General features: G+C 41.9%; 4 non-coding genes across 4 annotated transcripts; 3 read left to right on the top strand and 1 right to left on the bottom strand.

Moving 5' to 3' along the window:
- Positions 1-5,939: 5,939 nt before the first annotated feature.
- Positions 5,940-6,013, top strand: TRNAT-AGU. Its single transcript has one exon. It is a non-coding gene; the product is annotated as a tRNA-Thr (tRNA).
- Positions 6,014-8,704: 2,691 nt separating this feature from the next.
- On the top strand, positions 8,705-8,778 carry TRNAT-AGU. The gene has a single exon. It is a non-coding gene; the product is annotated as a tRNA-Thr (tRNA).
- Positions 8,779-53,731: 44,953 nt separating this feature from the next.
- On the bottom strand, positions 53,732-53,813 carry TRNAL-UAG. The gene has a single exon. It is a non-coding gene; the product is annotated as a tRNA-Leu (tRNA).
- Positions 53,814-54,051: 238 nt separating this feature from the next.
- Positions 54,052-54,125, top strand: TRNAT-AGU. The gene has a single exon. It is a non-coding gene; the product is annotated as a tRNA-Thr (tRNA).
- The last annotated feature ends 17,964 nt before the right edge of the window (positions 54,126-72,089 follow it).

The following is a 72,089-nucleotide window of genomic DNA, read 5'->3' as shown; positions in this document are numbered from 1 at the left end:
TTTGCCTAGGCTTATATAGATGGAGTCTTTGTCAGCACATAAACAATATCAATGGGCTGCCCATTTAGGTTTCAATACTAAAATGTACAGACTTCAGTGTGTCTGCTGTCAGTGTAATATACTATGTCCTTCACAAAAGCAATGATTTTGCCCCAGTAGTCTTTCAGAAATGAAAACAATCAAGACAAAAAAGCACTCCATGATACCTTGAACCGACAAATGTCCCTTTTCAATCAATAATCAAGAAAACAAAAGATATTGGAATACCTTGAACAGGCAAATGTTCCGTTTCAATCCACAATTCTTCTTGCCTCACTCTGTGTGCTCCTTTAAAAGGCCAGACAGGATCCCGAGTATTGTGTTGCTGTCTATAGCATTCATGAAGTGGAATAATTAACTGTTAAGGGTTAAGTGCAAAGATACTGGTCTAAAGGCCTGGAAACAAGTTTTAATATTATCAGATGTATTTGGTTAGAGATTTGAAATGATCTTGCAGTTGCAGTCAGAAAATGCTGACACCTATCAGAGTCTTCACCTTGTGGTGCGATTTTTTAAAAAGTAGCTCGACTCTATCTTCAGTGGGGCATTAAAGTGGTTTCACTATTATACCTTGAACTGCTGAAACCTGAGAAACTATAACATCAAAAACAAATGCCTAAAACAAAAAAAGGACAAAAACTGAAAGTGTAAGTAAGTGTCTGATATCCCCAAACTTGTATATACCCACTCCATGGTCGCAGAAATAAGAAAGAGGGAGAAAGTTCCCAAAATAAATGAATAATTGTTGAACAACATTAAACATGTAAATTTATAGACATACTCTTCAGACTTATCCTTTATAAACACCCGTTGTGGAATACAATGCATGTGGGCTGTCTGCTGAATGCCAATCATACCAAAACAGAATAAGGGATGAGAAAGGCATGCTGAGAATTATTAACAAACAAATGACACCTGTCCAGAGACTGAAGTACTTTTGGTGTGCTTATCTACATGTGAGTAGGTTTACCTCATAATACAAGTATAGTAAAGGACTTGATAGTCATTATGTTGGGGTGAAGAGAAGAAACAGAGACACTACTGTAACCCATTCATCAGACTGAAAGTCATACCCTTACCCTTAAACAAGTTCATTTGGGGTTCTGCTGGTGAAATGACAACAGTAAGATTGATCTGAAAGGTTTAAGAGCTGCAGAACTGGGGCTGTAAAACAGCAGGAGACAGGTTAGAAATGTGCAGCTCTGTAAGTAATGCAGGCACTGTCTACAGGATGCTCTCCTATCTCTAAGGCCTAGTCAGGTGGTGTCAGAGGGCCGGAGACAATATGTCACAAAGTATACTGACAGCTAAATCAATGGGGTCCTTCTATCTTTACTGGCGTAATAAATCAGGAGAAAATACAAATAATTATTAAATCAATCAATCAGCCTTGTAACCTAAGCACTAGAAGGGGCTTCAGCCAGCAAACTTTGGTTGCTCAAATTATTCAGTTAAACTAAGATTAAATGGTGGAAGTTCAAGGGGTGGGTGAATAGGACAGAAAGAACCAAAGCTCTGTTCAACCTGGATTCTAGTACTACATTGGTTATTGTGCTGTGGGAAGCTGCAGAAATGTAGACAGACTTAAACATATTTATTTAGTTATTTCTGTTTAACACGTAAGAGCACATGGATGTGGGTCATTTAATAAAGAACTAGTTCATCAAGGTCCATGGGCTTCTAGCAAAAATGTTTAAATGGAAGACAAAGCCCCATCTCCTACTCCACAACTAACTACATCAGATGTTGCCAAACCTGGGGTGTACGTTATAAACTGAAGCCCATTTGGTGTAGCTTTGATAGAATGGTCCAAGACTGACTGAATTAATATCAAAGTACTGTGAAATACATTGACCATCTGCTCACATGATCTAATAAGTGGAGAAATACGCTTTGACAAAAGCAATAGAATTTACATGCTCAGCAGGTGGCAATTGACAGCAATATACACTACAGACATTAAACAATGAAATACTGAATAACAAAGGTAGGCAAAGGGGGAGGTGAAAAAGAAGAAGCAGCAGCAAAGAGAGAGGGAAGAGTAAGCAAGAGGAGGAAAAAAACTCAAGCAGGAAGCCAAAAGAGTGGAAGGTAAAGGTTAACAACTGCAGATGCCTTGGGAATAAAATGAGAATCCTGCAGACACTGGCAGATTAAGAGCGAGAGGGCAGCAGCTGCTAAGACTAACCAGATGCTGGGCTGAATCTAGAAGTGCACAGGCCTCGGGCACAGCACACATTTACATTTGTATTATGCAGGTACCTAGGTCATTAATAGAATACTCCTCTCAGTTTTAGAGACCATGGAGTGAGAAAGAAATAAGCTATATTTAACACAGGAGCCCAGGACAAAAACAGAAAGAACAAAACACACTTGTCCTGCTTTTATTGAAGACAACACTTTTTTTGTTCCCTGGTGCCTTGGTTCACTAGCCTTCTTGGGAATAAAGCTCACAATCACTACAACCCATATAAATAGTTAACATAATTAATTAAATCAATTGTTTTCATACTCTTAAAGTAATAGTCCTCAAATTATACAAAACAACTCCAATTTACTTTTACATTTAAACCATAAGGTTTATAAGTCCTATATTTTAAAATAAAATAACTTTCTTACGTCAATACCCAAGTTTTAATGTTACATCCATTATTCTGGATGTTGTAAAAGTACAAAGAACTTTAAATTATTCACATTATGTTTACAGTCGTATATCTGTTTTACCACCAAGTTATTCATGCAACCTCAATGGGTAGCATCGAATCTTAAAATGGTTCCATTATTCTTTTTATACGTTTCTTTTTGTTTTCCCACTATATACTTGATTTCACTCATAAATCATATACGACATCTTCAGATGCATAATCAAAATTCTGTTCAACTTTTGTATAGCATTCTATTAATTTCTAATGCTTCTGTCTGTAATATCATGTGGCATGAGTAACACACTTACCTTTCACTTCTACATTCATCTGCGCAGTCTGAACGTTCTCTTGAATTCCAATCTCCAGTAGGCGCGAAAGAAAAGGATGTAAACCATCATTCGCGAACAGACACAGAAGACGAAAACAGGTCGCAAACACCTGTTGCATCTGTGCGACTGGACGGGATGCAAAGGGCGTTCTTAAAGAGGAACGCCCTTTAAAAAAAAAAAACTTTTTTTATTTAAATTAATTTCTCGGCCAGCCGGTTCCAGGGGGGTGCAAGTGCACCCCCTTGTACCTGCCTGCGGGCGCCCTTGGACATCAGTGTGCCTCACTATCGAGTCATCTATGATTAGTGTATTGGGCAAGCTGTTTTTCCTTAGGGGCTTAGGTTGAGGGGCACACTGAATAGGTGAGCTATGTGTCTTGTCGTTTGTGCTGTGTTGTGGTGGTCTTGTGCGTTTCTGCCTTGGAGGTCTCTGCTGTTTGGATAGATTTCTATTGAGATCCTCCGCTCAGGTGGATGTGTGATTTGTGTTTTTATGTGAGAGCTGTGATGGTGGGTGTTCTGGAGGGCTATATGTTGCATATGGTGTGGTGCAGGTGTTAACCTTCTCCTCTTGACCATCTATTCTGGTCTTGGCTTGAGTGTGCATGGCTTCCAATTTGGATATATAAGTGCATCTGTCACAAGTCTGAGTGCTGGGAGGTAAGAGGATAGGATTGTCTGTGTACATGAGGCAGTTGCTACACTGTCTCAGAATGCCCAAGTTCACCAGGTTATTAGGAGAAGGCATAGGGAACTGACCTTTAGACATGCCAGGAGGGATGGTCATTATTACTAAGTACTGGAGCTGTTTCCTTATATATTCCTTTTACAGGAAAAATGTCACTCAAGGTGTCTGAGTCTGTACAGAGCACTGCCAAACACTTGAAGGGAAACTAATATGTAGACCCTGAAAATTTATGGATGAAGTATTTAGGCAGATATTCTGAAGTTAGAAAGAAATCAAGCAGTACTTACTGAAAAATAAAGAATTAGCTTGTCATGAATGATGAAAAGAGGGGAGCTGCATGAATGGCTACTGCCTGGCTACTACTAATGCTGGTCTCAGCACAGCTTCACTCTGTTGGGATACAATCGTCCTTTGCTTCTTCTCTCACCAGAAGCAAAATGTTATCACCAACCCCAAGAAGAGAAGCAGGCTACGGCCTATATGGTGATCCACAGTCATGTCCCAGATGATGCAAGGGTCTGCAAGCTTATAGCCTTTTTCTGGCAGATGCTTCAAATAGCAACCAGACCAATCAGGTATGTTAAGCACAGACACTCACTCTTCAACCAGAAAGAGTCAGGAATCAATGCACTCTGCTCCTACTCTCACTAGGATCAGAATATAAGCACAGATTCCAAGCTGTCACCTATAAAGCAGTTATTAAGCTCTCTGGTGATCAGCAGTCTCCAGCAGGCTCCCTATTAAAAAGCCAATGTCAGTGAATGCTTAAAAGTATATGTGACACCAACTAATAAAAATAAGTAAAGAAATACATATCAGATCTATATTATTATAAGTCTGCAAAATTTAAAATAAAAATAATTTTGTACACTCATTCTAGAATGCAGTCAGAATTGTCTAAATTACAGCTTCATGAATTGGTGACCAGATTTTCGATAGTCTACAGAACCTGTCAAGTTTTATCAGTTTGCTAGCATTATAAAAAAAAAAGAATCTTTAGCTTTCAAGCTGATGACACTCATGTAATGTTTTTAGTTTTAACCACAAGTGGCAGTATTCAGAAGTACTGATTATTTCCACATGCAAGTCTCAATATTGTCAGTACAAACGTGCAGTGTAGGGAAAACATGCCACGCTCCAGGCGTCAAAAATGGTATACAACATGGGTATTCATTCTAATTCTTTATCAGAGCCATAATGTAGTAATTCCAATAAGCAAGCAGACAGTGGAGACTGTTGGTTCAGTACCGAGAGAGAATATGTTGTCATTCTGTATGTAGGAGAACAACATATGGAGAAATGAATGAATATTGCATGTTTGGCTACAAAAAACTGAACCACTAAAGTTCTAGTGCTTTTCATTCATGTTTGGATTAGTCATGTATATGGACAGAGCAGCACTTATTTTATTTGACATTTGTTGACCAGTAAAGTCCGACTGAGGTAGAGCTCTTTTTCAGCTGAGGCCCAGGGAGAAAAGCTCCACAGAAGAACAAAGTTACATACAAATGAGAACAATACAGAGTGAGTAGAGTTTGATAATCAAAAAGGTTACACAAGAGAATCATCAGTAACAAATGCAATGAAAAAAATTACAAACATTTGAGTTCAAATGCAAAATAAAGTAACCTGTTTGTAAGATGACGTTTCTTAGTTTCTCAGCGTTATATGTCTGGCAGGTATGAGCTCGTTGACCTGCAGTAATTCAGTCAGCAGCTGCAAGCATCCCTAGTAATTATTTCATACTGTGGGTGTGCTTAGCTTTATCTTTACCAGTCAGCTGAAATCAAGTGACCTCCACATCTACTGCACCATAAGATTTAAAAACAAAAAAACATTTAAGTAAAGATGCAGCACTGATCTAAATGAGCTCATTTCAGGTACTGCTGAAGATTACTCAGGAAGCAAATAGGGACAGTGGGAATCAAACCAAGGAATTCTGCATTGTGTAGGTGCATATGCTGTTGTAAATCTCTGTGCTGAACTGCCACAGCATTTGTATTGTCCGGGCCCTACAACATCCAGTGTCTAAAACATTCCCAAAGTCTGAGTACATTTCAAATTGCAGATCAACACTCAGCAGTTTGTGAACTACCAAAAGACAGGGATAAATCCCATTTTAGAAAGGTGAAAATTAGCATTTTTATTTTTAAAAAAGTCACACACACTATCATGCAATGAAGAAACTTCCATGAGCTTGAGTGTGTCTTAGAAATAATCCTAGGTGCCCATTTTTGTTGGTGCTGTGGCTTAGCTGGTTAAAGCGCCTGTCTAGTAAACAGGAGATCCTGGGTTCAAATCCCAGCAGTGCCTTTTTTTATCTGTACATTTTCTGTTTTGTATACAATTGGATGATGTTGGTCATTGATATGCAGATAAAGCCACCAGAACAGAATAATGTATCCTTATTTTCTTCTAATATTGTGTAATTAGATGCTAGTTTAATCCTTAAAGCTGTATTTAAAACTTTTTGCTGTTGTTAGTGTCACCCTTGCCAGCCTGATCTGTGAGGAAAAGCCAGAGAGATATAGATCCAGAATTACCCACTCATGATTGATTCATTTCAGGATCTTGATAATCTTGCCCAAGACTGGACCAAGCCTCGTCACTGGGTTTTTGTTTAGGCAACTGGTTAGTTATATTACCCTCATACCCCCGAATAATGCTAAGTGAAGCTGCCATGTAGACCTGCCACCTGCAGGGTGAAAGGTTGGGGGCATGGTGCAGTGCCAGTATGACAGACAGGAGTGTGGTTGTGGAAACTGGGACTTTGGTATGGAGAATGTCATCCTTAGTGCTGTGGAAGTAGATGCAGTTTGTGTAGCAGTTTGAAGAGCAGCACCTTGAGTTGTTAGTCATATCTCTACAGACGTCAGTGCATGATTTACCTTTTGTTGTATTTTGTGATTTAGGTGTAAGGTCTAAAGCACAAGACACTTAATCCTGAAAAAACGTGAAGGTGTGTAAATATTGAAGGGTAGCATCTTTGTTCGAAATTCAATAAATAAGGGTATCATTAGAGTGATACTCATACATCCGTGGTGGTGCAGCGGTAGCGTTGTTGCCTCACAGCAAGAGGTTCTCCCATTCATTTCTCGACTGGAGTGCGGGAAGTGCCTTCTGTGTGGAGTCTGCATGTCCTCCCCGTGGGTGGGTGGGTGTTTGAAAGACATGCGTAAATGGCGTGCCTTCGTTGAAGGTTGAACATCGAGCTGGCACCTCGGCGTTCGTGAAAAATCTACTGCCAATCATTAGCGTACCGGAGTTCTGCTGTGGCGACCCCTAACAGGGAAAAGCCGAAAGACAAACAACAACAACAACATTAGAGTGATACTCTTTCAAGTATTTGGGAATTTGATGCAATATTTGTGTATCTGGATTTTCTTGCTTTTTTTATCCTTTAAATATCGTGTAAGGCTCAAAGTGCTATGTGGTATTTGTAAGTTCTTTAAAGTTGATTTTTTATCAAAATTTCTGCCTAACTACATTTTTTTCTGTTCCCTATTAAAAAGAATACAGTAATATACACAAGCCAGTGTCAGTAAGCAAATGCTTAAAAGTATATGTGACACAGACTAATAAAAATAACTAAACAAATACATATTAGATCTATATTATTGCAAGTTTGCAAAATTGAAAATAAAAATAGCAATTTTGTACACTCATTCTAGAATGCTGCCAGAATTGTCTAAATTACAGCTGCATGAATTGGTGCCCACATTTTCAATAGTCTGGAGAGCCTGCCAAGTTTTATCAGTTTGCTAGCATTATCAAAAAAAATATTTACCTTATAAGCAGATGACACTCATGTAATGTTTTTAGTCTTAACCACAAGTCGCAGTATTCAGAAGCACTGATAGAATATCTTTCAGATTATTTCCACATGCAAGTCTCAATATTACCAACACAAACATGCTCAGTGCAGGGAAAACATGCCAAGCTCCGGGCGTCAGAAATGGTATGCAATGTGTGTATTCATTCTAATTCTTTATCAGAGCCATAATGTAGTAATTCCAGTAAGCAAGCAGACAATGGAGACTGTTGGTTCAGTACAGAGAGAGAATATGTTGTCATTCTGTATGTAGGAGAATAACATATGGAGAAATGAATGAATATTGCATGTTTGGCTACAAAAAAACTGAGTTCTAGTGCTTATCATTCATGTTTGGATTAGTCATATATATGTTCAGAGCAGCACTTATTTTATTTGACATTTGTTGACCAGTAAAGTCCGACTGAGGTAGAACAAAGTTACATGCATAGCATTAATGAGAGCAATACAGAGTGAGTAGAGTTTGATATTCAAAAAGGTTACACAAGAGAATCATCTGTAATAAATGCAATCAAAAAACCTAAAAACATTTCAGTTCAAATGTAGAATAAAGTAACCTGTTGGTAAGATATCTTTTCAGTGTTTATATGTCTGGCAGGTATGAGCTCGTTGACGTGCAGTAATTCAGTCAGCAGCTGCAGGCATCCCTAGTAATTATTTCATACTGTGGGTGTCCTTAGCTTTATCTTTACCAGTCAGCTGAAATCAAGTGACCTCCACATCTACTGCACCACGCAGTGCAGCATAAGATTTAAAAACAAAAAACACTTAAGTAAAGATGCAGCATTGATCTAAATGAGCTCATTTCAGGTACTGCTGAAGATTACGCAGGAAGCAAATAGGGACAGTGGGAATCAAACCAAGGAATTCTGCATTGTGTAGGTGCATATGCTGTTGTAAATCTCTGTGCTGAACTGCCACAGCATTTGTATTAAGTCTGGGCCCTACAACATCCAGTGTCCAAAACATTCCCAAAGTCTGAGTACATTTCAGATTGCAGATCAACACTCAGCAGTTCATGAACTACCAAAAGACAGGGATAAATCCCATTTCAGAAAGGTGAAATTAGCATTTTTATTTAAAAAAAAAAATCATAGGCACTACCATGAAATGAAGAAAGTTCCACGTGCTTGGGAGTGTCTTAGAAATAATCTTAGGTACTCATTTTTGTTGGCGCTGTGGCTTAGCTGGTTAAAGCGCCTGTCTAGTAAACAGGAGATCCTGGGTTCAAATCCCAGCAGTGCCTTTTTTTTTTTATCTGTACATTTTCTGTTTTGTATGCATTAGGATGATGTTAGTCATTTATATTCAGACAAAACCAGTGAATAAAGCCACCAGAACAGAATAATGTATCTTTATTTTCTTTTAATATTGTTTAATTAGTCCCACCTGGCTTCATGATCTTTTTTTTTTTGTTTGTTTGTTTTCTTTTTTTGTTTTGTTTTATGCTAGTTTAATCCTTAAAGCTGTAGTTGAAACTTTTTGCTGTTGGTAGTGTCACCCTTACCAGCCTGATCTGTGAGGAAAAGCCAGAGAGATGTAGATCCAGAATGATCCTCTCATGACTGATTCATTTCAGGATCTTGATAATCCTGCCCAAGACTGGACCAAGCCTTGTCACTGGGTTTGTGTTTAGGCAACTGGTTAGTTATATTATACTCATATCCCCGAATAAAACGAAGTGAAGCTGCCATGTAGACCTGCCACCTGCAGCATGAAAGGTTGGGGACCTGGTGCAGTGCCAGTCATGTGAAGGACTGGAGTGGGGTGAACTATGACAGACAGGAGTGTGGTTGTGGAAACTGGGACTTTGGTACGGAAAATGTCATCCTTAGTGCTGTGGAAGTAGATGTAGTTTGTGTAGCAGTTTGAAGAGCAGCACCTTGAGTTGTTAGTCATATCTCTACAGACGTCAGTGCATGATTTACCTTTTGTTGTATTTTGTGATTTAGGTGTAAGGTCTAAAGCACAAGACAGTTAATCCTGAAAAAACGTGAAGGTGTGTAACTATTGAAGGGTAGCATCTTTGTTCTAAATTCAGTAAATAAGGATATCATTAGACTGATACTCTATCGAGTGTTTGGGAATGTGATACAATATTTGTGTATCTGGATTTTCTTGTTTTTTGTATCCTTTATTTAAATAGCATGTAAGGCTCAAAGTGCTAAGTGGTATTTGTAAGTTCTTTAAAGTTGCTTTTTTATCAAAATTTCTGCCTAACTACATTTTTTCTGTTCCCTATTAAAAAGAATACAGTAATATGTACAAGCCAGTGTCAGTAAGCAAATGCTTAAAAGTATATGAGACACAGACTAATAAAAATAACTAAACAAATACATATCAGATCTATATTATTGCAAGTCTGCAAATTTTAAAATAAAAATAGCAATTTTGTACACTCATTCTAGAATGCTGCCAGAATTGTCTACATTACAGCTCCATGAATTTGTGACCAAATTTTCAATAGTCTGGAGAGCCTGTCAGGTTTTATCAGTTTGCTAGGATTATCAAAAAAAACTTTACCTTATAAACAGATAACACTCATGTAATGTTTTTAGTCTTAACCACAAGTGACAGTATTCAGAAGCACTGATAGAATATCCTTCAGATTATTTCAACATGCAAGTCTCAATATTACCAACACAAACATGCTCAGTGCAGGGAAAACATGCCAAGCTCCGGGTGTGAGAAATGGTATGCAATGTGTGTATTCATTCTAATTCTTCATCAGAGCCATAATGTAGTAATTCCAGTAAGCAAGCAGACAATGGTGACTGTTGGTTCAGTACAGACAGAGAATATGTTGCCATTCTATATGTAGGAGAACAACAAATGGAGACATGAATGAAGATTGCATGTTTGGCTACAAAAAAACTGAGTTCTAGTGCTTATCATTCATGTTTGGATTAGTCATATATATGTTCAGAGCAGCACTTATTTTATTTGACATTTGTTGACCAGTAAAGTCCGACTGAGGTAGAACAAAGTTACATACATAGCATTAATGAGAACAATACAGAGTGAGTAGAGTTTGATATTCAAAAAGGTTACACAAGAGAATCATCTGTAATAAATGCAATCAAAAAACCTAAAAACATTTCAGTTCAAATGTAGAATAAAGTAACCTGTTGGTAAGATAACTTTTCAGTGTTTATATGTCTGGCAGGTATGAGCTCGTTGACTTGCAGTAATTCAGTCAGCAGCTGCAGGCATCCCTAGTAATTATTTCATACTGTGGGTGTGCTTAGCTTTATCTTTACCAGTCAGCTGAAATCAAGTGACCTCTACATCTACTGCACCATGCAGTGCAGCATAAGATTTAAAAACAAAAAAACACTTAAGTAAAGATGCAGCATTGATCTAAATGAGCTCATTTCAGGTACTGCTGAAGATTACGCAGGAAGCAAATAGGGACAGTGGGAATCAAACCAAGGAATTCTGCATTGTGTAGGTGCATATGCTGTTGTAAATCTCTGTGCTGAACTGCCACAGCATTTGTATTAAGTCTGGGCCCTACAACATCCAGTGTCCAAAACATTCCCAAAGTCTGAGTACATTTCAGATTGCAGATCAACACTCAGCAGTTCATGAACTACCAAAAGACAGGGATAAATCCCATTTCAGAAAGGTGAAATTAGCATTTTTATTTAAAAAAAAAATCATAGGCACTACCATGAAATGAAGAAAGTTCCATGTGCTTGGGAGTGTCTTAGAAATAATCTTAGGTGCTCATTTTTGTTGGCGCTGTGGCTTAGCTGGTTAAAGCGCCTGTCTAGTAAGCAGAAAATCCTATGTTAAAATCCCAGCAATGCCTTTTTTTTATCTGTACATTCTTTTTTCTCTGTATTAACAAATTTGCTGCCAGATGACATACATGTTAAAACAGTAGATAAAACCTCTAAAACAGAATAACTGCCGTTATTTTCCTTTAGTGCTTTGTATTTGGCCCCTCCTGGGATCATGACCCTATTGAGGTGGCTAGATTTCTGTGCTGTTCATAGGTAGGTACTAGGCTATCAGCCCAAGGGCCTAAGTCAGCCTAGCCAACAAGGTTCCCTGGCTTACGCCACCCAGGAAAGTTATTTTACTGTGCCCCTGTCGACCAGAGCCACAGAAGTGATCCCCGGGGTGTATATCCTATTTCCCATCCACTCATCAAGATTTTTTTTGAAGAGTGCTAATGAGGAACTTTGCTTGACATAGATGGGTAGCTGGTTCCAGAGTATGGGAAGTCTCTGGGACAGGAATCTATCCCTCCCAACATGTCCTGTTTATTGTGGTGACAAGGTTTAGGTCCCTAGAGCGTGTAGCTCGGAGGGATTGGGATTTCTTTAGGTGTAGCATGTCCAACAGCTGTGGGTTTGACATAGCTTTATATGTTAAGCAGAGATCACCTCTATGTAGGCGATATCCTACAGAGTAAAGCTGGAGTTTTTTGAAACGGTCACTGTAGGGCATCTGTTTGAGGCCAATTAATCCTCTTTGTGAGGTACGTCTGTGACCTTTCCAGCTGCTGCAGATGTCTTGTGAGGTACATTCCAAAAGGGGGCATTGTACTCTATAATGGGTCTAATGAGTGTCAAGTAGAGGGGAACAATGACCTCTTTTTTCCTGGATGAGAACCCTTTTGTGATAAGGTGTGCCATGTAGAAGGATTTCCTGACTACTGTTGAGGTACTGTTGAACTATATTTTCTGGAACTTCAAGTTGTTGATAAAGTTAGTCTTGGCAACTTGATCTGAGAAGAAAGCCAGACAGATGATAAGTTGTTGGGTGACGGGCTTCAGATTTGATTGTCAGATATCAACAAATCAGGAAGGGGACAGCTATAGCAGTCATGAACTGAAGCTGTTGAGATAGTAGTGGCTGGTTGAGACCATGGAGAGTAACACTTGGACAGCTTCAGAGTAGTTCCCCTAAATGATCTATTAATTCTGAAGGGAGAGGATTGATACTGCTCAGGATGTTCTCTCACTGAGGGTGGACAAATTATGACTTTGACTGGGGACATTGCTGAGTGTTGTGAGATGGAAGGAGCTCTCTTTTGAGCAACTCCTGAATCTGGAGGGCATTCCCTTCTCTGAGGAGACAAATGCCAGAATAATATGGGGGACTTGGATGCATTTCAGATTAGTACACTGTATCAATTAAACTGTTTGATGTAGCTAAGCTGGTAGTGCATAAGTTCAGTCAGGGGAATGCTGAAGGCACTGGACATTGATAGAATGTCATGGTAATAAAACCCCCTTTTCAGTGTTGTGTGACAGCCTAGGAGAGTACCTCTGGACTGAGATACTTGGGGTAGTGGTTCTCATTTTCATATGGGAGGGGGTGGCAGGAGGGTGTGTTTTGTAGAGGGACTGCAATCTTTAGCTTGCCTGGAAAAGTGTATAACTGGTTGCTGCCTTGGACATGGAATGGAGGATCAAATTTCCTCTGTCACAAGTATTAGAAGGGTGGGTCATCCGAGCTCGTTACTATATGCTTATGTGTTTTTACGGACTTGAAGAAGAGATATAGGCATGTACTGCAATATGTCTTGTGAGAAGTGCTATTGCATTACTTGGTGCCAGAGCTGCTGGGGCTTTTGTTATCCAGTCTCTGTATGCGAGTTCTGTTTGCATTCTGTACATTCAGCACAGTGTAATAATGGTACCTCAGGACTTGACCAGGGGCATGTCTGGTCCTCCTCCTTCTTGTACATGCCAAGACCTGGACAGTGTCCATTTTTGGGATATGAGAGTGGCATATTTGCAGTTTTCAGATAATGCTCTGTTATCTGAAGTGGCTTTTATGACCAGTGTGTGTTGAAGTGATTCACTGCAGAGTCTTTAAGTGGCTGGGATAAAAATCAAGTTAAAGCTCATGATTCCTAAAAATAGTGTGGATTGTCCTCTACAGGTTGGAGGGGAGCAGCTACCCCAGGTGGAAGAGTTTGAGTCTTGGAGTAAAGGTGAAGAGAATCTGTAGACGAAACAGTGGGTGGTTGTACCAGCGTTAGCAGTGGCTGTACTACAGGTGTTGTGCTAGAGAGTAGTGATGAAACACAAGATAAAACTCCTTAGTTACCAATCAGTCCATATCTTAATTTTCACCTGTGCTCAAAAGGTAAAGGAAATTTGTAGAGGAACTAGTGCGTGGTTGAAGTATTGTTTGTACTACAAGTGTTGTACCAGAGTATAGTGAAGAAACATGACATCTGATGTGGTCTTTTTCACCTATTCCTCAACCATTGGGTTTCAGATCTGATCTCAGATTGACTTTGCCCGCTTCTCAGACTTTAGATCTGTAGCTCAAGCTCCTTCCCTTACCCATAATCCCTTCCAAACCCCACATTACTTCAGATCTCTCTTGCCACTTCCAGCGATCAGAAGTGATTGATGTAGCTCAGTCTATTTTTATTTCAGATAAGTGATATATTTTGTCTTGATAGTCCGTATTCCTTTCACTCTTCGTCTTTTTACTTCGGCCACCCTGTTTAAAAAAAAAAATTGTAATTTGAAGTTTGGTCTACTTATAGTTGTTGGGTGCATTACACCTTGTAGGCCTTGTGCCAGTCCTGCTGTCTTTTTTCACTCTACCTTTCGACTAAACTACTGGTAATGTGATTACCATCATGGGTATTTCTTCTCCTCCTCCAGCTTAGAGAGTTAATTTTTACCATTGTTGGTAAATTGTCTTTGCTTTACCCTTTTTCATCTGTGTTTTTTGTTGCTGGTATTTTATGGTATTCATGTCCAACAAACCCACTGGTTTTAAGAAATGTTCCTTTTGTGGGCATAGGATTCCCAACTCAGATGCCCATTTGGAATGCATATACTGTCTTGGAGCCACGCATCTGGATGTTGAATGCAAGATGTGTGCAGGATTCAGTCGTAGGGCATTAGTCAAATATAGGAATAAGTTGGTGCATAAAGGGTTACTACCTTTATCTGCCTCTTCAATATCTGTATCTCTTCCTTCACTAGGAAGCTGGTGGAGAAATCTGAAGGAAAAACAGCAGAAAAAGTGAAAAAAAATAAAACTAAACAGTTGAGGAAGCTCTCACCTGATCGCTGTCCTCATCTGGCTCCAGGGTTGGCATGTCCTACAAAAGTTGCCAAACCATCTAATCCATCCACCTCCTCATATCTGACATTCTCTTCTTCAGAGTCTTCTATCTGTAGAAGTTTTACACCGAAGTTTGCATTTTCCCTTTTTGCAGGACACACCACAGACAGCTTCTAGACCTCCATCTACCCCGTCATCTTTTAGGTCTACCAGAAGCCTTTCCGAAGCTGATGTGGAGAGAACCATGAGAAAAATTTATCAGGACTCAAATTCACTTGGGAGTTATCCTGGCTCTGTCTTCCATTGGACCTGTGAGCTTTGTTCCATCCTTGGATCTGAAGTTCACAATTCTGTGTCAGATCAGATTCCAACAGTTTTAGTGTAAAATAGCACAAAATTGTGTTCCCATTAAGTGCTAAAAGAATGGTTAAAGTTCAAATATTGGAACATCTGGGGGGTAATCAGAAACAAACGTTTGGAGAGTCTGATTGCTGATCATTTCCATAGGCACACAGGAGACTTAATAGTTTGTTTTTTTGTGTGTTGGCTAAGCCGCAATTGATGGGTGGAGGTAATTTTCCACCTAAACTGTTAGAATTGAAAAGTAGATTTATTTTGAATTATAGGACAGTAACACCCAGAGGGTTGAATTTAGACAGTTTGTATATTTGAATTTTATTCATATATTTATTTGTATTTGTGATGTTGTTGCCATTGGTATTGTAATTTATAATACAAGTCTTTTGCATCTCTGCAAACGTGATGGCACTTTAAGGATGTTTTATGATGTAATTATTTAATTGTTCATATTAATTAATTGTTTGTTTAAAAATGGCTGCATGGTGTGTTGTAAATCATTCCTTTGAAGGCACTGAGCTGAGATAGCAGAACATCAGTAAAGCTCTTTGTAGCTTTTCAGTGGCTCCAGGTTTGTGTTGTTTGGTTTATAGGTGGATATGGATTCTCAGATTTCAAGACTGTCTTAATCCAAACTATCTATGTTACAACATCAGGCAGTGCATCTATCATCTCTTCAGTCACCATTGGCCAAGCTGGTTCTGTTTGATGGTGGCCTCCATAAGCCTTGTGCTTCTAGTAAGATTTTATATTAGGGTTCTCCAGTGGACACTGGCAGTCCAGTGGTCTACGAATTGACATCCCATGACTTTTCCCATTCGAATCGCAAAGATGTGCAAGGAACATGTCTCCTGGTGGATTCATGCACCAGATGTCTCTCAGGGCTGTCCCTTTTTTTTTTCCTTGCAAAGGCCACGGTGACCATGGATGCTTCCTAGCTGGGGGTGGAGGCACTATTTGGGATAGAAAGTTCAAGACATGTGCCTCCCTTTAGAGGCCAATCTCATCAGTATTATATAGAGGAAGGCAGTCCTGCTAATGTTGCAGGCCTTTCAGGACTTTTTCCCTCTGAGGATAATTGATAAACAGACAGATAACATGTCCGTCGTCTGGTACATCAACAAGCAGGGGAAACCCAATCTTACCTCTTGTGTCGAGAAGCTATGAGAGTGTGGCAGTGGACAGTCTCCTCCGGCCACTTTGTTTTGGCAGTACACATTCTTGGGAAGTTCAGAGTTTTACTGGACAGACTGAGCAGATCTATTCTGCTGCTTCACAAGTGGTCTCTGTCCTTCAGTGGTGGAACAGATTTTTTGCCAGTGGGTCCAGCCAGAACCACTACTAAATACCGAACACTCACTCTATTGATGCCTAACATCCTGAGTCCAAACACCCAAAACACTACAATACTGAAAAAACAAAACCACAAAATTCTAACTACCGTAAACTACACACAACATACACCACACACAGACACATACACACACCTTCCCCCAAAACACAAAAACACAAACCTAACCTACAGACAAGCCCCCCTGCACCCCCTACTTAAATATTCTAACTCTAAGGTCACACTACTCAGACAGACACATGAATACACCATCACACGCCTACATCCCCTTCGCACACACACATCACACTCACAACACACACTTACACACTAAACTTCTAACCAACACAGTTAAACAGAAATACTTACCTACCCTTCCACCATACTGCAACACCAGAAGCGCGAATTTCAAACTCCCGATAGTCGAGAATTTGAAACTCACACTTCTGGTCTTTCGGTAGTTTGGGGTTTCGGCTATATGGCCTCGAAAGTTTAAAATTCAGTACTTTCAAGATCATGTAGTGTTCCTGTCCAGCCATGCTGTGATCTCTTTGCTTCTGCCCAAAATTTGAAGATACAGCAGGTATTTGCCCTAATCCCCTCAGAGGTCAAGTCACAGAGAGATACACTGATTCCAGATTGACCCCATCTGCCTCCTTTATTCTTATCCTCCTCATACTCAAGTTTCTACAGAAAGCATCTCAACAGAAGAGGAAGGTGATCTTCATTGCCCCATTCTGGCCCTGGCAAGTGTGATTTCCATTTCTTTGGCCTCACCTAATATGCTCACCTTAGGTTCTGGATCCCTCTCCAGATCTTCTGTCTCACCCATCCAGATAACCTCATCCAGACATACAAGCCCTTAAGTTAACTAAATGTTTTTTCCACTTCCTGTGATGGCTGGGCATTCCAGGCTTTCTTCCCAAGTTTTGCATATTTTACACCTTCCCAAAAATATTCTACTAGAAAGATATATAAGAGCAAATGGAGAAGATTTTCTATTTGGGTCAGTCAGAGAAACCCGGATCCCTTTTCAGCACCTTTACAGGCTGTCCTAGATTTTCTGGCTGCAATTTTCATAGTGGAGCAAGATACTCCATAATCAAGACACAATGGCTGTGATTTCATGTGGTTAAAGTTTATTCGACTTTAACTTACCTCAGACTATACAAAGCTTTCCACTGTGAAAATAGATAAAGGCTGCCAGCCTAGCCAGATAGAATTTTGTAGATAATTCTATCATTTGTAAATATTAATGTAAGCCACAGGCCTGTTCTCTTAAATGTGAAAAGACTGCATTGGATATTAAACTGCAAAAATGTAACAACAGTGCACTCTGATGTAAGAAAGCTAAGTCAAGCATTTTGTGACTGTCTTTGATGTCAAAATTTGGAGCCGATATGTCGAGAGGGAAGCATCCTGCCTATTGTTTTAAGACCAGAGTTAATGGCTAGAATTTGCATGTATAAATGTCCTTTATTGCTCTGGTTTCTGACCAGGTGTAAAGAATATAAATCTAGTTTCTGTTAGCCTGGGAACACCAGAGAAGTGTGAAGAATTATGTCATATGAAGCAGCTCTGTGTTATCAATTTAACGAGAGAATCAAAGAGCTCTGAGCATTTTGTCTTGAGAACATCCAGCATCACCAGCACTGCCTGTTTCTAGATGTAAGTTTATTTTAGAACTGTGTTTTCTCAAAGATATAGATGGAAATAGGAAGATTAGACTAGTTTGTTTTTCTGCGGTATTACTTTAAGTATTTCTCTGTGATCTCTGAACTCTTGACTAGCTGATTAACACTGTGTAGTAAGAAGTATTGTCTTGTGTTTTTATTATTTATTATTAAATATTTTTAAACCTTTCAACTGTGGGTGTTTTGTGTAGAGATAATTTAAGCTCTAACAGTACATTGCATGTGTATAATGATACTGTACCAAGTCACTCCAAATAAGTCGACTGTTAGGTTGCACTTACCATTTGGATAATAATATTGCACAGTAATAATTGGACACCCTTTCAGAAGGGCTTTGAGTAGCTGATATTAATGGGTGGTGGCAGCTGGTACCACCTTTTAGACTGGACAGAAAAGGGGCACAGCTGGAGAACCTGCGCCAGGCTTCCCCAGGAGTGTATGTGTGGTTGTATAAACTCTTATCTCAAAGTGTGTGTGTGTGTGTCAGCTACTTGGGCTAGGACACAAAGCACTGGTTGGACAGAGAGGGTGCTGGACATTTTAGCTTGCTCACTAGGCTGAGATCAGGACCCTATAGCTGTGCCAGTGGGGAGTCTTATTGGGAACCTGGAGAGAAAGGGAGAAACCAGCCCCAGACTGACTGACTGTGATCTCTGTGTGCTCTTAAGGGAAATTATACTTTAGTGTGTGTGTATTTATTATCCTTTCCCTATATGGATGTCCCTCACTGGTGTTAGTGGTGAGGGCTGAGGCTCACTGATTGCTGGGCCAGGCCACGGGCATTACATCTTCCAAGGTACATTCTTATTTAGATCATCTATCAGTGATCCTGCACCTCCTTGGGATTCGACAGTTCTCCTCCAGACATTGGCTCAGAAGCTCTTTGACACTGCAGCAAAAGCTGAATTGAAATTTTTGTCTTGGAAGATCATTTTTCTAGTCGCCATTACATCTGACAGGTGAGTTTCCGAACTCCAGGAATTGTCTTGCAAATCACCTTATCTTACTTTTCATAAAGGCAGAGTTTCTCTTCGGACTAAGCCTTCCTTTCTTCCAAAGGTAGCATCAGAATCAGAATTTGCCCTTAACCAATCCATTAATCTACCCGTTTTCTTTCCAGATTTTAAAATAAAGGGGAATATATGCTTCATTTATTGGATGTCCGAGACAACTGAGATTCTGTCTCCATAGAATAAAGAATTTCAGGAAATCTGATCAGTTGTTTATGTCCCTTTCAAATGCTAAATTGGGGTACTCTGTGTCTAAAGTAACTTTAGCTAGGTGGCTCACTGATTTTATTGCATTTATAGGCAAAATGGTTTGACTTTACCAGGAACACCACAGGCTCATTCCACAAGGTCAGCTTCCACCTTCGCCACTTTCTTATCAGGAAGTTCTATAGGTGACATTTGAGCTGCTGGTATTTGGTCTAGTTCTCATACTTTCATAGCTCATTACAAGTTGAATATCTTTTTTTAGGGATGGGCAGCATTCGGTTATGCTATTCTCCAGAATATTCTTCCAAGAGACCACCCAGGGTTTTTACTAGCTGGGGGTTCTGTCCCAGTGGTTTAGGAACAGACAAAAAATATGACATCAGATTAAAAAATTACGTACTCACCATAATGATGCATCTGTGTTGTCTGTTTTCATCCTTCCTCCAACCCCTCTACATTTGGTGGAAGATTTAGTCTGGTATGAGTTGGAGGAATGTCTTCTTAGGCTTTTTCCCTAACTTGGATCCAGATACCTTTGTTTTCATATTCCTAGACTTCAATTCTAGATACCCAAGGATCTGTTTCTACAATTTATTATTAAGGGGAAAACTCGATCTGAGGTAATGAGGGGTTTGGAGGGGATTATGTGTAAGGGGAGGAGCTCATGCTATGGATCCAAAGTCTAAGATGTGGCCGAAGTAAGATCCAAAGTCAGATCTGAAACCCAGTGTTTGAGGAAGAAAGAAAACCGACAACACAGATGCATGGTTATGGTGAGCACATAACATTTGTGTTAAACTCCTTATTTACCAGTCAGTCCATGTCCTCATTGTCACCTATGGTCATAAGCTGTGGGAAGTGACTCACAAGATGAGACTGGCTGGAAGAGCAGATGTGAGGCTGTTTTGCATAATAGCTGGACATGATAGGTTAAGGAGCTTAGTATTCAAGGAAGCTCTCAAGAGTACATCCACTGCAGCACTGTGTTGAGAAGTGCCATTTGACGTAGGGTGGATGCTTAGTGAGTATGCCCTCTGCGTGGCTACCATGTTGGCACCATATTCTGTGTACTGTACTGCATTATTCATTGTCTGCATATGGATTTTGTTTGAATTGCATTTGTACTGTGCTGTTGTATTTGTTTAAATGCACATGGGTTGTGGTTGAAAAAAGTCCCTAGACCAGACCAGCTAACTGTTCAACAAAAGTATAAATAAATAAAGGTGTGGCTGGCAGAGCCCTCAAGGGGAGGCTGTGGGGCAGACATAGGTTGTAGGGATTGTATTTGTTTGCCCTCCTGAGCTTGCTCCTTTGTGATGCTTATTAGAGCAAGCAGTTTAGAAAATGGAAGGATGGGTGGGCTTATATTTGTCATTAAAAGTGACTTCACTAAAACAGAAATTAATTTTTATTCTCCTTTTGATTCCGGATAGAAACTATGAAATATAACATGACATACTTAATTACAAATGAGATTAGTAATATTGCATGCCGGCCTTTTTCTGCTGGTCTTTCTCTCAAATTTCCCATTAGAGTGGTAGCTTGCTTATGCATAAATAAAGGTTTTGGAGTTATGCTTGTTGATGACACCACACCATATCCTATCTCATGGTTATGTTTTTAACTATTTCTTTGTCCCATGCTGCATGAAATTTGAATACATCTAGAGGGTGATTGTATGCTGTGAATTCTGCGTGGCGTGGTAGGAGTGGTTTCTTGTGATGATCCAAGTATTATACTGCTGATTGAGTGTGTGGCTAGCCCTCTGTCTTTAGTTACCATCTTCTTTCAGCAAAAATGATGTGATCTAAAAATTCATAATCCCATCAACACATATAATTTGTATTGCTTATACTATCTTCTGTCTGAGCAGTTGAAACTAAGTCCCTTTCACAACCTCATCATAAATCCTTTGTTAGATATGAGAGGCGTAAATATTTCCACATGGACTGTTGTTTTGCTTTGGTGTGTCTCAGCACTTGGATGACACCTAATTGGTGGAATGTTGTGTTGCACCTGTGGAGTGCACGTCTTTGAGCATATGCTTACCTTATGCATACTGCTGAGCATGTGTGTGTGTGTGTGTGTGTGTGTGTGTGTGTGTGTGTGTGTGTGTGTGTGTGTGTGTGTGTGTGCGCATGCGCAGAGGTATGCATGCAGGCAACATGAAGTGGATCTTAAAGAGCTGTACGGGGGGGGGTACTTCACTAGGGGAAGGGCTAGGCTGTCATGCTTCCCTATCACCTGACTGTTGGTTTTGGGAAATGAAAGGAGTGATTAGGCAACCCTGAGCAGGAACAGATAAACTGAAGGGCTTTTGCCTAGAGTGTGGATTCCAAACTCTCTCTCCTCCATGGAACAAATGGGCTGATTTGGTGTAGGTAACAAAGCCACTGGGCCAGTGCTGTAGAGGAGGGGAAAAAAACAAAAATGCCATTTTCAGAGTTAGTGTAATGTCCATCTTAGGGTCAAATTTGCAGGGTATGGGATTCCTAGGCTTTTCTTGCCTAACCATTTTCTTAAAGGTTTGTAGGTTTTTACAAGGTTTACTAGCAGTTATGTATTCATTTGTAGATGACTTCCTTTGTTTCTATGGATTTTTTTAGATTTTTTTCTTTTGTTTGTATGCATTTGTACTTGATTTCATGATAAAAGCTTTTAAACTTTAATGCAGGTAGGCTGCTGACATCCTGCTAAGCAGTATGTTTGTCATTGACAGTGAATGTTGTATTCATATATTGCATTGTCGTGGCTTGCCTACATTTTGTGCTAACAGTGAGTATCTGAGACAGGCTTTGCGACCATATATTTCATTGCACTATTGTCTTAACCCCACTTGGGCATCAGCATTATAGAGTAGGTTTTGGGCAGACATGGCAGCCATAACTCCCATATAGGATCATTGCTTTTCTTCTCTTACGAAGGTACCTTAATACAGTTTGCACTGGCTTCACTTCGCAGTCTGCGAAGTGCCACTCTGCCACATAATGTGTGCATGGCACTGAGACGTGGTATGCACTAGGTCTTATCGCTTTGTACTAAGTTGTGCTGTACCCTGGAAACCACAACTGTGGCTTTGTTGCTTTGCTTTTCTGGAGTAGTTGCAATGTTGTAGGACCACATGCACACCATCTGTTGCTGTATCTGTTGGGTATACATCAGTCTGCTGCACAGTACTGACAAATATGGACCGATGTTGACTTACGTTATTTGCAATGCAGATTACAGTACATATGTAGCATGTCATTTGAGATGCCACTATGGCATTGTACTGCAAGTGTGAACAGTATGGTGTCATGCTGCTGGCAAGCTTGTATCACTTTGCACCTTGTATTCCTTTGGGTCTTTATTGTATAATATTGTCAGTTTGGGATGCATCTCTGGACAGGTTAAGAGCCTTGTATTTAGTGTTCATATATTTTTGCACTATAGTATCTCTACATGTAATAGGGTAGACTGCCATCTAATGATGTCAGTTAGCATGCCTTCTACAGCATATGTAGTAGCATGGAAAAGTTAATAAAGCTCTAGTGGTGCAATTGGTTAGCATGTGGTACTTATGCAACAATACATAGAAAAGCAATGCCGAGGTTGTAAGTTTGAGCCTCACCTGCAGCAATCATTTTTGAGATTACTTAGTCCATGGGCTTTACATCCCTTCCAAGGGAGTACAACAAGTAAGTAACCTTTCTGTTGAAATAACATCAGATGTGTTGTTGTCAATCTCACCTTTATTCTCACCGATGGGCCGAATCTGTCTTGGCTTCTTAGAAAGCTTGAGGTCTTCAGCAAAGCTAGTGGACATCCTTTCTTACCCATAATGCAGTTCCCCAACTTCCTCAGATCTTGTTTGCCACCCTGCGAGAAGGATCTTTGTAGCAAGCTCTGGGCTAAGTTTTTTTTCTATTGTTACTTTTGATAGTCTTTACGCATCCTTTATTCTTATTATCTTTGTAGTTACTTTATACCTTAATTTGTTTCACTAGTTTAGTGCCTTCCCTTTTGAGAAGTTTTTCCCCTTTCTGTTAGTGTCCGATTAAGTTAGAGGATGTCTTACTTAAGCACCCATTTCAGTTAGGGGCTGCTCCTTCCTCTTCTAGCATAAGTTTCCTCTTTCTGTTAGCATCCGTTTAAATTAGAGAACTTCTGACTTGTGCCATTTTAGTTAGAGGGTGTTCCCTTTCCTTTCCCCTTATTTCTAGGTAGTGTTTGTTAGTTAATTCTTTCTCTCCTTTTCCAGTTACCGGCCATTTTAGTTAGAGGGCGGCTAACCTAAGTCCATTTAAGTTAGAGGACTTATCCTCCCCAACCCCGGCTGTTGTTGTACAAAAAAAAAGAGAGAGAACGTGAGAGGTCCTTTCCGTTTTCCTTCTTTATGTAGAATTAGCTTAGCATGTTTTTCAGTTTTGGCTAACTACTCTTTTGTCACTGCGTCTCAAAAAGATGGAAATCCCCTAGGGTTTAAAAAATGTGAGAAGTGCAGTAAAAATATGACCTTCAGTGACTCACACATGTTATGTGTCTACTACTTGGGGCCAATTCACCTGCAGGAGTCCTGTTCCATATGCCATGTGTTCAACCAGTGTGCAGTTATGGGACATAAGAATAAGTTGATCTTGAAGAGGTTATTAAAAACCCTGTTTTCAGAGGCTATATCTGTTGATCCCTCCACTCCAAAACTGGATATGTCCAAGAGCACAGGAAAACGGCTTCTGGCTCCAAAATCCTCATCAGAGCCCAAAGCTAAACAACCTAAAGTGTCCACTTTCATAGTAACTACAGAGCAGACTGGAACATCCGGAGCAGGGACTTCTTTGGAGCAGACAGAATCCTTGGCTCCGAGATCCCCTATTGACTCCTTGGCTTCAAAAGACCCATTACCTGCTGAATACTGTTATTGGAGCCGATCTCCATCCCTGGAGACTGTTACTTCTCGGCTCCCTTCTCCATTCTAGACCAGATCTAGATCCCTAATGCTGTCGACCAGGTCAACTGGGAGTCTCTCTGACAAAGATGTCAATAGGGTGGTGTAGAAACTTCTCAAGACACCTGCCTTGTTCAAGCTTCTTTTGGATCCGAACCCAAAGGAGTCAGATCAGGCTCATCTTCCCCCTTCGGCACCTGTTCCTCCTCTAATTCGTCCTTCAATTTTGGAGCCAGAAAACTCCGCTATCCAACTGGTGTCTGTATCTGGTCTGGGACCTGCTCGTTCCTTGGATCTGGTGTCTGCCCCAAGTGTTTCTGCCCAGTCAGAGCAGGAGACCTGAGGAAGCTGACACTCTCCGGTTGGGTCCTTAGAGCTGGCTCTGTTCTCCTCGGATCCAACCCTCCCTCTCAGGGCCTCAGCTGGAATGGGTTTGGCTCCCACCTTATCTTCGGAGCTTCTGTCTTCTGCTTCACAGGTTCTTTTAGGCCCAACATTCTTTTTGTCAGTTCCAGAGAGTTCCTCTGAGCAGGGGTGGACTGCTTTCGAAGTTGTGAGGAGGGTGATAACTGCCCCTCAGTCTCAGGCACAGTCCTCATCTGATCTTCTTCCCTCATTGGCACAGGTATCTTTACTTTCTCCCCTCCACCACAGAACCGCAGAGATCCCAGGCCTCAGGATGTCTCTCAGGGGATTCCCCCCTCTTCCAAAACATTCCCAGAATACCCCACAGAGGAAGTTCTTCAGAAGAGATCATGCAAGAGGAAGCACCTAAACTCCACAGAGGAGCCTGTCACGTCAGATATCAACCTCAATGAAACAGAAGGGTCCCCTCGGTCACCTCCTGAGGACGTCTGCTTTGGAGACATCCTAGAAATTTTAAAACAGAGAGGTGACTGGCAGTCCGTGTTCCCTTCAGCTGAGGAGTCTGTATACCTGAAGTCCTTTGGATCTCACTCTTCAACCTCTTGGGTGACTCCATCTTCTGATGAGCTTATTCAGTTAATCTCTCAGAAAGCCTGGGAGACCCCAGATTCAATAGAACCCTCTTCTAGGAGGCCAAACAAGTATATTACAGCCCCTAAGGATCAAGCTTTCTTAACAAAAGGGGTAGCAGTTGATGCCATGGACAATGGCAGCTGCCATGAAAAAGGAACTTTCCAAGATCAGTTCCTCTATTCATCCTCCTAATAAGGATTCAAGGACTATGGATAGATACAGGAAGTGCGTCTTCTCCTCAGCATCCTTTACCTTGAAGTCGCTGAATTATCTTACTCATTTCACCAGACTTCAGAGGGATATGTTAAAGAAGTTATCAGACTCCATCCAGGGAGCTGTAGCTGATGCGGCAGCAAATAAGGTCAATGCACAGCTCACTACCCTCAATTCCATTGTTAACTCATCCATGCGACTCATTTCATATGCAGCAGATGGAGTGAGTAGAATGGCGGGTTCAGTCGTGTCTATTAGGAGACAAGCCTGGATGCATCTTTGAGATTTCACGGAACTCTTCAAGTCTTTGTTAACTCTCACTTTGATGACTCATCTCTTTTTGGGCTTAAAGTAAAAGAAACGCTGACCAGGTATGAGCAAGAAGGTAAGACCTTGTCTGCCATGGGAGTACATTTTTACACACCTACCAGACCATTCCCAAAGGGTTAGAAAGGTAGTGGGAAAATGTGGTTCAAATGATCATAGAGGTCTTACCGGGACACACCAGGTGCAGTTCCCCCAGGGGCAGAGGGGGGAACAATAATGGAAGACTCCGCCCTCACGGCAGAGGAGGTCCACAGAATCAGGGCTCCAGAGAATCTTTCTTTAGCAGACTTTTCAGCACTCCTGAAGGTGTGCCCAACTGGCAGTTGGGGGCGATTGTCGCTGCACCTCAAAACCTGGCAAGAGATTACAAACGATGAATGGGTGCAGGACATAATATCTAGGAGATATTTGATACCTTTCTCTTTCCCAGTCCTGTAAACAGCTAAGTTCCAGACATTCCACCCAGTCAAAAGGAGCAATGCTAGAAATTCAAAAGCTGCTAAGAAAAAAAGAGTCATCCAAGAAGTCCCCGCAGACCAGAGAGGATCTGTGGCTTATGCAAGGTTCTTTTTAGTTCCAAAGAAAACAGGGGACTGGAGACCAATCTTGGATCTCAGCAAACTAAACAAATCAGTGAAGAAGACCAAGTTCCAAATGGTGATACTGCAGTTGACATTTCCATTCCTGGAAAAAGACAATCAGATGTGGTGTATAGACCTTCAGAATGCGTACCACCATATCCTAATGGAAAAGTGATCCCGAAGATTCTTGAGCTTCCAGCTAGGAGCCCTTCACTTCCAGTTTCGAGATCTGCCCTTTGGGTTCACTACAGCCCCCAGAGTGTTCACTAAATGCATGTAAGTAGGGGTAGCTCACATGAGAGGCCAGGGATTCAGAGTCTTTCTGTATCTGGACGACTGGCTTATAACCTCTCCAACCAGGCATCTCTTGCTACAGGCCAAGGACTATACACTTCAGCTTTGCTCCTCCCTAGGTATTACCATAACTTATGACAAATCTGGTCTAGAGCTCTCTCAAAAATTAACATTTCTAAAAGCAGAGATACATAAAACCACACTGATATCAAGACTTCCTCATAATAGAGTACGCAATCTTTGCTTACATGTGAAACTCTTAATCAGGAAAACTCGAGCCACTGCAAAACAAATGCTTCAGGTTCTGGGAAAGATGGCAGCATCTATTGTACTTATTCCCCTAGCTCACCTTCATATGAGGATTCGTCAGTGGTTGCTTTCCACACAATGGTCAGTCCTGGAATTACCAATGTCCCACAAGATTCTCATAACCAACTCCTGCAAGAAAGATCTCGAGTGGTAAATTCACTCTCCTTCAGTATCTCAAGGCCATCCCTTTATTTTCCCTCAACCCCAGGCCACGGTGACCATGGATGCCTTCCAGATTGGGGGTGGGGGACATTATCTGGGGAAGACGGGCCAAGGCACCTGGCAGGAACATGAGGCTCACTTGTAAGATAAACATCCTAGAGATGAGTGTGGTCCTCTTGGTGTTGCAAGCATTTCAGGATACTCTCCTTCTAGGAATGATAGCAATTCAGTCAGACAACATGTCAGTAGTCTGGTACATAAACAAACAAGGAGGAACCAGATCTTACCCCTTTGTCAAGAAGCTGTAAGGGTTTGGCAGTGGGCAATGACCTCCAAGCATTTTCTGATTGCAACGTACATGTCAGGGAAGCCCATTGTGATTGGAGACAAATTGAGCAGGGACATATTATGGCTGCATGGGTGGTCCCTCAACCAGAAAGTGGCGGAAAAGAATTTTCAAAATTGGGGCCAGCCTTGCTGCGATCTCTTTGCATCACCCACCAATGGCAAATGCAGCAGCTATTTTGCCCCGATCCTTCCCATGAGGGGAGTCACCAAGGGATGCTCCTGTTCACGATTGGCCTACGGGACTCCTCTATGTTTTCCCTTCAATACCTCTGATCCCCAAGTTAATACAGAAAGGAAGTTTGTTGAAAACTACAGTAATCCTGAGTGTACCCTATTGGCATTGTCACATCTGGTTTCCCTTCCTATAACCTCATCTTCTGGATGAACCATAGATTCTTGACCCAGTTCAAAACCTTCTGATGCATCCATTGGGAATGGGACATCCCAGTCTACACAACCTCAAATTGAGAGCTTGGCTGCTGCACTTCCCTTGATTGCCAGGTTTCCTCTTCTCTTCACCGTTAAAACATTTTTTCTTGTCCTCCCATAGAACTTCTACATGAACAATGTACAAAACTAAATGGAATAGGTTTGTATTATGTGCGAATGAAAATCAGATCGATCCCTTTTCTGTGCCTTTACATTCTATAGTGGAATTCCTAGTGAGACTTTCTCATGCAGGTGCTGCTGCTTCTACTATTAAAGTCCAACTGGCAGCAATTTCAAATTTTCATGTGAGAGAAAACGGCTCTCTGTTTATGTCCTACAGAATCTGTAATGCCTTTTTGAAGGGAACAACGATGACTAGACCCCCATACAAAAACCCACCTCCTCCCCAGGATCTGAATTTTATATCAACAAATATCACTTGCTCCCCCCCTTCAACCTTCAGCCACATGTGATCTAAAATTTCTATCTTGGAAAACTCTCTTTTTAATGGTTATTACCTCAGCCAGAAGAGTTTCAGAGTTGCAAGCCTTGTCTACCAAAGCCTCATACCTTGTTTTTCACAAGGACAGAGTCCCTTCTTCCAAAAGTTGTGTTGGAATGTAACCTAAATCAGTCTATTGAGCTGCCAGCCTTCTTCCCAAAGAACCAGAACAAGGGTGAATATTCTTTGCATCTTCTGGATGTACATAGTTATAATTTTACTTGCACGGAACTTCAGGATTCAGGAAATCGGATCAACTCTTCATATCCTATTCTGAAATTAGGAAAGATCTGCCAGTCACAATCAAAATCAACAGATGCTCCAGAAGGTTTCTCTGTCTCAGGGATGGAGCCAGTCGCTACCAATTCTGAGTGCTTCCATTTGGTCTCACCACAGCCCCCAGGGTGTTTAGCAAATGCATGGCAGTAGTAGCAGCTCACCTCAGACTGCACAGATTCCATGTGTTATCTTACCTGGATGACTGGCTCCTAATCACACCAACCATCTACTGATCTAGGTCAGGGATTTTCTCCTACATCTAGCCCCTACTTTAGGGATCACCTTAAATCTCCAGAAGTTGCAATTACAACCTTTACAAATCCTAGATTTAATAGGGGCCCACTTGGATACAACCAAAACCCTAGCCTTTCTGTCTCTGGACAGGATTCTCTCTCTGCTGACACACATCAAACAGATAATAGAGTTACTAGTCCCTACAGCAAGTCTAGTTCTCAGGGGTCTGGGTTGTATGGCTGCAACAATTACCTTACTACCAACAGCTTGTTTACATATGAGAATTCTGCAGTGGACATTGTCTGTTCAATTGTCCATTCTGCATCACCCCATCAGTCATCCTGTGAAACTGTTTTAGGTGTGCAGGAACTCTCTTTTCTGGTGGCTTCACGATCCAGAGGTATCTCAGGGTCAACCTTTCATTCTTCCCACCCTGTCACCACATTGACCACGGATGCCTCCCAGCTGGGGAGGACCTTACCTGGGATTGACAGTCCAAGGCATGTGAAATCCCAAGGAGACCAATCTGCATACTAGAGATGAGGGTAGTTCTTCTAGTGTTGCAAGCCCTTCATTCCCTTCTTCATCTGGGAACAATTACAGTTCAGACCAACAACATGTCTGTTGTGCGGTATCTCAACAACAAGGTGGAACCAAGTCCTACCCCCTTTGTCAAGAAGTGATGAGAGTGTGGCAATGGGCTGTCTCTACCAACTGCTTTCTACTTATGATGCACATTCTGGGGGAGCACAACATGTTGGCGGACAAACTTAGTAGGGTTCTTCTGATGCATCACGAGTGGTCTCTGAATCATTCAGTGGCAAACCAGATCTTCCTCAGATGGGATCAATCCTGCTGTGACTTTTTTGCCTCCCCTTACAGCAACAAATCCTGCTGTGACTTTTTTGCCTCCCCTTACAGCAACAACAGCACCAGGTACTTTGCCCTGATCTCTTCACAGGGACAGTCACCAAGAAATGCTCTAGTCCATGCTTGTCCTCCCAGTGTATTTTATGCCTTTCCTCCTGTTCCAATAATTTCCAAGTGTCTTCAGAAGGCACACAGGTTAAAGAGCAAAGTGATTCTCATTGCCCCTTTTTTTGACCTCGACAAGTTTAATTCAGCTTTCTTTGGTCTCACCTAAATTGCACTCTGTGGTCCCTGAAACCATGTCAGGACCTTCTGTCTCACCCGTCAGGGCAAATTCACCCAGATCTTCACAGTTTATGACAAACCGCATGTTGTCTCCAATTCCAGTTATGGCTAGACAATCTAGGCTTTCTTTTCCTGTCCAGAAGATTATCTTTTCTTCTCATAAGTCTTCTACCTGAAAAATTAATAAAAGTAAATAGAAAAGGTTTTCCATCTAGGCCCAACAGCATCACATTGTTCCACTTACAGTGCCCATCTCAACAGTCTTGGATTTTCTGGCTGATCTTTTTTATTCAAGGGCCAGTTTCTCTACCATCAAAGTTCAGTTAGCAGCCATTTCTAATTTTCACATTAAAGAGAATGTGACTTTGGCTTCCTCCAGACTTTGCAAAGCCTTTCTCAAGGGTACTTTCCTTCCCTGACCACCAGGGATGACTCGTGTTATTAGACTGCAGGAATGCAGCCCCCCCCCCCCAGTTGTAAAAAGAAACAAAACAAAAGAAAAGGAAACACGAAAATTAAAATAAAATGAACAGCTTGTCCCAGAACTTTGCACATATGTGCTCGGCATTCCTGGAACTCTGCACGCATGCATGCAGGAATCCAGACTGCTGTTTAACCAATCTGTATTAGAAGAAGGCATCAGACTTACAGAAATGCCCAAAAGTCTATGCAGTTACAACCACATAGACTGGAAGGGGATTGGACTGCAATGTCTGCAGGCTGGAGCCTGTTCTCATGGGAAAGACAGATGGGACTTGGAAGCAGACTGCAACATCTCCAGGCTGGCAAACTCAGGAGCTGGGACTTTGAAGCAGTTGTGGGAAAGAGACTTGAAAGTGGATTGCAATGTCTGCAGGCTGGGCTGGGACTTTGAAGCAAGCTGCTGCAGGAGTTTCAGCTGGGACAGACTCCAAACCCAGGTAGGTGTGTGTGTGTGTGTGTGTGTGTGTGTGTGTGTGTGTGTGTGTGTGTGTGTGTGTGTGTGTGATGCCCCAGTTAAATATACCTGGTGGCTAATGTGAAACTCAGGAAAGGCTCAAACCCAAAGATATACCTGGTGGCTAGAGAATAACTCAGGCTCAAACCCTGTACCTTGGGTGCAGGTAGCAAGAACCTGAATTCCCTACCCACCACCACTTGTGAAAATTCAGATTTTTGCCTCATATTTTTGTTCTGTCCCTCATAAAATCTGTGGTTGTCTGGATTTTGAATTCATTAAATAATGACAGGCATTTCAATTTCAGACTTCATATTCTTCAGAAAGTACATGGTAACACAAAATCTTTTATTCTAGCAAATTTCTAAGTTTATAAGATCAATATTTGAAATTTGTCCCTATTTTTGGGGCTGTATTCCCTTATTATTGGCTTTGTACAGGTCTTTTGTGCTAAGAGGTTTAGAGCTATGGTGAGAATTGAATTCACTAAATGATAGCTGTTTAAGTTTCAGTCTTCCTGTGTTTCAAGAAACAGCTGATTTGGCATAGTGGTATGTTTCTCTGACTGTAGTACACAGGGTCCTGGGTTCAAGACTTGGCAGTAAAATGCATGGTGAAAGCACAGCATTTTATTCTAGCAACTTTCCAAGATAATACAAGCAATGTTTAAAATGTGTCCCTGGTTTTTGGGCTTTTGTCCCCACCTCAATAAATTTGCCCTTTTCCAGATTTCCTCTGCTGCAAAGTCGAGAGATACAGTTGAGTGTCGAGTAGATTTTACAAGGAGCTGAGAGCTTCAAGGGAAGAGAAGTTTAGTACTACTTATGCTGAGTCTGCTTGCATTGTTAATAGCACAGCAAGTAGTGTACTTACTTTTAATGCAGAAGGCTGTGGGTTCTACTCCCACAGTATATAGATGCATTGCTGATACTGTATTGTGTTGTACTTTTAAAGGGGGTGAATGCTGCAGTCCTGAGAATGTCCTCTTTGACGGAGATACCTAGTAAGTATGAACCTGTTAGTCTGACATCCATTCCCTATTGCAATATTGCTAGCTTATCACTTTATTTGTAGATGAAACAATGAGTTATAAAGCCGTTTGCTAGCAGCAACCTCTTCATTAGTTACAGATCTCTTTAATGTGGAATTATTTAGATGACTTTTACTTCTGCAGAGATTGTGCATATTTACTGATACTGGTGGACTGTAGAAGTTTGAGTAGACTTTATGATGGAAATGTTCTGAAATGGACAGTCTTGTCGTTATTGGTGCATGCAGTTTGTTTCATTGTTTACTGGAAAAATGTTCAAAATAATAAATTTAAAACAAACTATAGCAACTGTAAAGTATTACACAAGGAATATAATTTAATACAATCAGGAAGGTGTATCAAAGAACACATGTATGTTTCCTGTGCAAGGGGCCTGTGATTTGAAATCAGCCAAAAGTTAATCTTTATCTGCCACTGCCGAGATATATTTTCTTTGAATGTGGGTTTCAATGCTGTTTCAATGAATGTGAGTTTCAAGGGGAGAGAAGTTGTAATGCTAAGTCTATTTTCATTGTGAGACTGCATTGCTTTGTTTAGCAGATGTCTATTAGTGTCTGTGTTATAAAATGTAAAATAAAACTTTTAAATGAAATCCAAATCATCGTAGAAGTAAAGCAGTATGCACATTACAGTGTTTATGGTAAATGGGGCTAAATAGCCAAGTAATGGGACATTGGAATGGCTGCAAGGGGGAGGCCCCATTCGACCATGGTTTTGTGAGGGGGGAAGGGTGGCAAACTCAGACAGCCCTGGCTGAACTATACCTCTCAACTGTCCAGATTTTTGCAGAATTAATAGATTTTTGCTTCTTTTTTTTTTTTGGTTTGTTCCTCATAAAATTTGTGGTTTTCTGGCAAATCATTTAGGAATGAAGTCACTAAATAATGACAGACATTGAGTTTCAGACTTCAGACCCTTCAGAAAAATGCATGCGAAAGCAAGACCTGTTATTATATTAACTGTCTAAGTTTATACAAGAGCAATTTTTAGTACTGTTTGTATGTTCCCCCAATATATTTGCCCTTGTCCAGATTTCCTGCGTTGAGGTTGAGATGCACGCGCAAATAAATCTCTTTATAGAATTAAGTATATCCAAACCTCTCAACTGTCCCCGATTTTGGCTCAAAATATTGCTCTCTCCTAATAATCCTTCTGCAAAATGCCAGTTTTGGAAGAAAACATGGAGGGTTTACAATTAATAAATAATTTTAATGATCAGAGTTATATATTACTTTTATTTCAGAAAAGGATGTAACTAATGTCTTTCAGCTTTTCCCAGTTAGGGGTCACCACAATGGAACTCTGGTCTGCTAATGATTGGCAGTGGATGTTTATGGTGCCGAGGTGCCAGCCTGATGCCTAACCTTCAAAGAAGGCACACCCATTCACACACGCACCTACTTGCATGTCTTTAAATGTCACTTGACCATGGGGAGGACATACAGACTCCACACAGAATGCACTCCAGCTGAGAATCGAACCAGAGAACCTCTTGCTGTGAGGTGACAATCCTAACCACTGCACCACCATGGCCTATTATTTCAGAAATGCATGTAGATTCTCTTATTTTGGCAGATGCTTAACTTAAGAGTACTAATATTAAAAAAAGTCCCTTCTTTGACAGGTTCCCAGCTGTATTGTGTGGCTATTTTATATTTTTGCATCACATTTTTGGTCAGTTTTTCATAAAATTGTGTTTTTTTGGCAAATTAGTGACAAATCATTAAAGGTTGAAGTTAGAAAATAATGACAGACATTTGAGTTTCAGATTTCATACCCTTCAGAAAATTCATACTAATACAAGACCTACTATTCTATTATCTTTCTAAGTTTGTAAGAGCAATATTTAAAAATTGTCCTTATTTTTGGGCCTTTATCCCACTTCTGTTTATGGATTTGTCCAGATTTCTTGCTCTGAGGTTGAGAGGTATGACAAATGTGTCAGGGCCATCACCCTCAGCCAGAGACATTTCAAATTGTGACATACTTGTTGCACCTCACTCCCCCATGTAGTGACTCTGGATGTGTCCAGGCAAGGCAAGGAGCAGTTTTGCAGTGCAAGTGTGCAGAGTATCCCCATCCAAGGCAGACACAAGTACTACAGTGGCTTTTCATCTGTCCTTGATTTTGCAGAATGTTCTAATTTTCTGTCATATTTTTATACTGTTGATTTATGCTTCTTATTATTCAGAAAATGCATGTTGTTGTAGTACCTGTTGCTCTGTGTTTAAAGTACATTGAAATCCTTATTTGTTGTTGTAATGCAGAGAATATTTATATAACTAGATAACTTCTAAGCCTTAGACATTGAAAGACATATGACACTTTTTGTAATAAAGGACAGGATTACAGTATTTTCAGAAGCTCATTACATTTGTTGGGTATTTGCAGTCATCTTTGCAGGCTTTACCCATAAACTAAACAGAATGCCAATCTATCATGTGTTGTCCACCTGTATAGTAATCCTTTATGCAATTTATATTGAACTTATTTCTTGTTTGCTGTTCATTTTTTTTACTTTGATCATGTTTTCCCCATAGAACAAGTAGATAGTTGTCAGGCAGCATGTCTTTTATGGATAAGAAACATTTTTACAAGTGGGGGTATCACATAGATTGCTACTTTCAGCATGTTACTTGGTACTTTTATAAAGCTGAATATAAATTATAATTAGAACTGCAGTGCAAGGAGAAGTGGTTTTGAGTTGAGTGCTGCTTGTTTTTTATACTTAATTTTGACGGGTATTCCTGTAATGTATTTAAAAAGTAATTTATTTTTTCATGCCTCACAACCTTTTTGTTTCCATCTAGATATTAAGTAAGCTGTCATGTAGCCAATGCATTGAAATATTTTTTCTTCTACATTTCATTTGTCTTGATTGGACTCTCATAATAAAGTTTTGGCACCCAGGGCAGTGTATTTAATTAAAGTCCCAGATTTTTGTGATGTTGAGCATAGATCTGCCCTTTTCTAGTTGGCCACACCCATTCAACTGTCTCCTGCAGCCCCTCTTTGATTTGAAGTCACCAGCCACCACTGCTGGCCACCTATCAAAGATCCTACTCCTCTGTGGGATCTTACATTAGTTCTATAAGCCTTGACTTTACCCCTCCCCCCCCATGAACCTGTCACTAAGGCTGAATTGAAATTCCTGTCCTGGAAAACAGCCTTTCTGGTGGCCATTGCTTTGACCAAGAGGGTTTCTGAGATTCAGGCACTTTCTTTCAGAACTCCCTATCTTATTTTCCGTAAAGACAAAGTTGCTTTACTTACTAATCCCTGTTTCTTACTAAAGATTGCGTCAATCAATACTATGAATCAGTCTATTAATCTCCCTGTATTTTTTCTAAATTTTCAAAATAAAGGTCGATATATGTTGTGTCTTTTGGATGTCCATACACAATTGCAATTCTATCTGGACAGGACAAAATCTTTCAGGAAGTCTGATCAGTTGTTTGTCACTTTCTCAGAATCCACAAAAGGGAAAGCGATTGTTAAACTGTTGCTCGTTGACTAACAAGGTATATCATTCATGTGTATTCTTTGAATAATGTTCCCCTACCTAAAGCAGTCAGAGTTCATTCCATGAGATCTATTGTCACTTCCCAGGCTTTCTGGTCTAGGGTTTCTTTAGAAGATATTTGTGCAGTTGCATCATGGGCGAACTCCCACGCCTTCATTTTGCATTGCAAGCTTGACAACATATCTAGGAACAGAGCTGCCTTTGGTTCCGCAGTGCTGTGGAAAATCCTTCCATAAGGCCACCCAGGTCTATGTAGCTGGGGACTCTGTCCCACAGATTTGATGAAGACTGAAGAGACAATATCAGATAAATAGGTTATGTACTCACCATAACATTCCATCTGTGTTATCTGCTTCAGTTTTCATCAACCTTCCTTCCCCCTTTCTTAACTTTGCAGGACCTGACAGATTATACTGGGATCCTTTGTCCCTCTGTTGAGCTCCTGACCAACATTTATGCTCTGGTTCATTTTGGAATGCAGTTTATTTATAAAAAAAATTGCAGCAAACTCGATCTGAGGTATCTCAGGGGAGCGAGGCAGTATGGATAGAGTGGGAGGAGCTCTAGCTTCAGATCCTAAGCTTGCCAACGGCCATGTCGGTTCCGAGCTCAGAACTGACTCCCACAGGTTTGATGAAGACTGAAGCAGACAACACAGATGGAACGTTATGGTGAGTACATAACTTCTTTTTATTTTACACCTTGTATGTATTATGCCCCTTTTGCATAACATTGGTTGGGATACATTTCTGCTCGGGTTAGGTGTTTCTTTCTGTGTTGTTCATATACTTGTACAAGTAATGGGGTAAATTATCATTATAATCTCAGTAAACATATCTCTTGCAACAAATGTGGAACAACAGTGACAACTTAATAGAGTACCTGTGGCACAATTGGTTAGTGTGCAGTACTTATACAGCAGTACATAGCATAACAATGCTGAGGTAGTGAGTTTAAGCCTCACCTGGAACACTTTATTTTGAGATGTACAGATGACAAGGTATTCTGCACCTCATAACCTTCTGAGGAGTTAAACTACTTGACCTCTTTATAGTGTAAGAAAAGTTTTTTTTTTAAATAAAGTAATAACATTGTATGCAAGGGTGGGCTTAATACTGGAATTCTCAATAATAAAATGGATTATTTTAAAAGCTGTCTGGTTTGAAGCTGTTGATATCCATGCTGTTTCTGAAGGCCAGCTAGTTTTAAAGATGCAGACTTTATATAACAAATTCTGGGTTATACCTACTTTCATTGTTGCAGATGTGATGGAATAGGTGGTGGAATGTCAACATTTGTAAAATAAGCTTAAAAGCAAGAACCCAAGAAGGCAAATGAGAAATTGTTTGTACAATATCAGTACTGATGAACATTATATTAGATTTGAAGATTTTATTCCCTCTAACTCACTTTAGCCCATAATCCCCTCACCATTCACATTTTCCCCCTTTTACTGTCTTTCTCCTCCTAATAACCCCTAGCTATAAACTTCAGAACTTCTCCTGTACTCTGGAAACCCAGCCTGTTATTTTCCTTTGACTATGCCCCCTTTGCTGTTCCTGTGGTCTCCAGCACATTTTGTAAAGTTTACATGTCATACCCTACGAATTTGTTATTGCAGTACTATTGTGGATTTTCTCACCAATGTTTTTGTGCAGAACTCAGTGCAGTGCATTTCTTTTTTCTTTTCTGTGTGTATGTGGTATAGCTAGCTCTGTTACATTATTTTTTATTTTATTTTTTTTTTATTTCCAGTTTGTTTACCAGGGAAGTCCACTGGGTCCAGAAGACCCGTTTTCAGTGGAGGCCCGGGGAGAAAAGCTCCAGGATAAAGAAATGCAAAAAAGAAAGAATATACAAAACCAAGCAAATACAAATAAAGTAGCAATATACAAGAAACATTGTATAGCAATAGGTTACAATTATGTACATTCAGGGTCATGCATATTCAGCAGGAATCAAATTGCATAGGTTACAACTTATGTACATTCAGTGTTAGGCATATTCAGCAGGAATCAATGTGAATTGTTATTAATGAATTTTACAATAAGTTTTCATTTGAGCAAGCCACTTGTGTTGTGGTTGGGGAAACACCTTAACATACGTGCATATTAGTAATAGTGATAACACTTTACTTGTGCTCATGTTAAATAAGAAGCTGTTTACAATATTTACAAAGTTGAACTAGTGTGCTGTTTAGCTCTAACAGATCAGAGCTTAGATTGACTCATGGGTGAAGTAACTATGGGTAATAGAGAGCTAAGGAACCTTGGAGGAAAAACCTCTTGGGGGCATTATGTGGTGTAGTACAGACTTTTTCTCTGCATGTTTATTTTTATGTTGTCTTATTACAGTGTTGTTGGAGCGTTTCTCCATAGGCCTCTGCTGAAAGTGGCTACATGCCCAATTGGACTTTCCTGGTAAACAAATGGAAGCAAATAAATAAATAGGAGCCTGCTGTATACCATCTGTGTTCCATAAAGTGCATAAGGATTTCCTAAACAACCTCTGAAGTACTGTATTTGTGGGGAACTTACCAAACTTAAAATTGACTAGGTAGACTATTAAACATCAAGGAAATGTATTACTGGACTGTGTTCAAAATAGTATGAAATCCAGCTGTGCTGTCTGTGACATATACAAGATGACATATTTAGTCTGAATGTATTCAAGCTTTGCCATAAAAAAAAAAAAAATCCTTCAGAATACATTATGCAGTAAATAACACCTAGGATAAAAGAACAGGATCCTGAACAGTATGAACCAAATAGTCTTCTCAGCATACTGTGAATAATAATGGGTTACATGTTTTTAATTTGTTAATTCATTGAGGTAGTGTGGCTGAGTGGTCTAAACTGTTGGATTTAGGCTCCAGTCTCTCTGTTAGTGTGGGTTTGAATCCCGCCACTGCCAATAAAGGTATAATTTTGGATATTGAAACTGTGTTAACCCTGGACCCAAATAAGTTTGGCTTTGTCAAAGGAAGGGCCTGCCCCTTTAACCTCTGCAATTTCTTTGAAAAAGTTACTGAAGAAGCAGATAGTGGTTTCTCCGCTTCCAGCTGGGGGCCAAACATTATCAGTTCAGAGTCCTCCCCTTTGGCCTCACCACAGCCCCCAGGGTGTTTAACAAAGTGATGGTGGTAGTAGCGGGTCACCTGAGAGTCCAGGGAATTCAAGTCTTTCCTTAACTGGACGATTGGCTCCTTGCTGCCCCCACCAAGCATCTGCTGTGCCAAGCCAGGGACTATTTCCTGGTATTAGTGAACAGTCTGGCCATTACTATAAACCTTAGCAAATCGCCACTGACTCCAATCCAGACCCTAGACTTCATAGGAGCTCGGTTGGACACCATACAAATGGAGGTTTACCTAACTCCAGAAAGGATACACAATTTAAGACTTCATGTTTCTTACATTCTCCTGGCTCATCTTCCCCCAGTGGAGGCTGTTCTGTGGGCTTGGGGTTCCATGGCAGCCACGATCAATCTTCTACCCTTTGCATGACTTCATATAGGTTCATAGGTTCATAGGTTCATAGGTTTATACTAGGCTATCTGCCCTAAGGCATTTATAAGCCTAGCCCAAATTATTGTGGCTTACGCCACCCCTTATATGAAAAAATACTGTGCCCATTAGTTTGTTGTGCCTCTGTCCAGCAGTGACCCAGAGATGATTCCCGGGGTAAACCTACGATCTCCCATCCACAGGTCTAGATTTCTCTTGAACAGAGTCAGCGAGGTGCTCTGCCTCACATGGACCGGGATTTTATTCCACAGCATAGGAGTCTCTGAGTGATAAATCTATCCCTCCAGCACGTCCTATTTATATCCGTGCTAAGGTTTAAGTCGCTTGCTCTAGTGGTTTTGGTGGATTTGGATTTTTGAGGTGGAGCATGTCCATTAATTCCGGGTTGGACATGGCCTTGTATGTCAGGCACATGTCACCTCTGAGCAGACGGTATGCGACTGAATAGAGCTGGAGTTTCTTCAATCTGGCAGCATATGACAGATTTTGGAGTCCCTTTATCCTTTTGGTGAGGAACTTTTGGGGTCTCTCCAATTGCTGCAGATGTCGGGTGAGATACATCCCGAATGGGGCATTGTACTCGATCATTGGTCTGATAAGTGAAGAGTACAGGGAACAATGACCTCACTAGATCTGGATGTGAATCCCTTCATGATCAGGTGGGCAATGTAGAAGGTCTTTCTAACCACTTTAGCAATGTGAGTGTCAAAAGAAAGGCCACTGTCAACCTGGGTCCCCAGGTCCCTGATAACCTCTTCTGTGCTTAGTGGATTGCCACCTATATGGTAGCTTGGGGTTACCTTGTTTTTCCCGAAGGGTATGACTATACATTTTTGGCGTTTAACTTCAGGCCATGGCTCTGGCACCAGCTATCTGTTTCCGTGAGTCCCTTCTGAAGGATATCAGTGTCCGATGCACTTTCCACTATGGCGCCCAGTTTGCAGTCATCTGCAAACTTTGTCAGCCAAAGTCCTCCCATGTTGGCCTGTACTTCTGAGAAGTAGATGCCAAACAATAGGGGGCCAAGGACCGAGCCCTGTGGGACACCACTTGTGACCAGCTTGGAGTCTGACACAGCGCCAGCAACTCTAACCCTGTGGGTTCTGTCCTTAAGCCAGTTTGCAACCCATCTTGTGACATATGGGTTTACATTTAAGCTGGTAAGTTTTTCTACAATACCCGAGTGGGGTATTGTGTCGAAAGCCTTTGCAAGGTCAAGGTAGGCTGTATGGACTGCCTTTCCTCATCAATGGCCTTGGTGACTATTTCAAGAAGTCGACCAAGTTCAAAAGGCATGATCTTCCCTTGACAAAGCCAAACTGGGTCGGGTCCAATGTCTGCAAGTCCCTATATCTTTGTTTATGAGCTCCATTATGATCCTCTCCATAGCTTTGCAGACTAGACTTGTTAAGCTTATGGGGCGGTAATTACCAGGGTCCGTGAGGCGCCACCTTTGTGGAGTGGGACCACAGTTGCCGACGCCACTCCTTGGGCACGTATCCTGTGGTAAGGCTGAGATTAAACAGCTGCCTTATGTGCGGGTTTAATTCCTCATTTAGCTCGTGTAGCACACAGCCGGGGACACCATCCGGTCCCATTGATGCTGTGTTTTTAGCTTTAGAGAGAGCAGCTTTCACCTGCGCATTTGAGATGTCCGGGAGGCTACACTCGGCTGGGATAGTTATCTCTCCTTTAGGGGGGGAGAGGGGGGTGAAGTTTGCACTGAACCTGTCTGCCAGTATGTTCTTCAGTGGAAATTAGCAGTTCAATGGTCCCTACTAGATCTACCCTTGTCCCATCCAGTTCAGATTTCCTGGGCTTCCACAGACTTTCTTCTCTGGTGGATTCTCTCGCCGAATCTTGTCAAAGGACGTCCCCTTGTTCCATCCTTTCCCACAACCACAGTGACCACGGATGCTTCCCAGCTAGGTTGGGGGGGCATTGCTTGGGAAGGACTGTCCAAGGCATGTGTTCCCCTTCTGAGATCAACTTGCATATCAACGTCCTGGACATGAAGGCAGTTCTTCTAGCGTTGCAGGCCCTTCATGCCCATCTTCCTCTAGGGACTATTGCTATTCAGTCAGACAACATGTCAGTAGTCCGGTATATCAACAAACAGGGCAGAACCAGATCTTATCCCCTTTGTCACAAGGCTATGAGAGTGTGGGAATGGGCGATTTCCACCAGCCACTTTCTGGTGGCAGCGCACATTCCAGGAAGGACTAACATCCTAGCAGACAGGCTCAGCAGGACTATTCTGATGCCTTATGAGTGGTCTCTGAATCTTTCAGTAGTGGAGTAGATCTTCCTCAAGTGGGGTCGGTCTTGCTGCGATCTCTTCACATCTCCTTCTAATGCGAAATGCAGTGAGTTCTTCTCTCTGAACCCCCCTCAGGGGGAAGCTCCAAGAGACGTACTGGTTCATGCTTGGCCTCCCGGTCTTTTTTATGCTTACCCTCTGTTACTTATTCCGAAATTTCTTCAGAAAGCTCACAGGTTGGGGAGCACAGTAATCCTCATTGTCCCATTCTGGCCTTGTCAAGTCTGGTTCCCCTCCCTTTGGTCTCACCTGGCTGTTCCACCATGGATCTTGGATCTGGTTCTGGATCTCATTTTGCATCCCTCGGGGATTCTCACCCAGACCTGGGCACCGCTTGGCTGCTCCAGTTCCATTAATGATTAGGACTCCCGGTTTATCCTCTCCAGTTAAATCCATTTTGGTGGCGCCTCACAAGTCCTCCACCAGAAAAATCTGTAGTAGCAAGTGGAAGCAGTTCTCAATATGGGCCTTGCAACAGGACCTAGATCCATTCATAGCAACGGTTTTGGCTGTTCTGGAATTTCTATCGGGTATCTTTTACCAGGGTCCTTGTTCCTCTACCGTTAAAGTCCAACTGGCTGCCATCTCTAACTTCCATGTGGGGGAAACATGGCTTCCCTAGCTTCTTTCAGATTTTGCAAGACCTTTCTTAAAGGTACCTTCCTTTTAAGACCCCCTGTGAAAGATCCTGCACCTCCACGGGACCTCACCTTTGTACTTCAGGCTCTACCCTCTCCTCCTTTTGAGCCAGCGGCATCAGTAGATTTACAATTCCTGTCTTGGAAACTGCCTTTTTGGTAGCTATCACTTCTGCTAGGAGGCTATTGGAACTTCAAGCATTGTCCATTAAAGTTCTTTACATGCTTTTTCATAAGGACAGGGTTTCTATGCATACCAATCCTTTATTTCTTCCCAAGGTGGCTTCAGAAGCCGATATCAATCAAACTATCAATCTTCCTGTTTTCTTTCCAAATTTCCAGAATAGGGGCAAATACAAATTACACTTGCTGGACGTGCACAGACAGCTGAGGTTTTATTTACACAGAACAAAATCCTTTCGCAAATCTGATCAATTGTTTGTATCCTATTCAAAACCTTTTCTGGGCAAGCCAATTTCTAAAGTGACCATTGCTCGCTATATTTCCCAGTGTATCATTCGAGCATATTCTGATAGAGGCAAAATAGAGCCAAAAATGCACTATAGTCCACACAACACAGGAAAAGATGGAGAATCTTCTGGATACCAAAAACACTTTATTCCACAGGTACAAAATAAACCTCCAGTTAGTGCTTTCATCTCAATCAAAAGGAACTTAGAGACTTCTTCAGACAGAGGTTCTAACCACTCTCCACCTTTTTAAAACAGTCAAAACTTGTCACATGACAACTATTAAAAATATATGACAGCATCACTTACTTTCTTAAAGAAATACTTATAACTACTATAAAATACATTTAAAAACTTTTGGACACTTTCTGAAAATCAAATAGTAATTATAGAGCACACAAAATAATGTCTAAACCCTTTTTTTTTTAAATACATGTTAAACTCTTCTCTGTTATTATTCCTGGTGGGAAACGGGCATTCAACTTGACTTGCCAACAATACTCAAGCCATCCTAGTTCTTCTTCTATATTTATTATACTTTGGCTATTAGGCAAAGTCTCCAAAACTATGAACTTCTAATTTATCTTACAACCTTTTTGCTTGTAATGTTTGCTCATAGCATTTTTCTCATCACCATTTTGTATTGCATACTTATGTTCGTAAATCCTTCTGTTAAGCTCACGAGTAGTTCACCCCACATAAAGGGATTTACATTCCAAACACACAATTAAATAAACAACATTATTGGATCTACAACTAAAAATTCCTGGTATATGAACTTTACTGCCTCCCACCTCTAACTCACTTCCATCAGTATATAAAAAATTGCACATATTGCAATTATAAGATTTCACCATTCCTTTATTATGTCCCACATTTTTAGTTTTATTCAATTTTCCTTGAAAATAATTTTTAAAACTTTTTTCCTTCTTTTGAACAAAACAAGGGGCTTCTCCTATTTTGTTGATAAGCTCACTATTTGATTTTAAAAAGTCCCCAATTATTCCTAATAACACTTTAATGGCTTGGGAATCTACACTGTTGTGCACTAGCGCTTAGGTCTTATAGTTAAACATATCTCTTTTACGATCATCTACGATGTCATTCTGTTTTCTTTTATTTGCTTGTCCTTCTAATAAATTCTTCACTTTATGAACTAGGTGTCCCCTTACTTCCATTTTGTCACAAAACAGTATTGCTTCTACTAAGAAATCCTCATCCTTTTTGGTTAGTCTACTTATCCTATGTAACTGCCCTTTTTACTATATTCATTTTTGTTTTATTTGGGTGTATTCCTGAATAATGTAGATACATATTATTCTGAACTTTTTTTATATATTTTAGATGTTAACTTATTATTCTGTTTATATACTGTTAAATCCAAACAACTGATTCTTTTTATCATTGTACTGGTAAGTAAACTTCAAATACGTATTAACATATTTAAATACTCTGTAAATTCTTCCAGTTCAAATACAGACTTTCTCCACACTAAAAATAGGTCATCAATAAAACGTAACAGTTTAACAATGTTCATACTGTATCTGCTTTCAATAATATTTGTTAATTTCCAGCAATCCATAAACACATTTGCATAACTAGGGGCTAATGCTGCCCCCATCGCAACATCATTTATTTGAACATATATATCTTTATAAAAGGACAGAAAATTGTAACTCAGTACAATTTCTGTCATTTCCATCAATAGACCAACTGTATTACTAGAAAACATTTTTGTTCTTAAAAGTTCAGATCTAACTATTTCCATCCCTTCATCATTTGGGATCACAGTGTATAGTGACTTGGCATCTAAGGTCACTAATAAATCTGTGTCTGTAATAACTAATTCTTCTGTTTTGTTCAAAAAATCATAGCTGTCTTTTAAATAAGTAGAATTTTTAACTATAACTCTTTGTAAATGTTTATCTACATACACAGAAAGACCTTCTGTTTTACTGTTCACACTAGCCACAATGAGTCTGGGGGGGGGGTTCAACCAAATTTTTATGGATCTTTGGTATACCATAGATCCTGCTCAACTTGGGGTTACTATTTACTAAATTTCTTCTTGTTATGTCATCAGTTCTTCCGGCTAAATACCAATCTTCTATGCAAGAATCGGCATGTCCTCCCTGCGTTCGTGTGGGTTTCCTCCAGGTGCTCCAGTTTCCTCCCACGGTACAAAGACGTGTCTGGAGCGTTCCTCCCTGGGCCTCCACTGAAAAATGGCTTCATTCCAAGTCGGAATTTCTTGGAAAACAAATGATAAATAAATAAATAAATATCTTTTAGAAAGGCCCTGCACAGTTGACAAGTTAAACAGGACAAACTGTGTCCTCTATGGAACTTGGAAATAGCAGTCAGATGCATATTACTGCTGAATAACTTAGCCTTGAATCAAAAAAAAACTCAGAAATATATTGAAAGACCTTGGAGACTGAGAAGAATAATGAGTCCCTGAGGTTGGAGCTATGATTCAGATAGACTGACTGCATCTTCCAGCCATGGGAACAATCTGAGCAGGGAATCAGTGCCAGATAAGACTTATCCTTGGCATATGACACTATGAGTCAGGTGTCTGGGCAAGGAAAAATGCTTATGCCCAGTAAGCAGAGAAAATATGCCACTACTGCCATGGGGAGGGTGCATTAAAGGCCAATTAGCAGAACTCTGAAATCTAAATTAGTTAAAATAATGACACACACACACACACACACACACAGATATATATATATATATATATATATATATATATATATATATATATATATATATATATATACATACATATATATACATATATATACATACATATATATATATATATATATATATATATATATATATATATATATCTACACACAAATATATATTGGTAGTTCTATGGTTATCCTTTACAGGGCAAACACTGGCAGGTATGTTGTTCTGCCTGGCTTTGAGAACTTTTCTCAGGCTATCCAAAGTCCTCACCCTTTCCCATGACTTTCATGGATGAAATACTCCATCGTTAGAAGATCTTGAAGCAAAACAAAGGTGTGCCCAACACAAAATAATACTTATCATGCAAAAAGCTGCCTTTACAAAAGACAAAATTCTGTCCGTCAGACCCAGGCTGGAGGATGGTTGATGCTAATGATCTTGACCATAGAAATACCAGCACAGGTCTACCATTATAGTTAAGAACACAGCTGTTATATCTGACATTATGGGTCCATGATCCTCACCTACAGGACTGAATCCCAAGCTGTCTTCTTGGGTGGAGCCTCATGAACACAGACTGCATCCATCTTAGCGAGTTGAAGTATTTAGTGATGCCCACACAGCTGGAACACAACTAGTCAGTGGTGTTTTCCTCAAGATGGCCTGCAGAGTAGCCATGACTCTTTCTTAATGTATTCTGGTTTCTGAATCTAATAGTTTGTTATGATTATTGTAGCAGAACTGAATGCAATCTATGAGTCATTTAGAAACAGTTTGTTTAGAGACTTCAGAACCCAAGTTTCTTTGTGACTAGGTCACAAGCAATTGAATTTTCATTTTGGTTCTGGATTAAGTGTTGCTTGAGTACATCCATGCAGTGCAATATATAGTCACCTCTGTCTGATATGGGAAAATGACACATTTATATCTTCTTTTCCTGGTTAGAGGTCACTACAGTGGAACAACAGTCTGCAGAACAATCGGCAGTGGATTTGCCTGCCTGGCGTCCAACCTTCCATAGAAGACACACACACACACACACACACGCCTAGGGCCAATTTAGAGTGTCCAGTCCACCTACAGCATGTCTTTGGGATGTTGCCGGAGCACCCAGAGGAAACTCACACAACCGCAGGGAGGACATGCAGACTCCACACAGAAGGCACCCCAGCCAAGCATCGAACCGGAGAATCTCTTGCTGTGAGGCAACAACACTACGGCTGCACCACTGCACCATCCAGTGACTTTTCTTTTGTGTCTGCCTCTCAGGGACCCCATTTAGCCAGTGGAGCAGTATTTTATTCTGGAGAAACTAAGCTTCAATCTATTTGTGTGTCCTTGGTAGAATTAAATTTTGATGTGGAAAATGCTTCTTTATTAGGTGTGACTTCTGCCAGAAGGATCTTCTAGCTGTAGGCTTTAATTAGTCAGAAGGCTGTCCCATCTATAGGCTTTAGGTAACTCCTTAACTAGCTATTCACAGGTAAAATAATTGAGGACCACCATATAATTTATGTGTAAAGTTTTGACCAAGCTGAAGCTGAACTGACTGACCGCACTTGCTGTGCTGTACGGGGAGTATACCAGCAAAGGAGAAAATGTGCTGCACTGGCTGTCTGCAGACAGGACTAAATATTTCAGGAAGAATAATTAGTTTTTGTTTGTTATGCTCCTCAGAAAATTGTAGGAAGTTAACTAAACTGTTTGTTCCTTGGTTGTGAAATTTCATAACCTGATAGAAATTTGAGAAGGAATTGCAGGAGTTGCCTAAAGCTGTGTCTGCTTCTCTGTGTCCTTACAAGATGCTCAAATGATAAGAACTGTTTCTAGTTTTGCAGGTTTTTCTGAAAAGCATCATTGGATAACATCTATGTAGATGTTCTTCTTGTTTCACTGTTGCAGTCATCACATTTGGGTTATCCCTGCCAGGGTAGCCCTCGTCCGGCTCGAATACCAGAGGCTTAGTATTTCTGCGTCAGTTGCTGTCACTTCAGGACTGACATCAGGTCATCAGTAGTGTATAGTAAGGCAGCCAATGCCATTACATCAGTCTTTCTTGATGAGGAGCCTGAAGCAGAAGCAGTTTGCACGAGTGCTGGTCAGCCGCTACCTGAGTTTCGTCTACCAAATTGAAGCTGAAGTCTTCTAAAGCTAAGTACCCCGTTGGGGATCCTTTTTTTTGCACTAACCAATGTCAGAAAAAGTTAACAATTGTCTCGCCTGTGGAAAGCAAATACCAGACCGAAACTTTCATTCTTACTGCGTCACTTGTTTAGGCCCAGACCATGACGTCCCCCGCTGTCGCTTCTGTGCTTTGTTCAATGCCAGAACTATTCATCTTTGGGCTCTTATTGTAGCTAGATATTTTTGCTTACAGTCCTTGAACTCCAATCTGGCTTTGGTAAGCCATCCAACAGCAGATCTTCAAAAAAAAACATAAAGATAAAGACAGAGATAGACTGCACAGGTCCAAACCTACCGACGACACTCCCATTAAGCTAGTCGTCAGTTCTTTGGTCCTCAGTGAGGTGCTTTCACAGCCCTGATGCCCGCTTCTATGAATTTGCAGGCCACTACTGAGACACTTTCAGAGTCCAGTATGCCGCAAAACTCTTCTTCGACTAAGGATCCTGTGGTCGTCTCTACCTTGGATGGGTCCAGAGCTGCTGAGCAGGCACCGGCTTCTGAGGAAGTCCTTCGCACAACCGATTGTTGACAAACTGACGTCTTCTTTCGCGACTACCGTTCTTTCGAAGATGACCGAGTTTCTTAGACCCAGGGTACGAACCACACCCAAGAAACCGCCGACCCAATCTCAGGCACCTGCTTCCTTGCCTCAGTCTCAAATGCTTAAAATGGTGGAAGACCTTATGATGCTGATCAGGGGAAGCCAAGCTACCCCTTCTAAAATGAAAAGAGATCTGTCCTCTGTAGTTTTGTCTGAACAAGAGTCAGATGACTCTGATGCATCTGAATATGAAGACATGGAACCCCTCTTTACTTATGAGGATTCTGATGCAGAGGATTCCATCCCTTCAGCTTCTCCCCCCGAGGATTTTTTCCTTTGGGGAAACCTTTCATATCTTAAGGGAGCATGTCCAATGAGAGAGTCAGGACTATCCTCAGTCTAAAAAGAGACTCAGGGAATGCTTAGATCTTCCACAGCACAGACCCTTGGCCATCCCCCCAGTCCTGGATGTTGTGGAGGATATTTTCCTGGAATCCAGCTTGACTCCTGACACCCTCCCTCCTGCACCTAGAAAACCACACAGGTACTACAGAGTCCCTAAGTTGCACAAATTTCTTTTTAAAAATCCTACTGCTGACCCTGAGGTAATTTCTTAAGGGCCTAAAGGGATTAAAGCAACCTCTGCTAAGAATCCCACCCCCTCAGATAGGAATTCCCGAACTCTAGACAGATGGGGTAAAAAAGTATACGCCTCAGCTACTCTTGCTGTCAGGGCACTAAATTGTCAGTTCCATATGCTAAACTTTCAACAACATACCCTGGAACTCCTCAAACAAAAATAAGTCTTCCTTCCCTCCTTGTGCAGAATCTAAAGAGTTACAAGAGTTAATGCATTCTGCAAGTTAAGTAACTAAACACACCTTGCACTGTGGTTTTGACGCCCTAGAAGCTTCCTGCAGGGCAGTGGTGACCGGATCTGTCATTAGAAGGCATGGATGGCTTAAGGAACAGCCCTTGCCAGACCATGTCAAATCTAAATTGTTGGATGCCCCCTTGCACAAAGACAACTTATTTGGCACTAAGGCAGAAGAGGTCTTAAAAAAGATGGAAGAAAAAGTAAAATCTATGCAGACAGTTAAGGATTTATTACAGGTTCAGCCACCCAGGTTCAGCAGGCATTGTCCCACAAGCACTGGTCCTTTCCTGCTCCCACTAATTCAGTTCAGCCCAGACCCCGCGGAACCAGACCCCCCAGACAGCACCCACAGGGATTGCAAAGATCTAAGCAGCGGACTACCTCCACTTCAAAACCAGGGAGTTCTAAGCCACCCCCTTATGGTAAGAACTCATAATGACTCACCTCCCTTCCCCACCCCCTCCCTCTGCCCATCTTCACTTACTCCTAGGAGGAAAACTCTCCTTCCATGCAAGCACCTGGGCCACCATTATCAACAGCCACTGCGTTCTCAACATAGTGTCCCAGGGATACAAATTTTCTTTCCACACCCTTCCAACCCCAAAAGGGTTCCCGGATCTACCTCCAAACCAGCAGGCAGAGGCACAAAAGCAAGTCCTTTCCCTGCTCTCTATGAGGGCAGTAGAGCCCGTTCCTGCAGAACAGAAAGGCCAAGGTTTCTACTCCAGACTTTTTCTGGTACCCAGAAAAGAGAGCACCTGGCACCCTATCTCGATCTATCCATTCTCAAAACCTTCCTGGTGATCCCAAAATTCAAAATGCTCACCCTCCAGCAGCTGCTACCCATGCTCTCCAAGGATGCTTGGCTAGCCACCCTAGATCTAAAAGAGGCCTACCTCCACATTCCTATTAGGGAATCATGCAGGAAATATCTCCATTTCAGGGCAGGATTTCAGCACTTTCAGTTCTCTGCGCTTCCCTTAGGCTTATCTACTGCTCCCAGAGGTTTCACAAAATGTCTGGCTCCAGCCATTGCTTTTTGCAGACAAAGAAATCCAAACAGGTACCCACCCAAAGGATTATATTCCTGGGAGCAAGCCTGGACACAGCATCCCAGATGGCATTCCTTACACCAGAAAAGCAAATTTTCCTGACAGCCTACTTCTCTCAACTAGCCACCAGACCCCAGCTACCTGCAAGGAAAATCCTGCAAGCTCTGGGGTTCATGGCATCTTGCATACTACTCATTCCATATGCCAGACTGCATATGAGGAAACTTCAGTGGTACCTAAAAAGCCTTTGGTGTCAACACTCTCAGGACCTGGAGACTCTTATACCTATAATTCCTTGCCTCAGAAAATATTTTCTTTGGTGGGCAACAGCATGCTCCCACAACAAGGGACTACCTTTCTCACCACCACCCCTGCCGCCCAGACCCTCACCACAGATGCATCAGACTATGCCTGGGGTGCACACCTGAATGGCAGGTGCATGCAGGGCCAATGGAGCCCACAGCAAATCCCTCTGCACATCATCCAAAAAGAGATGACGGCTGTCCAGCAAACCTTGATAGCTTTCAAGTGTTTTCGCTCCCCAGGGGCTCTCCTGATCAAAACAGATAACACCACTGTGATGTGGTTACATCAACAAGCAGGGAGGGACTCACTCCTACCCTCTATGCAAGCTGGCCATGACCCTTTGGCACACAGCCTCTGCCATGCAACTCCACCTGTTAGCACAATTCCTGCTAGGTTCTCTCAACTCCCTGGCAGACCAATTAAGCAGAAATCTTCTGGACTCACATGAGTGGCAGCTCAACAGAAGAACCTTCAACCTAATAACTCAGAAATGGGGGACCCCAAAGGTCGACCTCTTTGCATTCAACACCAACCATCAGCTCAGCAAATTCTGCACCAGGGAGCATCACTGCAAGGCTTGGAAAGTGGATGCCCTGTCCTTCCCTGGTTCAATCTATCAGTCTATGCCTTTCTTCCACTACCTCTCATCCCCAAGGTACTGCTCAAAATAAAGGAGGAAAAAACAGGGACAATTCTTATAGCTCCAGACTGGCCTCGCCAGCACTGGTACCCCTTGCTGCACAGTCTGTCCCCACTGCCACCATGGCATCTTCCTCAGATTCCAAACCTCCTGACCCAGAGGGAAGGGGAATTCATGTATCCCCAATTGCAGACACTCATTTTAGTAGCTTGGCTTATTCCCTATCCCCCGATCAATCTGCCAGTCTCAGTAAATAGGTTCTAGATGTTATACATGAGGCCAGATGCCCTAGCACCAGAAAGTGTTTGCTGACAAATAGAAAAGGTTCTGCACCTGGATTCAGGCTAAGGGAGCCAATAGGGCACAGCCCTCCCTCCCTCCCATCCTGGATTACTTAGCTGACCTGCTATACAGTGGCTTCTCTTTTTCCTCTATTAAAATTCATGCCTCTGCTATCTCTGCTCATTTTTCCACTGAGCAGCCCCCCTTTTCTCACACCCTTTGATCAAACAGTTCCTAAGAGGGACTAGCAACTTGAGGCCACCCAGAAGAGCACCAACCCCAGCTTGGGACCTTAACTTTGTATTGGAAAAGCTCACTCTGCCCCTTTCAAAACAGCTTCTTCTGCAGAGCAAAAATTTCTCTCCTGGAAGACAGTCCTTCTGGCCATCACTTCAGCCAGAAGAGTCTCTGAGCTGCAAGCACTCATGGCTGTGGAACCCTTCATCATCTTGCATGCTGACAGGGTATTCCTCAGGACTAACCCATCCTTCATGCCCAAGGTGGTGTCCAGTGTGGCTCTCAACCAATCCATTCATTTGCCTACCTTTTTCCCTAATCCCCAGAACAAGGGGTAAAGGATCCTGCACTCCCTAGATGTGCACACACAGCTCAGATTATATCTAGACAGGACTAAATCCTTCAGAAAGTCTGATCAATTGCTGGTTAGTTTTGCTATGGGGGCAGAAGGCAAAGCCATCTCCAAACAAACCATTTCCAAATGGATAGCACACTGCATCCATTTCTGCTACAAACAACACGGAAAGACTCCCCCCAAGGGGGTCAGGACTTACTCCACCAGAGCAGCCTCCACCTCTGCAGCTTTCCTCAGAGGAGTCCCCACCAGGGACATCCTGGAGGCTGACACCTGGACATCTGTTCACTCTTTTACCAAACATTACCATCTGCCTCTCTTCTCCAAATCCAGGGCAGGGTTTGCCTCTGCAGTCTTGCAGGGCATACTAGCCATCCCCTAGTTTCCTGTTGCAGTCCTGGTTTCCCTCCTTCTATCCCCCCTTTTTTTCTTCTCTTTCCTTACAAGGGACAGATTGGTATTTAATTTCTACTGGTGGGGTTCTTCCACCAGAACCTGGCTCCTACTTTGGGGATCCTGACAGGTTAGGGCAACAAAAACTGATGTAATGGCGTCAGCTGCCTTACTTTATACTACTGATGACCTGACGTCAGTCCTGAAGTGACAGCAACCAAAGCAGAAATACTAAGCCTCTGGTATTCGGGCCGGCCGAGGGCTGCCTTGGCAGGGATAACCCAAATGTGATGACTGCAGCAGTGAATACACTCAAACATCTACATTTATGGTAAGTGTACACAACTGTACTTTCCAACTTAGTCCTCACTGACTACCTTTGTTGAACAGTAGAGACTGGGTGTTGACTCTCTGTGGTAAAGGGTACTTTCACGTAGACAACCACCCCCCCCCCCCAAGGTGTAGCTAGGGACTTGTTTGGGTAGGGGTGAGGTCTTTTGGCTACATATATATACATTATGATTCTATTCACTTGATTAGAAAACAGAGAGTGAAGGAGAGAGAGAGAGAGAGACATGCACAGGGTATTATGGAAGGGAGAGGTGCAAATATAGCCTTGGATAGTTTTATGTGCCGAGTCATAAAGGTTAAAAAAGACTGTATTATCCAAGCAGATCTAGCATTTTAGCAAGCAAATATTTTTTTTTTTATTATTTGAATTTGATCAGTAAGTAAGATACAGGGTGTACTGTGCGTTAGGTGGAGTCTTGTTGTAGCTTTGATGGTAAAGCTAAATTTCTTCTCTGAGATAACAGAAATATGTTTTATATTCCATGCTATGTAATACCAAAAGTTAATTTTCTTCCTGGCAGGTACCAGCTATGAATTCTTGTCATTAAAACTATTTTCCCTGTATCAAGGTGCCATGTTATATCAAGGTGCCATGTTATATCGAGGTGCCATGTTATATCAAGGTGCCATGTTATATCAAGGTGCCATGTTGATGAGGGTAGGATCTCACTCAGTACAAAGGTCTTTTCTGCATTTGGAAGGACTTTGGAGAGTTCATACATAGCACTTGGTATGTAATTATTTTAATGTGTTGGACAGATCTCTTTTGTCTCCCCGGGGGGACAACAGGTGTCAGTGTTTAATCCAACTTGTTTGGTGCACACTCTGTGTGTATGTGGGATCACTAGTTACAATGACAAAGCCTGTTTAAGGGAAGAGGCTGTGTTAATAGTAATAATATAAGCTATGATGTTAGCTGAAGGTTTAAGCACTCGCTGTATACATATTCACAATGAAGTAAATCCTCTGAAGGTTTTGCGATTTTAAAATGTGTGTTTAAATTTCATGCAATAGGTGGTGGAAGGGAGATGGATTTGTGAACTGAAGTTATAGCTCACAAAAAGGAGGGTGTGAAATAGAGCACTGTGGAAAGAAGATAAGTGCAGTGGAGGTAGTGTATGCAGGCACTTAGCTGCTGCATTGAGATGTTCTAAGCTGGTAAAACACTTGTGAAGATTTTCTCCGTTTTCATTTGTTATACATGCTTAGTTATTGAAGTTTATTTGAGAATGTGTGCTGTAATGAGTGTGAACTGGTGTAGGTATGAATCACTTGGGATTGTATTAACTATGTTAGAGAGGCAAGGAAATGCACAATTAGTAATGTCAGGAAATAAAGTGAAATTAAGAAATGGTAAAAAAGGGGGGGGGTGATCAGAAAGGAATTATTAAATAAAAAAAAAATTATATTGGCAGTGGTGGGATTCGAACCCACACCTCCAGAGAGACTGGAGCCTAAATCCAGCGCCTTAGACCGCTCGGCCACACTACCTCCTTGTCAATAAGAAATTGTAAACAAATTCATATAGTTGTACAGTATGAGGCAATCGTTTCCCATGCTTTGTTTTTTTCTCATTTTACAATGGGTGGTGGAATGAAAGTATGTTGAAATGTATTAAACTTGTTGCTTGTAGCTTCCTTTCCTTATCAGAATTAACTGCAGTAAAGTAAATATTTAGTTGCCTGTTAGCTTCCTTTTCTTATCAGAATTAGGTGCATTAGGTGTGCTTGGCGCCGTGGCTTAGTTGGTTAAAGCGCCTGTCTAGTAAACAGGAGATCCTGGGTTCAAATCCCAGCGGTGCCTTGTTTTTCTCCTTTCTGTTTGTTCACTTCTATCATTTAATTTTATTGACAGGTTAATATGTAAGTGAAAGCCATGTACAAAAAAAAAGATGAAACAATGAAGACAGAACTAATTTTCTTGTAGTTCTTCCTATTTTAAGTCAAGTGATACATAAACTGTACATCCAGGTAAGCTAATCATTCTCATTTTTCTTTCCATCCTCCCTCCTCTTCATATACTTCCTTTGAAAGCTACCACATAATTATGTAATGATCCACTGTGTACTTTTACATAAATTCAGTAAATTGTTTATAATTAGTGTATTACTAAAATGCTTTGTTGCATTATGTATGCTACTGTTCTACTGTTTAACTGTAGACCTATTTTATGATAGTAATTATTTTAGTTTCTGCAAATATTTATTTATTTATTTGTTTGTTTGTTTGTTTGTTTGTTTAACAAATGGGCTAAAAATAACCCCTTTTCATTAGAGGCCTGGGGAGAAAAGCTAGAGGAATCATACATATTAATGGATATAATATAGCTACATCAAAAGTCACACAGTTATTGAAATATCCAAAATAAAAATATCTAGGTAATCAAGACAGAACATAAGAGTTATATACATGTAATGAGCAGAACCATACTATTTCATGATTACAAAACACGAGTGCCTGAAAAATGTATAGGTAACTTTACATAATGTACAGGTACATATTCCTGTAATGAAAAACATAGCACTCTGGACTGCTAGCAATGAAACAAACAAAGATTAACTGGCTGTGCGGTTTTGCAAAAGACTTGCTGAGCTAAGAAAGATGTGATATCCAGCGGTAGGCATGTTAGGCCACGAAAGAACACTGCTTCCCCAACATGTAGTAATTCTAAGGATCTGATGTTGTCTTTTCTATCTGGCTTTAACCTGTGGGTTATCTGATCGGAGATATGCCAGCTCCGAAGAATTCAGCTCCAGAGCACTGCATCCTCTATCTATAACCAGCTGGTCCCCTCTTTTACTCCAGATTTCATTTGCCGCATTTCAGGACAGCAGCAAGGTCACAAGCTCCTCCAAGGGTTTTTTCCTGTATCCTTTTTGGTAGCTATAATTTTCATCTTTTGCCTTTTTGTACCCCCTTACTCTACCCTTTTCTTTGACTCATTAGGTAGATGGGCTAGTAGTTAGGTTAGGCTATGTTAGGTCATGTATGTTTTTATCTGTATTACTGTCCTACTATGTGACTGTCAGTTTGTTGTTCATGAATATTGTCTTTATGGAGCTTGTCTCCTTAGGACTCCATTGAAAATGGGTTCTTCTTGGCCCAGTTGGACCATCCTGGTAAACAAACTGCAAATAAATAAATAAATAAATATAGTTCCCCCCTTTGGCAGTTTTGTGGTAGTGTATTGCTGTGTTTATAAAAAGAAAGAATTACCTTATTAGCATTAGGTATGGTGTTTAACCTTAGATGTGTGTTAATTTTTTTACTATTAACCTTTCTTTTATAGATATGGATAAGGAAAAAGGATTAAAAAAATGTGTGGGATGTGGCCACAAATTACCTTTGCAGGATGCACATGAAAAGTGTGTATATTGCCTAGAGCATTTCATTTGGAAACAGTGCAGGATTTGATACCTAAACTATCAACAAGCACAGTGCAAAGTTGGTACTTAAGTGCTTGTTGCCCTCTGGGGATCTTGCTACATCCTCTATGCCTCTCATGAAAGGTGAGAAGTGTGACCAGACTCGAGGAAAAGAGAGTACTAAGGACTCCAAAGTGTACAAGGAGACCGCAAATGAGCAGCTCCCCTTTCCCAAACCAGCCATATCTGAAGATCCAAATACTGTCAGCTCTCCTGGCTGCTAGCGCTTGGCTCGGATCCATCCTCATGGACCCAATCTGTTTTGTTTGTGATTACAAGGGTGACTGCTTCCCCGACATTAAGCATGCCAAGTCCCTTTTCAACCAAAGGAGCTGATTCAGGTAGGGCCTATTCCCCATTTTTGCCATTTACCCTTAGGAAGTTTTCCCCAGATTCATCCCCTTCTCTGCCCCAAATCTGATCCTCCGTGGTTCGAGCCCAGTTGTCAGATCCTTCTGCTGGTAGATGGGGCCTCCAAACCCCTTCAGTAGCCTTTTCATCTCAGTCTGCCAACTTGGTTGGAACTATTAGGCCTGAGGATTTGGAGCAACTGATGCAGCCTGTTTTGCAGACCCAGATTTCGTAAGACCTTATCCTGACTACCTTAAGTCCAAGACCCGACACTTTTGCTTCATCTGGTGTTTCCTCCCTTGGACCCCTTGGCTGTGGGGTTTGTGGAGCCAGTGGCATTGCCATCACTGGGATCAAGTCTGACAGCTTGACCAGTTTAGGCTCAGACCCCTATGACCCCTACATTGGCCTTCTCAACTTCGGCAGCTTTGCAGCCAAGTGGGCCTCAGAGCTGAGGTTTCATGGCCAGGGTTCCTGAGTCAAGATTAACTTTTCAGGTTTTGGATTCCTCCCTTCCCCTCGAGCCTTGGCACTCAACAGTTCTGCTCTAGTCTTGGCATTGAGGCAGGCCAAGTTGGCTTTGGAGTCTGCCATCTCCTTGGGGCCTTTGGATTCCAGGGGTGTCGGATCTGGTTGACCAGCTTTGGTGTCTGCCTTCAATATCATCGAGATGATGATCTCTAGATGGAGTGGTTTGCACCAATAGCAATCTGTCCCCTTCTTCATATGGACCTGTGGACTTTATCAGGAAGCTCTGGGACAGTCACACGTCTAGGTCTCCAAGTCAACCTCTATTCAGAGGTCATACTTCTTCCACCTCTGCACCAGATTCTCCAGTGTAGGAGAGCTATGATAAGAGGTAGTGCAAGAGGCAGCAGCTGCACCTAGATGCCACAGAGGAATACTGACCCCGGAGGAAGGAGAGGGGCCCCAAAGTCTACCCACAAAGATGCCTTTTTTTTGGGGGGGGTGATTTGATGGTGGTAGTTCACCAGCATGGAGGTTGAACCACTGAAGCCCCTTCTCCAGAGGACTCAGTATTTTTTGAGGCTTTTGATTTTGTCACATCCATGCCTGAGTACTCCCTCCTCTGGACACACTTGATGACCTTATGGGCTTGGAGGTAACCGGATATGGTGGAACCCATTCTAAAGAAACCAGATAAAGTTTTACCCCCCAGCCCCCCCCCCCCCCCCCACGGACTGGCAGAAATGGAGTAAAGGTCCTGCTGTTGATGCTATCGTGGTGCCTGCAGCCACCAAAAAGGACATTTTGGAGAACAGTTCTTCAGTCCATTTCCCCGAATATTGAATCAAGGGTGTTGGACCAATTAGAGAAGCTTGCCTGTGCATCAGCTACTTTTGCACTAAGAGCGGGAAATGAATTGGCTCATTTGACAAGACTTTAGAGCTACATTGTCTCAGAAGTGTCAGGAGTTAAGGCACAGCCTGCTCCAGAGACTGCAAAGACTCTGGACTCTGGAGATGCAATAGTCAACCTTAAAGTTTATCTCTAATGTGTCCATTCACCTGCTTTCTAATGTGGCTGATGGCATGTCTCGAGCATCTGGTGATGCCATTGCCATGCTCTGGCACTCTTGGATGAGATTGTGCAATTTGTGGAGTGCTTTAAGGTGTTAGAGTACTTTTGCCATCCCTCAACTGTCCTCCTGTAGAAATCAGGTAGGCGGTCGGGGGGCCCAATCAATTGTTTTGCAGGAATGTGTGGTAGTCTTTTCAGGATGCTCCTGAAGAGAGTTCCCCTTGCAGCAGGGGTAGTAAGCAAAATTGTTGTCTCCTATGCAGCAGAAGTGGTCCACAGAACTAGGGCTTCTGCATAACTTTTTCCCTGAGGTCCTTTCAGGGTTCCTGAAGGGTTGCCTGGCTATCCTGCTCTGGAAACAGTTTGGCATCACTTGGCTCTCCACCCCAAAGCTTGGGAGGTCATCACCTCACACTTATGGGTGCTGAGAGGCATATCCAAAGGTTGTACTATTCCAGTTTTATGTCTGCCAAAATAATTTCAGACTCCTTCCAGACATTTCACCCTGTCCAAGAGGTCCCACTAGACCAATGAGGATCTGGGGTCTATTCCTACCAAAGAAAACAAAGACCTCAGACCAATTTTGGATCTCAGGATGTTGAACTGGGTTATGAAGCAGACTAAGTTTGAGATGGTCATGGTGCAATCCATTCTACCTCAGTTCAGCAAGGATGACTGGATGTGCTCGACCAATCTCAAGTTTGCTTACCATCATATAAAGATAGAATTTACTGTTAGATGCTCATCTCTAGGCAGGTCGAGTTGAGCATTCACCAAAACCTTTCCCTGAGAAACTGCTTTTCAATCTATCTAGAGATATACAGAGCTAAGTATATTTTTTTGGTTTTAGAGTTTGTACTGTTAATTGTTGCTTATAGTTTTTCATATCTCTGCTGAAAGTGTTTTCCCCACCTCCCCCTATTTTCTGATGTGTCTTCAGTTGGTATAACTGTTTTTTACAGCTGGTGTGTTATCTAACTCAAGGATCACGTGCGTAAAATTAGACCTGTTAGTAATAGCCTGCATTTCATTGCTGAAACCTGTGTTCTGAGAGACTGCTTTTCAATCTATCTGGAGATATACAGAGCTAAGTATATATTTTTTTTGGTTTTAGAGTTTGTACTATTAATTTTTTTTCAGATCTCTGCTGAAAGTGTTTTGTCCCACCCACTCTCCCTATTTCCGGCTCGTAGTTTAAATTTGGTGGCTTTTGCAGTTGCCCGCCCCACTGTAGATTTGATCTGGGACACTCCCCCAGTCCCATCTCTTTACCACATTCTACCTAATAAACTCCTTCTGCACTTGCTTTTAGTCCTTTTTAATTTAATTGCATTTTTAAACTGTGTTTGGTCTAATATTGCTACATACTCAAGTGTGCTGGGTTGCGCTGCATGTGAATTGTTTTTACTGTTGTTTTAGCTACTTTTCTGTTAAAAAAAAAATAGTGTAAGCCTGTTTCCTACCTTTCCTGTAACTAGTGTAGTTCAGATACAAATTTGCTGTATCCAGGACTGTATGTAAGCTTCCGAGCCCCACAAGCCTTTCTGTGTTGGAGGGAAGCCTTCTAGCTTATCAGTGGGAGTGGTAAGCACTAGGTAACCTGTCTACCACGAGTGGTTCTGGCCAAGAAATTGTAGTTATTGGCCGTTTGGGCAATCTTTTCCATCTCTCTCAACTTTCTGATTTGAAAACCTGCATTTGCACTTGTTTCTGTCCTGTAACTTGTCTATTGCAGATACAGATTCTTAGTTTTAGCACTTAAATTTGCTTATTTGTGCTCAGCACTTGTTCAGAACTTGTGAGCACTAAATGTTGTTGTTGTCTTTCGGCTTTTTCTCGGTTAGGGGTTGCCACAGCGAAACTCCGGTCCGCTAATGATTGGCAGTAGATTTTCATAAATGCCGAGGTGCCAGGTCGGCATTCAACCTTCAGCGATGGCACGCCCATTTACGCATGTCTTTCGAACGTCCACCCAACCACGGGGAGGACATGCAGACTACACACAGAAAGCACTCCCCGCACTCCAGCCGAAAATCAAATGGGAGAACCTCTTGCTGTGAGGCAACAATGCTACCGCTGCACCACCGCTAATTACTATACCACTAAACCTTCCAATTTACCTAGAGGAAATCAGTTTTTGTACTTACTTTTCTCACTTGCTTAGAGAAAAACAGCTCTTGTACTCACTTTCCTCACTTATCTAGAGGAAAATAGTTTTTTATTTAGGCATGTTCAAGGGTCAGCTCCCAGTGTTCTCTCCTATCTATCTGATGAATCTGGGCATCTTGAGGCAATGTAGAAATTGCCTCATGTACACAGGCAACCCTCTCCTCCTACCACCCAACACTACAACCTGTGAGAGAGGCACTTATCTAGCCAAACTGGAGGTAAAGCTCTCTCCAACCAAGAATGAACTTGACAGTCAAGAGGAGAAGGTAAACATTTGCATCACACCACACTCATCACATAGTTTCACTAAATCTACACCACCAAAATCCACACATAGTAACACAAAAACATTCGTGGAGGCTCTCAATAATAATCTGCCTAAGCAACAGAGACCTCCAAAGCAGAAACGCAAGCAACCTCCATACCCCAACAAAACCCAAATGACACATAGCCCACAGACTCATTGTGCCACTCAACCACAGCCAATAAGGCAAAACAATGTACCCAACACAGCAGTCATATGTGACTCTATAGTCAGGCACACTGATGTCCCACTCACCAGGCTAAACAAGGAGAAGGTTACTGTCAGCTGCCTGTCGGGTGCCAGGATCCGCCACATAACCCATGCACTTAGGTCACTCCACAACAAGTACAAATATGACTCTGTCATTGTCTATGTATTGGTGTGAATGACCTGAGACGTACCTCCCTGGACTACATGAAAAGGGACATGGAAGAGCTCTCTGATCTTGTAGCCCAGGCAAGTATGACCCTAGCCCTGAGTAGCATTCTGCCATCACCCAGAATGATACCGCAGCACAAGGACAAAATGACTGACTTCAACAATTGGCTAAGCTTCTGGTGTCATTCTAAGGGTATCCAGTATCTGTCTGCTTGGGATGAAATGGTCGACAGACCACGATGTTTTGTAAGAGATGGCCTGCACCTGTCGCTCCTGGGATTCCGGATAATGGCTAAGGCTCTTGCCGCCCCTATAGTGCCTTTTTTAGGCAAAATTCAAATGACAAATTCATCACCATAACAGGAACAGGCAAGCAAAAACTGAGGGTAATGCTACTCAATGCTAGAAGTCTAAATCTCAAAATGCATTCACTCGAGGCACTCCTTAAAATGGAGAACATCGATATCTGTACAGTGACTGAGACCTGGTTCAAGGCTCCAGAGAGCACCCCTGCGCCACCAGGCTATAACTCATACCACACTTTTCGGCCATGTAACCTGGACCAAAACACTAAAGGCGGAGGTGTGTCCATATTCATTAAGGATATCCACACCTCCGGGCTAGTTGCTCAGCATAATGCATCCGAGGTTATCCAAGTGCATCTAACTCTGGGCAAAACTGCAATCCAAATTGTAGCTTGCTACAGATCCTCCACCATGCCCCAGGATTCCCACTCCTCTTTTCGTGATGTACTGGAAAATATTAGGGTTCAACCAAACACCCTAATAATGGGCGACTTCAAGTACCCCACCATTAACTGGGAAAACTACTTGTGTACCATCTCCTTAGCTCAATGCTTTCTGGAATTCATAAACTCCAATGCCCTGGATCAACTTATCCACACCCCCACCAGGGACAACAATATCCTAGACCTAGTCATTACCAACATGAGTGACCGGTGTTCCACACCTGAAGTTAACTCCTCGTTGGTCCGATCCGACCATAAGCTAATCACCCTTAATATAATATCCACATCCTGCCCCCCCCCCCCCCAATAAGGAAGCCATGGTAAAAAATTTCTTCAAAGCCAACTTCATGCTTCTTAAGACAGAAGTGGTGAACTTCATGACACCCATGCAGATGGACAATACAGTTATAACTGTTAAATCCTACACAAATGCACTCTGTAAGCACTTACACTAGTGCATGGATCATGCTATCCCAAACAGAACCAAGACGCTATCCTCCAAAAAAATGAAGCCAATCTGGTGGTCCCCTGCCATAAACAAACTGTACAACTGAAGGAAGAAACTGTTACAAAAGAGAGTAAAATCCCATGAGTGGAGGAGCTCCCTGGTCAGCCTCAGTAAGAAGCTGAGATCCCTTATAAGATCCTCCAAAGCTAGCTACGAAAACAAAATCACTACTAATTCTAAGGACAACCACAAAGCATTCTATAGCTATGTCAAGAATCTCGATGGCAGCACCCAGAACTGCTCTGAGTTACAGCATAACAGCACGAAAATTACTGAACCAACTGATATTGCCAACATCCTGCAGATAGATTCAGTGCTAACTTTACCCCCACCCCCACCCCCTAAAGGGCCCATATCTATACAGGAAGAATGCAGAGTCCCTGTAATCACAACTATGCAGATAAAACCTGCACTCTCTAAAGCCAAAAACACAGCATCCATGGGACCGGACAACATCCCAGGCTGCGTTTTACATGAACTTCAGAACGAACTGGCTTCCCACCTAAGTACCATGTCCAGTAATAGCCTCACATCAGGCTTTGTACTCACTGAATGGCACACAGCAACAGTTATCCCACTCCACAAGGGGGAGCTACCACTGATCCCAGGAACTATCGCCCTATTAGCCTGATGAGCCTGGTCTGCAAGGCCATGGAACGTATCATCATGGAACTCATAAACAAAGACATTGGTAACTTCCAAACTCTGGATCCCACCCAGTTCAGGTTTGTGAAAGGCAGATCATGCCTCCTGAACCTGATCGACTTCTTTGAGGCAGTTACCAAAGCTGTAGATGAGGATAAGGTGGTTCACACAGCCTATTTTGTCCTCGCCAAGGCTTTTGACACCATCCCCCATTCTGGAATTATAGCTAAACTCACTAAACAAGGTATAAATCCCTACGTCACAAGATGGGTTGCCAATTGGCTCACTGACAGAACCCACACTGTAAAAGTTGCAGACTCCAAATCTGACCTCAAACCAGTGACAAGTGGAGTACCATAGGGTTCAGTCTTGGGACCTCTCCTGTTTGGTATCTACTTCTCGGAAGTACAGGCTAACACAAAAGGCCTCTGGCTAACGAAGTTCGCAGATGACTGCAAACTAGTAGCCATAGTCAAGTCCCCAAATGATGTGGACATCCTACAGAAGGGCCTCGCTGAGACAGATGCCTGATGTCAGAGCCATGACCTTAAGCTCAATGCCAGAAAGTGCAGTGTCATCCCCTTTGGTAAAAACTCTGTACCCATGAACTACTACATAGGCAGCAATCTACTTAACACTGAATGTGTGATAAGAGACCTTGGGACCCAGGTGGACAGTAGTCTCTCCTTTGATAGTCACATCACCACAGTAGTCAGGAAGTCCTTCTACGTGGCACACCTCATAATAAAAGGGTTCTCATCCAGGAAAAAAGAGGTAATTATTCCCCCTCTACTTGACACTCATTAGACCCATTATAGAATACAACGCCTCTTTTGGAATGTACCTCACAAAACATCTGCAGCAGCTGAAAAGGCCACAGAAGTACCTCACAAAGTGGATTACTGGCCTCAAACAAATGCCCTACACTGACCATCTCAAAAAACTCCAGCTTTACTCCATAGCATATCACCTACTCCGAGGTGATCTCTGCCTAACATATAAAGCTATGTCAAACCCAGAGCTGTTGGACATGCTACACCTAAAAAAATCCCAATCCCTCCGAGCTACACGCTCTAGGGACCTAAACCTTGTCACCACAATAAACAGGACATGTTGGAGGGATAGATTCCTGTCCCAGAGACTTTCCATACTCTGGAACAGGCTACCCATCTATGACAAGCAAAGTTCTTCATTAGCACTCTTCAAGCAAAATCTTGATGAGTGGATGGGAAATAGGAAATACACCCCGGGGATCACTTCTGTGTCTCTGCTCGACAGTGGCACAGGAAAATAACTTTCTTGGGTGGCATAAGCCAGGGAACCTTATTGGCTAGGCTTACATAGGCCCTTGGGCCGATAGTCTAGTACCTACCTATGAACCTATTAAAGTCAGCATGCCAAATACTGGCAAGCCCAAAAACTATTTTGAACACCAAAACTCCCTACTGTTCTAGACTCAGGGTCAAACACTTACTTGGGTCCTGAAGGAGGGCAAGTCCGGACAGTTGATATTGTTGATATTCGATAGTCAGAATATGGAGTTCACAAAGCTCGACTCGCCCTGCCAAGCTTCACGTATGTGATTGTAAATGTAAAGATAGGCTGTCCAGGAGATACCTGTGTGTATCTAGGAGTCAGTCATAACCACTACAGGGCACTGCCCTTTGGTCTCACCAAACAGCACAGTCACTATAGACACCTCCCATGTTGGTGGAGGGCATTTCAAAGGGAAGTCAGTCCTAGGGACTTGGTCTATACTCAAGGCCAGTCTTCACATGAGCGTGCTTGAGGTGAGTGGTCCTTCTAGTGTTGCAGGCCTTTCAGGGCCTTCTCTCCAAGGGTGTGATCTTGGTCCAAATGGACAATGTCTGTGATTTGGTATCTGAACAAATGGGGGGAATTTCTGTCCTACATTCTTTGTTGGGAAGCCATGAGGGTGTGGCAGTGGGCAGTTTCATCTCAACGGTTTCTGGTAGCACATTCTGGAGAAGTCGCACGTTTTAGTGGTCAGTCTGAGCAGGAACATCCTTCTTCCTCATGAGTGGTCCCTGAACCCAAGGGTACTGGCCCACATCATAGATCTCAACCTTCCATCTCCAAAATGAGGAACACTAGCCCTTATTATGTGGAACAAAAATGGGCAAAATGTGGAACACATACTAATGGCTTACTAACAACTTCAACTAGGAAGTTATATGATGGTTAAAATATGATGGTTTTCCTTACAAAAAAGATTTTAATTAATTAATATGTTTAATTTCTATTTACCATGGATATCAGTTAAAAAATTTCTAACAATGGATGTGTGACAGACTATTTCAATGTAGAACTTCAAGGAACATGAACTTTTTAAGACTCCAAATGAGGTACGTTCCTCGTAATGAGGTACAATTGAGAGGTATGGCCCACATCTTCCAATGTTGGGGCTCTGCAGGCTGAGATCTGTTTGCCACCCCATCTCACATGAAGTGCAGCCGTTTTTATGTCCTTTTTCCTCTACAGGGACAGTCACCCTGGGACACTCTCCTGTATGCTTGCCCTTCTACTCCTGTTAAAGTAAATTTCTTCAGAAAGCTGCCCATTGCAGAGCAACTGTGATCCTCATTGCTCCCTTTTGACCAGAACAAGTGTGGTTCCTTTACCTGTGGACTCTTCTTTGGTATCCTCCCTGGGTGCTGAATCCCATGCCTGATCTGATCTCTTACCCAGCAGGAATTTCCCTGCTCAACCTCAGGACTCCTAAATTATCTGCATGGTTTATCCAATTCCCTTGAGAGCCAGAGATCCTGTGAGATCCCAAACTTTCTGATAGAGTAGTTCACATTTTAGCCTCCTTTCATAAACCATCGACATGGAAGTGTATGCTAGTAAAGAGAAGCACTTTGCTATATGGGCATCTTCTAAAGACCTGGATCCTTCTTCAGCATCTCTGGATGCCATTCTTAATTTCCTTGCTGACCTGTTTTACTGTGGGTTTAGCTCTTTTACTGTTAAAGTTCAGGTAGCCGTCATTTCCAACGTTCATATTGGTAGAGATATTGCACCATTAGCAGCTCTGAAGATTTTTTTTAAGGCTTTTCTTCAGGAAACATTCTTACTGTGACCCCCTATTCAGAATCCCATTCTTCACTGGGATTTATCCTTCATGCTTCACTTTCTCACTGGCCCTCCTTTTGAACCTTCAGCCACAGTCTCCTTGAAGTTGCTGTCTTGAAAAGCACTTTTCTTGGTGGCTGTAGCCTTGGCCAGATGTGTGTGAAAGCTGCAGGCTTTCCTCAGTACCTTTGTATCTGGTTTTACACACGGATGGGATTTCTCTCAGACTAAAGTGGTTTTTAGACTACTGTGAATCAGGCCATTTATTTGCCTGTGCTTTTCTGGATTTTACTAGTAAGGGAGAGTACTCGCTGCATTGTCTTGATGTCCACAGACAGCTGATATTCTGTTTGGACAGAACTAAAACTTTCAGGAAGTCTGACCAACTGTTTGTTTCCTTTTCTAAGGTCCGGCTGGGAAAATCAGTTTCAGTCAACGTTATCTAAATGGCTCTTTGATTAGATTTCCATTGGATTTCATTTGAGAGGAAAGTCTTCACCCCATAGGCCAAAAGGTCATTCTAAAAGAGTGCTGGCTGTATTATGCTGCTTTTTTCTTGAGAGTTACTATTGATATCCTGAGGCTCCTTGGGCGGGTACAGACATATCTCTCAACTGTCCCTGATTTTGACTAAAATTTTGGCTTTGTCCCTCTAAATCCCTCCTAAAAATGATGACTTTTGAAGAAAATGTGGTGAATTATACTTCATGAATAATGACATTAATTAGAGTTATAGACTTGTTTTACTTTCTAAAATGCATATTAATTCATATTCTCTTATTCTTCAATGTGTCATGTTAATAGAACTAATATTTTAAAAGTATCCTTGACTTTCCCTGATTATGTTTGGATTTGTCCCTGATTCTGATGAGATTTGTCACATTACAAGCTGGATACACAGTCAAGAAGGTCCAGGTCCTCTTTTGGTTCCCCTGTGTTACGAAATATTCTTTCCTAGATTTTCGCCCTGGAGTATTTACATCTTAGTGATTGAGTATGATGGGAGGAGCAAATTCGATCATGGGTAAGAGAGGAAGAAGCAGGATGTTATGGGTAGAGGAGGCAGAGCTCCTGGGCTGAAGTCTTTAGAACTGGCCAGTCTCTGATCCGAGTCGGGTCTGATAAACTACAGGTTGAACCTGGACAGAAACAGACAACACAGATCTATTGTTACGGTAAGAACCTAACTTTCATTGTTCTTTCATCTGAGATATGACCAAACACAAATTAAATTAATTTTACATAGATATGACCAAACACAAATTAAATTAATTTTACATTTACTATAAACTGCCGCACCTTTACAGTGTATATACTAAGATTAGGTGTTTGTGTACAGTATCCCCTCCCCCCTTTTACTATAAATTATACACATCAATTCCATTGCTTGCATTGCAAGGAGCACATTTCAAAGTACTAAGATGGAACAGTAAATACCTTGTCATACATTTGTTGTAAACAAGAGTGGTGCATTCAGAATGAATTGTGGGTCAGTTGTGTGCTGGAATGTAGATAAAGCACAGTTATATAAGAAAATTTACCAAAACAGTAGATGTGTGAATTATCACAGTTACAGTAGCCTTTGTTACATGGGGTTATACCCTGCCAAGGATATAACAGCCAGCCAGCTTCCAAAGTTTCAAGGCACTTTCCATGAGCCCATATTGTTAGACGGCTTGAGCTGAGCTGACTAAAAAGACAGGTTTGGGCACCACCCCTTGAGTTCATGCCAACAGAGAGAGGAAGGTTGAGCCCTTTAAGGAATGCTAGGAACAGAAAAAGGTGTCCACAGCCTGGCATAAACAATGCACCAAAAAACAAGGGTGATGGACGGGAGGCAGTGGCTACTACAGCAGGGGTCTTTTGAGCATCTACTGTTATATGTTTACTTACAAAGCTGTACTATGTTCATCATATTGATCACTGCTGTAGTAGCCTTGACTATATGGTTAGATCACCCTAGCTTACTACATTTGGGAGATGGAAGGGGAAGGGTCCAGGAGCCCTGGAGAAAGGTCCTAGCAAAGTCTCATCTAGACCTAGAGAAGGAGTCAAGCTTGTAATGCCTTGTAAATGTATGTATAGAGGACCAAGTTGCTGCCTGTGGAATAGATGATGCCATCTCCCTGATAGAGTGGGCTTTGACCATGTCCTGAATAGTTTTATTGTGGTGAGTATAACAAAAGTTAACAGCCTGAAACAACCATTTGGAAATGGTCTGTTTTGACAGAGCTTATCCCTCCTTAGCTTCACAAGAAATGAACAACTGATGAGAAGATCTGAACGATTTAGCTCTGCCAAGATAGTACCTAAGTTTTCTGTGGACAGCCAAGGTATGGCATAACCTTTCTCTTTAAGTTTTAGATTCAGGAAAGAAAACTGGGAGATGGATAGTTTGATTTAAAATAATATCAGATACCACTGCAAGCATAAAAGAAGGATTAGATGTCCTTCCATATATCACTGTTGCAGTAGTCATCACTTCTGGGATATCCCGCCAAGGATAGCCCAACATCCAGCTAGTGTACCAAAGCCGTTATTATCTAGGAGCATTGTACGTCAGATGTATACTCCCTTCGCAAGCGTAGGGCATATAGGTGACATATGTATGCTCTGAATCCTGAACATTGTTGCCACAAGTCCAAACGCCATTGTTGTACGTCAGTCTGAATGCCCTTCACTTTGCTGGTTGTACCAAGCCTATGCCTTCAAGATAAATACCCCATGGGGTTCCTTTTTCTTTTCCTAATATTTTTTAGAGGGTTACATGTTATCCAGGAAAGGGTGGGAGGCAAACTCCCCATAAAGTCCGCCACGATAGGTGCTTGTTCTACTTAGATGCATCTCATGATCACACTCAGTGTTTCAGCTGTCAGGCTTTTCTACTTAATATTTTACATAGCCATCTTTCTTCCCTTTCCAATTATGTTGAGAATCAGTGTCTCAAGCTGTTGGTCCAAGGTACCATGGCAGAATCCACTCGCCCTGAGGTACAGCTGTCACTCAGAAAGAAGGCCAAGAAATCTAGGTCTGAATCTGCTGCTGTCCATCCTTCACTGGACATCTCTATTAAGGTACTTGAGAACCCTGAAGACAGTTCGGTATTACCTTTGGTTTCTTCTGCTGCGACCTTCTCATAGGCTGGTATGGAACCTGCTTCTCACATGTCCACTGAGGTTTTGCAGACATCCACCATGGACAATAAAGAGGGAGCCATGGCTGATTATCTCCTAAAGGGATCCCATTGAAGAAAAAGTGGAAAACTAAACATGTGGTGTCTGCTGCCAGGGATCCACAAAGGAAATGGCAGGACTTCACTCAAGGCTTGTTCAGTGCCTTGATGGCATTGAAGCCTGCTCAGGGGGGTTTCAATTTCTGCTCCCCCTTTGTCCTGTACTGCCAAAATAACAATGGACCCTGAGTCCTCAGATGAGGATTCTGACTCTGATGCCGATTCTTTATCCTGCTCCTCTCAGTTGCCTTCTCCTTTAGACTATGGGTTGGAGGAAGAGGAATCTGTCAGTCCTGATTCTGCTTTGGAGGAACTTTGTAGACACAGTCCCGCATATGATGGAACATTTTAAGTGGGATTGTTCCCATGTATCTGACATCCAGAAAAGGTATTATGAGTTGTTACAAATGGACTCTCCTAAACCTTCTGCTGTCCCTCTTGTGCTGCCTGCCTTGTTGGATACCATCTCAGCTGCTTCCCTGGTACCAGACTCCCAGCCCCCAGCCCCTGAGAAGCATGACAAGTTCTATAAGGTGCCGGATGCCTGCAAGTTCTTTTATAAATGCACTTCCTCTGCTACAGCTGTGATTACTCTGTCCATGGATAAGCCTTCTAGGCTGATGCCCTCTTCTAAGCTCCTGTCTCTAACAAGGACAGTAGAGCTATGGAGAGGATTGGTAAAAACTTATACAATTCTACTACCTTGGCCTTTAGAGCTGTAAAGTGCCAGATCTATATGACAAAATTTATTTTGTCTCTTCTCTCCCAGATTGGGAAGATTGTCTCTGACATGCCTGACTGACGGTAAAGCCTCTGCTCTTTCTTTACCGGGTTCCACTTCTCATGTCACAATATAAAATGCAGCTGTAATGCAGCTGATGCCTCCTCAAGGCAGCTGATTCTGGTTCTGTGATGAGGCACTTTTCCTGGCTTCACCTTCAAGCCTTACCAGATGATAAAGCAAAATTCCTGGATGCTCTTCTTGATAACCAAAACTTGTTTGGCACTGTTGTGGCAGAGTTCTTTAAGACCTTGCAGGATCAGGGTAAGGCCATGAAAAGATCTGAAGCACATCTTTGTTTCTCACATTCCCAAGTTTCAGACTGTCTTTTTCCATAGAATAGCCAATCTTCCAAGAGCAGTAAGACTCCTAGGCATTTTTTTTTTGGATAAGCCTACTCAAATGCCTACATCCCAAAAGCATTCCTTTCCTGACAAGTTTGTAGCCATTTGACTTTCTGCCCTCCCCCCTCCTTTGCTAGGTTCCCTTGTCCCACAAGCTTTCTCTGTCTCTTCCAGTTTGGCAAAAAATCACCACAAATTCTTGGGTTCTCTCCATTATCAAGTAGGGTTACTTTATGGCCTGGAAAACCCTTCCATCCTTCTCTGTTATCCCCCAAACCTACTGCAGAGCAACTCTCTCATTTCTAGCTGGATTACAGGGTCTGTTAGACCAGGGTCCAATTCAAGTGGTACCACAGGCTGGGAGGGGTCTATGATTTTATTCCAGAATGTTTCTGTTCTCCAGGAAATCAGGGTCTTGGAGACTTGTCCTGGATCTTTCCTTTTCAAATATTTTCACAGTGTCATTCTTTTGAATACTTTCTCTTCAGACTCTTATATCCCCTGTTGCTTCCCCAGGCCTTTTTAGTTTCCCCGGGACCTAAAGGACACCCATCTTTATATTCCTGCTGACCTTCTATTTAGGAAGTGTTTGCATTTCTCTATTTCTTTCTCTCATTTTCAGTTCTCTGCTTTGCCCTTTGGGTTTTCAACAGCTCCAAGGATGTTCACCAGATGCCTACCTCCAGTGGTTCCCTTTTGCAGGCTTCGGGGCATTCAGATTTTCCCTGTCTGGACAACCTCTTGTTTTAGTCCCCAACCCCAGACAAGTTACTGCGGGATCTTCATTTCACCCAGTTTGTTTTGCACTGCATGGGGTTCATGGTCAAACTTCAAAAGTCAATGCTGACTCCATCTCAAGACCACATCTGTTTAGGCTGCTGGATCCAACCTATTCCAATGCTAGCCTCCCTTTCTGCCACCAAGGTTCTGTCTCTCATAAATTATTTTCTTTCCCTGTTTCCCCTGTCCTGTTTTCCAGCCAGGAAGAATATAAGGTCTCTGAGGTTCATGGCTTCTACCATCCCTATGCTTCCCTGAGCCAGGCTTCATATGAGAAAGTTTCAGTGGCCTCTCAGGTCAGTGTGGCTTCAACACTACCACCTTCTAGACTATTTGGTTCCTTTGATCCCCTATCTCAAGCGGGAATGCCATTGGTGGATTCAACAAGTATCACTCAATCCTAGTATTCCATTCCAACCTCCTCAGCTGTCCCAGGAACTCTTAATGGATGCCTCAGAGCTAGGGTGGAGAGATGCTTAAGGCACCCAGAAGGTCCAGGGCCTTTGGTCCCCCTCAGCAAAGGGCAGATCATATCAACATCAAGGAAATAAAGGCTCACATTCTGGCTGTTCAAGCTTTCCACTCATTCTGGGTGCCAGATCCCATGTTTTTTTTTTTTGTTTTGTTTTTTTACAGACAACACTGTAGTCACGTGATACATCAGCAAAGAAGAGGGCATGTGTTATTACCTTCTTTGCGGATTAGCTCTTCAAGCCTGAGAAATAGCCATCGATCTGCAGGTCACTCTACAGGCAATCTATATAGTTTCAGAGTGCTATATGTGGCACATTTTCTCAGCAGGTCCAGGACACAGCCTCTTGAATAGATGCTTTGCAGAGGCGTGTTTGTGCACATAGTTCATCAGAGTGTTATTCCTCAAGTGAATCTGTTTGCCTCCCCTCTGTACAGACAACTACTTCAATTCTTTTCCAGAGTTGCAAATACTTTGGTTTGAAAAGTGACCACCGTGTCTTTCTCTCGTAAGGTTATCGTATGCCTTTCGTCCCTTTCCTCTTCTTTCCAAGGTCCTTCACAGCATCAAGAAAGGAGCTCCAAAGATCTTGTTGGTGACTCCCTTTTGTCCTGGACAGTACTGGTTCCTACGGTTATTCCATCTGGTGAGGGGCAATCATCACAAGTTACCCTACTGCATGGACCTTCTCAGACAGGACAGCAAATCTCTTCTCCACCATCACCTGCCCACTCTTCAACTGACAATATGGGTGATGGGGTTTTAATTCCTTTCTGACACCAGTTTTCTGAAAACATGTTTAGGGTCCTGCAGGAGGCCAAGGAGACACAGCACCAGAAAATCATATATATCCAAGTGGAAGAGATTTTCTCTGTGGTGTCTTAAACATTGACAGGATCTCTTTTCATACATTCATAGATTCTTACATCGTTACAAGGCTAATGACCCCGGGGGGGGGGGGGGGGCTTTCTAAGCTTAGCCAAGTTCTCCTGA

This window comes from Protopterus annectens, chromosome 7.part0 (assembly GCF_019279795.1).
Source record: "Protopterus annectens isolate FY-2018-M chromosome 7.part0, PAN1.0, whole genome shotgun sequence".
NCBI lineage: Eukaryota > Metazoa > Chordata > Ceratodontiformes > Protopteridae > Protopterus > Protopterus annectens.
The sequence above is the reverse complement of the archived record's forward strand: the minus strand, read 5'-3'. Positions and strand labels throughout refer to the sequence as shown.